Genomic DNA, 72,089 nt, shown 5'->3' on the forward strand with positions numbered 1-72,089 from the left:
ATATATATATATATATATATATATATATATATATAGATTCTCCTTAGGAAAAAGCGCAATCAATATTCTCGATCCCCTTCCCTTTTGGCATTTAATAATCCTCATTATCACAAATATCACAAATATCACGGGTGATGTCATATTCATAAACATTGTGATCTTTTGTTCTACTTGATCGGTAGTTTATTTACTTTCTTGGGCGTCATAAGCCATTAATTCGGTAACGCGGAAATTTTCCGCGGTTAGGGGATTATCCTAGATACATGGTTTGTGCCGGCCAATCCCCTCATGTTGTTTGTCCAGGATATATAAAACATGGTAAAGTTTGAAGAATTTCGTCCATGTTTTTAAATAAAAAAAACATGTATTGGTCGGCGGGTTTATGTACGGTCTGTTGAGTTACGGGAAACATACATATTTTTTCGGTTGGCCTATTCTAGAGCAATAAGATTACTGTCGTCAGTCAAAGCAATGAATGCTGTAACACAAAATGTCAATAAAACGGCCGTGCAACATTTCTGTACAAAATCTCCATTTCTACGATAGAACCTCTTAAATTATTTCACTTATCCACTTTCCAGATTTTGGGCATGTATAGCTCGGAAGTCTTCATACGAGAAACGCTAACACGATCTTCCTTTTAAATTTTGGTTTCGAATATTTCTTGAATACAAAAAGGCCATATTTCATGTTGCATTCGTCTTGAGATACATGGAATAATTTATAAGCATTATGATACTCTGCAAAGATTGGCCTACCTGATCCATGTAGGAACGTAACGAGCAAGATCCAAACAATAACGTTGATAAGGAATCCTGGACAATTTTTATGCTTTCTTTGTTTCATGGTGATCTCTCTACCATCTGAAAAGATCGCACTTTGCATAGCAACCTCTTCGAGTAAGCTGATCACACTCAGAGGTGCAACGTCGTCTTACAATAACGAATTCGAAGAAGCGAAGGTGGCTGATGAGTATAAGTTGACGTCTGTCTGCCTACAGAAGAGTTTTGTGGTAAAATCTTGCTTCCTATGATCATTTAAAAAAAATTAGTTGGCTTCAATATTTTAAAGGAAGGGGGTACAGAAGCCTCTCCCTTCGAGGGGCACTAAAATTTGAAAGCTTTATACTGCGGTTTTGAACATGACAACTTTTCCCCACACAGACTTAGACGTGGTGGCTGTGACCAATCTGGCTGAAATTGGTCATCGCCACCACGTCTATTAAAATTCATGAGTTTACTTTTCTTTACGTACATACTTATATCAGATGGAAATCTGAGGATTTGCGATTACATCAGGTTGACAACCCCCCACACAAGAGCAATGAATTAAAATTACTCTTGACAAAGCATGCGGACAAATTTGTTGGTTCCACATATGTCACTTACCCTTTACAAGCATGACAAATTAGTTGGTTCCACACATGTCACTACACTTGTTTTGTTGAAACTTGAAAGGGATATTTAAGGCCACTGTGTAGTGATAATACGGACCGGTGTCAAAACCGTGTCTGTTTCGTGTACCGAAGGTGTAACCCTATAGCCTAGCTCTGCGTACAGGTATGTGTGTTCACGGCGCTGCACAGCTGTGGTGGAGGCCGCGGACGTGCAACGCCGTGAACACACAGACCTGTACGCAGAGCTAGGGCCCTATTATTATTATTATTATATTATTATTAAACTTTATTTCAGACAGGTACAAGGACCGTCCATAGAATCAAAAAAGCTACACAGTACACCAAAAAAGCACAACACCAAACTACAAGAAAATACAGACAGATTACAAACACACATTAAAAACAGGAACCCTGAGAGACAATAAAAAGCAATTCTAAGACTAACGATACAGAAGCCCTGCGTACTATGCCATGTGTTCTGTACGCGTACGTGCGTTCGCAGTGGGAAAAGTCAGGTCTTATGTACATGGAAACAGAGTGATTTCTGTTTACGGGATTCTGCATTGTACGCAGGGCGAGTGTAACACCAGCCTGTGCTGTGCCTCGATCAGTCGTTCGGATATGGGGTGTACACATGTCCAGTTGAAATGTGATCGCGTCGTTTCCCAACGGCGAAAACACATTCATTCATGCACACTATCTCACCACGCGCATATGCTACTGCATCTCTACAACGTCCATACCACATTATATGGGTGACCGCGAGCAGTTTCTTAAATGTGTGTAGATTTGGAAAATTAGCCTGTGCTCCAGAATTCCACCATAAATACCGTTTTGAAAGTGTCAGGTGCTACTTACTTTTGTTGGCGGCCTTATTTCATTTTCATCGACAATTCTGCCCCATTTTGCTGACCAACCGTTGAACCCGACAAGATACTGACACGGTCCTTCTTCAACTGCAACTATTTTCTTCACTGCACCCTTTGTCCACCAGTAACAGTCATCGAGGGCCTCAACTTTTTCACCTACTGAGAACGCGTAATGAGCCATGTTTTCTGTGTTTTCCGGTGTTTGGCTTAATTGCTAATGAAACTTTTAATTTTAATTGTTTTCCAAGTCAACTATCCAAGCATTTTAAGAGGGGTGATCAAAAAGGCCAGAACAGCCAATTTTGACCAACCGGGTTCAAGAACCCGGGAAAGGTGTTTAAAGTGTGCGATAGATGTGTTTACGACATAAACATTACGAACAGTAGGATTAAGATAGGTATGAATAATCCAAACTGCCCAGTTTCTGTGTGGGGAAAAGTTGGAATGAACCTTTTCATCACATATTTATTTTTGACCAATGAACCCTTCATGGAATTGAGACTCACCCATGTTTTTACCACCCATTAATTGCATGTGTTCAGTAGACTAAGTGCATATTGATACATCACATACACAGTGCATCTTGATACATCACATATACAGTGCATATCGCAGCAGAGTTGATACGTTTGGCATCTAATGCTGGAAATATTCTCATGTGAGTTGTTATTCAATTCTGATCGAATTATTGAAAAAGTAGCAAACTGAATAGTGAAAATTCTTGTTTAAGATGACAGACCTCACGACAGATTTCTACAAATTATTTACATTTATCACCTTCAACGTCATCAGTCATATCGTTTTAATCAATATGAACAACCATAGACCCTGAAGCAGTATCGAAAGTATCAGGGTCTATGGAACAACAAAGTTTGAAAACAATACACCCGACTGAGGACACAAGTACTCAAACATCGAAAGTTGCCCGCGGGGGGGGGGGGGGTGAAGGGTGGGTTGGGGTCGTCGGAACTGTGCCTGTACGATTTTCTTATTTATAAAAGAATGTATTTCATGCACGATATCTGGATGCATCACCTCAGCAAAGCAGCAGCATACAGATTTTACGATTTACATTATAATAAACAGTCTTTCATCAACTTGAATCACCAACGTACCTTCAAGGCTTATAGTTTTTACATTGGTCGTATGGGTCTCATAGTCCTATAACTGCAGTTCCCACGACCCCCAACCCCTCCATATAGTTACTGGTAACCGTGGTCCATTCCATCATTGTTGGAAAGGCAAGCAGTGGATGCCAAACTTTCATCTCGGTGTCGCCAGTGAGATCACCATAGGAACGCCAAGTATGTTATGAAAGTAAATCAAAAATATGGTTTGTGATCGTATTTCCTAAACGTGCATGCTTTGTTGAAGATAATGGTACATCAGATGGATTCTAAAAATTGCAAGGTCAAATACAACCGTCGAAATAAAACGAGTCAACCCAAGGTTTTTTTCGCATTCATCAAAGTTTTATTTATAAGTAGGCCTACTCATACACAGAGCAACATATTGTTTGCTTGAAGATACAAATTTACATATTTGAGTGACTTTACATTAAAATATTCAACTTGTAAACTTTATTTCTCATTCAAGAAAATAAATCAAAAAATACTTGTATCACTTTTTGCGGCCATAATCGGTGCCTAAATTTCTTATTTCGACTTAGGTGGTGAACATATCGAAAAGTCAGTCTGTTTTGCTAAGCAAGACTAATAAAGAAGTTATTGTTAATTGGTAACGAAAAGAGTTACGCTTAACAGGGTCGTCTGCGGCAACCTACGCCAACTGTAGAACAACACTACACGTGAAGTCCGCTCAGTCACTGAGTTCTGATAGCGTAATTGGTCTTAGCGCCCCCTTGCGGCAGTATGCATAACTAATACTGGTCGAAGTCGGCTGGCTCATTTCAAACATGGCAGTCTGTCTGAATGACACATGTAGTTGTGTCCTCTCCGTGAAAATTCCCGTAAACTGCGGAAACCATTCCCGATTCAGAAAATCCTAGGATTGTAAGAGTCGCTAACGGTATCGGAATCACAAGGTACGTTTCTGCACACACATGTCTGTGAAAATCGTCAATTTTTGATAAGTTTTACCGACACAATGCAACACTGTTGTAAACGCATCGCGCCTCTCTACGCCCACGGCGTGAGATCTGTCTTTGGGACAGGTTTTTAAACTTCAAAAATGTTCAAATGTGAATCATTTTCCATCAAAGTTCAGTGTTTATTGGTAGATATGAATGAAAACTTATCTTCTGGTCCAAAATCTAGCTGAAATAATCAAAATTGTTCAAATTTCCAATAAAATTCAATCACTACAGTCTGTCGGTTGCATTGTGTTGTGTACATTCGTCTGGAAAGTTTTAGATTTTCACCAGAAATATACCTGTAGACTTGACATGTTTTATTGACATGTCTGCTTCTATGTATGTTTCTGTACACTCATGCACACATCTGTGAAAGTCAAAAAAAAAATTCTGACAAATATTCACAATAAAATTGCAAAAGGCTGCTGTTAGAAAAATCAGAAAATACTCAATTTTCCAAAAACATTGTGTGACATTGCAATCTGATTAAAATCAGATGTAGAGTACGGCGACGTCTATACTTACGCGGTATTCTCTTGCTGTCACCTCTCAACAACAAGAGAATACTGCGTAAGGCATAGACGTCGCCGTACTCTACATCTGATTTAAACAGATAGGTGAATTGGTCTGTCCAAGATGCCAAATTAATGTTTGATCCAAAAGTATAAAATATGCAAAGTACCTTCAAAAATACACATTTACAGCCTGCCAGTTGCAATGAGTTGTGTAAAATTTGTCAGAAAATTTGTAGATTTTACCGGAGATATCCCTGCAGAGTTGACATGATGTGGTGTCATGTCTGCTTATATGTACAGTAGTTTAACACAGTCCCCCTGTGTTACAACTAATCTGTATGGATTATCCTTACACAGTGCAATGTAAAGGGGATACTCTAACTGACCTTGACCTTTATAGCTGAGAAATTCACCATCACAATTGAAGTGAACCACTCTATCCCCATTGTAATCACAAACATATATGCCATCTTGTTGGTGATCAAAACACAAACCCTCTGGTCCCTCTAAGTGTCCCTTGCCAATGTCTCTTATACTTTGCATCTGGTGATTCAAAACATGAACACAATTCCTGCCAAGATCTGATACAAAAATACATTTCTTATTCACAATCAGATCCAAGGGTTCACTGACTTGTCCTTCTTCAGTTCTTGCAATGTGTTCACCAGATTTATTATATTTTCTCACATATCCATTCAAGTCACCAATGAATATAAAACCATCAGGACTCAAGCCGATACCTCTTGGATCAATTCCTTCTTTGCGTCCAAAACAGTTTAAAATCTTGCTTTGTCCAGAACTCACCACAACTTGGCCATTCCCTAGGTCACTCATAAAGTATTGGTCATTGTCTTCATCCACTGTGACATTCCATGGATCAAATGACTTTGGGAATGCATGGAATTGTAAGATGAGATCACAGCAGAGTTGGATTGGATCAATAACCTGAACTCTATGATTGTAATAATCACATATAACCCATTGACCGTTCTTCTTGATGTATATTCCTCTGGCCCCACTAAATTGTCCCGGCATTGATCCAGACCCAAACACTTCAAGGACACTCCCCTTGACCGGATGGCCTAGGGAAAACAAAAACATAAACAAAGGTCAAAGGTCAATTTGCAGACTACAATTTCTATGAAGTCAAACATTTTCTGATCTCACAAATTTTGACTGAATGCAAACTTCTTTTGTTTACACACATGGAACATTTAAAGGAACAACTTCCTTACATGTTTATGTAACTCACGTGTTTCCATGGCAACGTATTTGCATTTTATTGATGGAAATGTGATTTTCAGTCAATAAGGTAAGTGATTGTATTGCTGATTAGCTGATTAGCTCATGTTTACAGCGAGTTACCAGGTTGTGAATTGTCTTGTTGTTTTTTTGACCTCAATTAAAAGACACATGTTAATGTAATTCATATGTTTCCATGGCAACATATTTGCATTTTATTGATAAAAATGTGATTTTCAGTCAATAAGGTAAGTTATTGTATTGCTGATTAGCTCATGTTTTGCTGGAAGAGTTGCCAAGTTGTAAATTGTTTTTTTGTGTTTTGACATCAATCACAAATACATACAGTGTTTTTGTTTCATTTGTTTGTTTGCTTTTTTGTTTGTTGTTATTATGAACACCAAATTTTTTAATCAACATCCTCCTAAATTTTATTTGTGGTTTTATGTTTCCTATATGTTTCCCCAAGTTTTCTCACCAAAATTTCCCTGACCTGCCAATCTCTCTCTCTCTCTAATTCTACTTCAATTTTCAAATACGTGCAGTCACAGTTGTTTTATGCCGTAGTTTTATTGTTTTGTTTTGTTCCATTTTGTCAATATTTATCAAGCTGTGCATATTTTGCCCTAGTGTGTACATTTTTGTCAATTTTGTTTTGTAAGGTGTTTTGCAATAATTTGCAGACATTGACACCACCACACCAATCTGTTTTACCTATGTGATTTTTTTGTTGTTGGCCATTCTGAAATTTAGTTTTGTTTCATATATTCTCTCTTCTACCAGTTTTCTTGTATTTACATGGTATCTATGTTACTGTACAATTGTAAATGCTGATTAGCTTATGTCTAAGCATAGAGTTGCCAGGTTGTCAATTGTTTTGTTTTGATGTCAATCGCAGATACATAGTGTTTATTTTGTTTGTTTGTTTGTTTGTTTACCTTAAAAATCTTCTCCCCAAGTTTATACGTGATTTTCTGTTTTTTTTATTTTCCTAATTCTCTCATCCAAATTTGCCTGACCTGCCAATCTGTGTCTTCCTGTTTCATATTTGAAATGCCTAGATTCACAAATTTTCTTATGTCATATTTTTAGTATGTTTTTGTTTTTTTCAAGTGTTTGTCAAAATATATGATAAGCTTTTAGTATTGAAACCTAGTGTTCACATATTTCGTTGTCAATAGTTTTTCAAATTTTATTTTGTTTACCATTTTCTGTTTCTTGTCAATACTTTGTAACCCTAAATTTACGGAACTAATCTCCTCCACGCTTCAAATTAATAATTGTTTATGTTGGGTTTTTTGTTGGCAATACTGAAATTTAGTTTTGTTTTCTATCTTCCCATCTCTTTTGTGTTTAAAATATCTGTGTGCAGCTGTGTTATTGTATTTTTGTTGTTTTTATGTAGACTCAGAAACTTGTATTTTGTTTCCTTATTTGTTTGTTTGTGTGTTGGCTACAAACACATTTTAAGTCTTGTCTTAAAGTTATTCTTGTCGTTCTATTTCCTGTGTGTTTTCAATAAATTCCCTCATTCACATTTTCCTGTCCTTCCAATCCATTTTGTTATATTTTGTTTGAAATCAGCTTTCTGTACATAATGCATTTTGTTTTTCTAAATTATCACGACAAATCCAACCTTGGTCCTTTTCACTCATTGTATGCTTTGACGATAAACTTAGGTTAATGAACCATTTCAAGACCTTTTTTTGAATGTTCTTAGATATTTTTTGTTATGATCCCATGGATGTTTGTAATATTCTGTGATACACATCTGTAATATTTGTTGATTGTGACAGCCATATTCAACTGAGATTTTGTTCAACATTTTGAATGTCTGTTGCAATATTCTAAAACCCTAGTGAATCAGTTTTGTTATATTTCCTTTAATGTTGGCAACTTATTGATTTCTCAATATTGTTTACCGGTATTTGTAATTTTGTGTAGGCCACACTCAAATTTTCTTTTATTTCAGTTCAAAAATTTCATTTTCCTTTAATGTAGCAATGTATCATCAGATGGTCTACAGATTTTGAAAAAAAATACCTGATCAATGTTGTTGTGTATTTTGTTGTTTTTCATTGGCCATTGAAAGACTTTACTTCAAATTGAAACAGTTTTTGTTTATGCTAAAAGAGGTTCCACTGGTTGCACAGCTTGTATCTAGAGATTGTGGAACTGACTGACTGTCATATCAAACCATTGTGTGAACATTTTCTCATAATCTATAGTATCCCATGTAAAGTCTGCCTCTCTCTGTAGCACTGTATCTTGGTGTAATGGTTACTATCTTATTCTATCTGTCTTTGCCTTTCTCCAACACTTACTGTGTGTAAGGTATTTCTAGCACTGCATCTCTCCTTCACACAGTTTCACACTCACTGAATACTGTAACTGTGTCATGTGATTGTTGGTACACTCCTTTCGTACAAGTGCATTATTCATGCAATAAATTGATCCAATTGTTTTGTTTCTTATCCAGTACTATTTTAAATGTCAAAATTATCTCATTGATACTCTGTACATTTTTGCATTTTTATCACAGATTTTCTTTCAGCCACCAATTTTTTGCATTTTTGTTCTAATCAAATTCTGTGTTTTGCTTCCAGAATTGAATATCAAATGAAATGATCTTAGTAATAATGTCAACCATGAATAGCTTATTTTATAATGATCATCCTGACTCCTTGAATCAGTTGATAAATTGTACATGCCTTGATTTTGGAAGTTTTCTGAATTCTCAAAATTATTGTGTTGTACAGGTTTCCATATGTTGTGTTTTTGGCAAATCAGTCACTTCACTGAAAAGTGATCATTTACCTAGAATATGATACACAGCATAAGATAACTTGCATCAAAAACAATGTACATTTGAGTATAAAATCACAAATACATTTGTTTCTTTCTAAGCTAACCAACTTCATCCTTACACTTTACACAGGTTATTGGAAACAGCATTTTTGAAGACTACAACAGTGAAATCAGTGTGACTGACAGACTGGGAGATGATGTCACAAGTCCAACCACCATGGTGAAGTACCTTAGATTGGACACGTTGGATGACATGGAAGATGTCAGAGTTTATGAAGATATGAAGACATACAGCAGACAATGAAGACGTCACCCATTCTACAGGTGACCTCCTCCCTGGTAGCTGTTGCCATGGTGAAGACGTCTTTGGGTTCAATTAGTCCTGTTTCATAAGTCAGGTCCATGACATATGTACCAACATCAGTGATTGGTTCATCTGGTAATTTAAGGTCCATTTGCGCTACGCTGATTGGTGGGACCTCATGCTTTAGGTATGATTACTATGTATTATTCACTTTACAGCTCCCTGATTGGTCAATGTGTAGGTCCGGTCCTCCAGTGTTCACTGCCTCATTATGCAATGTCCCACGTGCTTCCTGGCTACCGCTGAATTTATCGTTATTCGTGATTTTCACGGATCGGCCGAAAGTTACAACGAAAAATGCCCGACAAACCTTCATGCGTTAAATTTCCATGTTTTTACTTATCCCTGTCCCTTTATGCATTACAGGCATGTTGGCTCGTTGTTTTCCAATTGTTGGTTACGTACAAAGTTCACGTTTTTCATTTTCATTTTGATTTGACGGGGGCATTGGCCGCATCGACAACAGTGAGGCCTGTGAATGACAAGAGGAAACAATAGAGCTTCAAGAGAAACACATGGGGTTCATTATATAATTCAGTAAGCCGTTTACCATGTTCCAAAGATCGAAAATTGTGACCGTGTGAGAACAGTTGTTCGCAGTCAACTGAATACAGCTTGTGCCAGCCGTCATAGATTCTTGTGGGTCAGTCGTACTGGTCGTAACCTACATATACCGATCTTTGGACAGACATGTATGAATATCTTTTTCGCAAACTCTTGGAGAAATGCAAAATTGACTAGATCAACCATTTCAACCATCAACCGCAGGGAAAAGGACAAAATTTATCCTGGCAATATTTAATTCATGTATAGTTCACAGTATCACATAAAATGCCATTTTATAGTGAAGAAACTCTCGAACAAGGTCAAATCTCACTGGATGTTTTGACAAATACTCGGAGTACTTTTCTTCATATACTGGGATCGAGCTGCGACACGTGCAGGCATCATCCAAAAGTACATGAGATTGCATAATGAGGCAGTGAACACTGGAGGACCGGACCTACACTTTAACCAATCAGGAAGCTGTAAATTGAATAATACATAATAATGAGACCTTACACATGAGGTCCCTCCAATGACTGCTCCGAAAGTGGACCTTAGATAAGCGGATTAACCAATCAGAGCATGCAGTACATGTGTGTAGGACGTGTAATGTAGGTCATTTTGAAACAGGACTAGTGAACCTGAAATTTTATATTGTGTACATATTGTACACACATACCAAACGGCCCTTTTCAGGGCCATCACATCCTCCAAAAAGAGAACTACCGTGTACTAAAATTGCATAATATTTTTTATTTCTTATTTTTCTTACTTTTCTGCATGAAATCATTCTCATCTTTCTTTCTTTTCTGTGTTGCTTTTTTTATTTTTCAACGAACATTAACTTAAGGTAAAGGGCGACGAATTCGGACGCGCACACGCTTTAGAACGTTTCTGCGCAGATTTAACTCCAGCCTGCCGCAAATGGGTTATTTTGCAGCGCATGTATTTAACATCACCTGTCATTGTTGAAATTGCGCTTTTACCTAATTTTTTGACCCAGTCTCTTAGAAATACATGTGACCTTTAACCTTGTCATATTTTGACCCCCTAGGAAGCTGGATTTTATTCAATATGAGCGCAAAATTAACATTTCTCTCCCATTTACTTGGCGCATATTACCCATTCACCTGGAGATATTGTAAAAAGTAGCGTGGTGACACCCTTTTATTAAAAGTGTAAACTAAATGGTATTATGTCAGGATTTTATTCGCCAAATTTGGTCAAAATGACACCATTCAAACCGACAGGAAGAAAGTTCGAAAATTATGTAGTGATATAATTTCGATATCGTCATTTTGTAATCGATACTTATGTTAAAATTTCTTTACAAACATCATGAAAACTATATATTCGATAGATATGGATCTTAATCCTTGGTATTTATTAAAATTAACTCATTTGCTAAGCGTTTTATATTGCTTTCTTTAGTTTAAGTGAATTATATCATTTTTATTATTTCTAACGACGCCATTTTAACGTCCGTTTCCATGGAAACGAGCGTGGTGACCCCCATTTTTTATTTCATTTTTGCACTTGCACAACTTCAAAGATATTTGTGCAAAGTTTCAAGAAAATGACACCACAACCTAATTTTGACGTAATTCGTAGTGCTTCACCTTAACAGGTAAGTAGCATGTTATAATATAGGTACAGTACAGGATTCCAGTGTTTGTTTTTTTTAAATATGCACACTGTGCGTCTTAGCTTTTGCATCAATACAGTACCGGTATGTACTGGTTTCCTGGTGTGTGCAATGTGACTTGGTGGGGATTATAGTTTGTATATTATGTGATTTTCCTCCCAATCATCCCTATCAAATTCCACCTTTTTTATTCTCAGACTTCACAGCCATGTTTTGGTTGTCTTTGTGTCGTAATGTCTTTGTACAAAAGTTCAATTGCAGGGTTACAGGTAGACTGAAAGATTCAGTTGTGTATACAAGGGTACTCTACTAACTCCAATCCTAACTATGACTGAAGGTGCAGTACAGGTAAACATTGTGAACTCAAAAATATCATTTACTGCCCAAAACACACACAGCAGGCCTACTTGCACACAATGGAGTACAGCAAAATTCCAATGGTTATTAAGTCTGCTTACATAGTAATTAAGAGTGTTATCTTTCACTCTGGAAGTAAATATATAAGGGGTCATCATACCCTAATATGCTGTCAATAAACTTATGATTTGATTGGTTCCAACAAGATGTGATTTGAGAACAGATATTTCACACTACACCTTCAGTTGTGGTTGGAGATCATGGAGCACCCATAGTATGACAGAATCTTTCAGTCCAAGCCACACATGAATTGGTATGGACTCCATTAACGTTTTCAATAAATTTGTTACATTTTTGGAAAGTCACTCAAAATGTCAAAAACTTTGCCGGTCAAAATGAGTTAAAGGAGGATGATTCACCATGTTCAGATAAATATCTAAAATGTACATACGCTAGCAGTTATTGTCAACATGCAGAGTGTGTGGTCTTGTGATCTACTCTTACTCCACCATGCAAAGAGTACAGTACAATCAGGAATTTAGAGTCATGAACTGCATGAACCGTAAACAGTTACAAAGGGACATACAGACAGGAGAGGATCAGCAGTTTGTTTTGCTGTTTTTGGTATGAAAAATACCATGTATGCCGGTATAACACAACAATTATTGAGGACAGTTTAATCATGAGTGGCCAGTGGTGTATTGCTGTATCCAAGAGATGCCAAAAAGTCTGTCATGAATCATAAGCTAAAGCACATTTTGGAAATTTGTCCTTAAGTCAAAAATCTAATTCAAATACATATTGTGTTCCAAAGTCACATTTTTCTGTTTTTCTTTTCATTTTCAGACATTTCATGGTATTGTTTTACACTTTGCTTATGGATTATGCATACATATTGGTCTGGATTATCTTATTAGTCCCCACGGACACCGTCCGGGGGGACTTATAGGTTTGGTCGTGTCCGTGCGTGTGTGCGTGCGTCCGTCTGTGCGTGCGTCCGTCCGTTCACGCAGATATCTCAGAGATGCCGGAAGCGATTTCATTCAAACTTGGTACAAGGATTGCTTCATATGTCATACAGATGCACGTTGATTTGTTTTGTGATACGATCCAATATGGCTGCCAGGCGGCCATTTTATTACGATTTTTTCATGTACAGAGCCATAATTCAGGCATGTTTCAACTGATTTTATTCAAAGTTGGTACAAGGACATTGACCTATGTCATAGCTATGCACGTCAATTCTTTTTGTGATACGATCCAATATGGCCGCCGTGCGGCCATTTTGTTACGATTTTTTCATGTACAGAGCCATAACTCAGGCATATCTCAACCGATTATATTCAAACTTGGTACAAGGACATTGACCTATGTCATACATATGCACATCAATTTGTTTTGTGATACGATCCAATATGGCCGCCAGGCGGCCATTTTATTACGATTTTTTCATGTACAGAGCCATAACTCAGGCATGTTTCTACAGATTTTATTCAAAGTTGGTACAAGGACATTGACCAATGTCATAGCTATGCACATCAATTTTTTTTGTGATACGATCCAATATGGCCGCCGTGCGGCCATTTTGTTACGATTTTTTCATGTACAGAGCCATAACTCAGGCATATCTCAACCGATTTTATTCAAAGTTGGTACAAGGACATCAACCTATGTCATACACATGCACATTGACTTGTTTTGTGATACGATCCAATATGGCCGCCGTGTGGCCATTTTATTACGTTTTTTCATGTCCAGAACCATAACTCAGACATGTATCAAGCAAATTTGTTCAAAGTTGGTACAAGGAGATTGACCAATGTCATACATATGCATGTTAATTTGTTTTGTGATACGATCCAATATGGCTGCTGTGCGGCCATTTTGTTATTTTCTCATGTACAAAGCCATAACTCAGGCATATTTCAACCAATTTTAATCAAAGTTGGTACAAGGACATTGACCTATCGTATGTCATACATATGCACATTGATTTGTTTTGTGATTCGATCCATTATGGCCACCATGTGGCCATTTTATTACGATTTTGTCATGTCCTGAACTACAACTCAGACATGTATCAAGCGAATTTATTCAAAAGTATTTTTATCACAGACCTAATGAAGAGGACTCTATCCTCTCTGAGGACCTGTAATCAAAGCACCCATTAACAAGTGGGGACTGTGTCATCAACGATGACTTGTTTTTAAATGCATCAGACTTTTTGCAAACTGAGTCACAGAGAAGTTTCTGACAAAGACAAAGGTTGGTGATAAATGAAGGTAAGAGAGCTGTCATTATTTAAGAAGGGACGGGTTGTTGGAACAATTTGTCCAAAAGTCCTGAAAATTACCTACACCCCTGGCCCTTTATAAGAAGTCTGCAAGTACACAAAGTTTTGAGTGAAGGCCCTGTAAGTTATTGTATGCTTTGTCTGGATATGCATTATTTATTGTCCAAGTGTGACTTATAAGTAGAGTTGATAATAGTATATTGATGATATCATAGATACACTAATTACAGAAGGATTTCTTCAAGTGTCCATTTTGCTTTGCAGAGCTTGACAAGTCTACATGTTAGATTGTCAGAACAGTAACACTTGATGCTGTTATAGTAACCCAACTCAGCATGCATTATCATTGGTATCAGACTACAGTAAACATTTCCCATGCACTGTCTGAAATCACAACATGGCAATGGTTACATTCAAAATTACTTTCTTCATGTCCTGAGTGCACTCAGACAACATGTTTGACACAATACAAATGTTGATTGGCAACGTTATTGACAAAACAAACATTCTTTTTGTCACGCAACATTTCTGTTCTTTAATATTTGCCTTAAAAACATGGACATGACACACCAACATAATAAACTCAAACAATGTTAATTATATTTACACAGTCACGATGTGTGATAGTGAGCGTATGTGCATAAGTGCTTCAAGAACTCTACAATATGTGGAGCGGTCGCAGTCAGAAAAATGTAACAACTTAGCCGGTTATTGAACCACTCTTTTATGAGAGTGGAATTTAGCCAAGCAGTTCTGTCTGTTGCCTCTCTGCTAGGCGACTGATGCCATATGTTGTGAGTTCGAACCCGATTGAAACTAGCCGTATTACTCAGTCACCTGTGGTTAGGTACACTATGAACGCCTCTCTTCCATGTCAGAGAGACAGTCACTCTCTACTTAAACTATAGGCGATTTTGCATTTACAGATGGATGAAAGCAAGTACAGTTTTACATTTTCTGCTGTGTTGCATCCATGTGTAAGCATTATGAGAATGTGCAGCATCAAGCATCATTTTAATTGTGCACTGGACATGCTGAAATGACCAATGTTTGTAGACAGTGCAATTTCACCTTCACTATTTTCAAACACCAATGATAATGCATGCTGAGTTGGGTGACTGTGATTCTTCCAAACGCTGACTGTTCTAATGACAAGTAACATATTGACTTGTTGAGCTCTGCAAGGCAAAGCAGCAACTCAATTAAACACTCCTGTCCTGCATTTCATTATTTCTAGAAAAGATTCCTCTAAAACCAATCCATATTGATAAAGACTGACTCAGCAAAATGAACCAGCTTCACCATGCTGAACCATATAGTAGATATTAATTGTAATGCTGATAACGTTTCCAGACCACGGTTGTCACAGCATAGAAGTGAAAATATGAACATGTTTGTTGCTTCAAAGGCCACTGAGGTCTACAGTGGATAAGATGAGTTTAACGGTGTCACGTAAGTTACTTTGAAGAGTACAGGAAACATTTTGACACCATCAGGAATCATGCAGTATACACTACAAACATTATCTCTACAACCTTCTTGACCATCCTGGCTAACTTAATCATGCATTCATACCGGTACCAATGATGTCAAAATATTTACTGAACTATTAAAATGAGCAAATTTGCTAAATTGTTGTGATATTAGTGTTTAGCACTACAACTTTGAATTCATCTAATAGCTATCGGTACTATTTTGTTAATCTCATGATACAGACAACATGGAATTTTGATTTTTTCTGCATTATTCTTCAGTTCCATAGAGAAAACATGTAGTGCACTAGTAAAACCTGCCTCATTTGTACATGTATGGATCAAATTTGGATGAAAACAAAGGCCAGGAAGAATATTACAGAGTTTAAGAAGCAACATTAAAGAGATAACAGGTAGGTAGACTGCATCTATTTCAGGTTAATTCTAGAAATTCACATTTGAATATTTTTGTAAGACTGCATAGAAAATATGTCAGAAAGCACCCTCAGCGATGGTATACCACAAGATTTTGACCAGTTCACGACATGTATGCACGAGTGATAGCAAGTATATATATAAAATGGACTTTTCAAAATAGAGTGGTATACCACAAGATTGACCTGTTCACAACATATATGCACTAGCGATAGTGAATGCACAGAAGTGGACTGGTCATAATCACGTGGTATATTGTCGCTGGGTGTGCTTTATTGCTATTCTATCATAACAGTATTTTGACATTCTAGGATGAAACATCAAAAAAAGTTTTGCGCATGCTGAGAATTTGCACTTGTGCTAACTATATATGGTATATTGCGAATATACCATTATTCATTTCACATCTTGACCAATCAGATTGCTGCATTTGTGCCATCAATATACTGGTATGATATTATATATAATATATCTTGAGACAAAACCCAATCCAGCCACAACAGGGAAACACCTTATAAGGGCCTTTCACATTACCCTAAGGAGTGGGGGATAAAGAAGCAATGAACTAGAAATTCTGTACAAGTAAGTGGCTTCTAAGGACAAAACCAAAGTTTGGATAAATCTTGTGTGATATAGAGACAATGTAATGAGTGCCCCACCCACTACATAGATGAAACTGTGAGACAGCTGCACAGAAACAGATTTACGAACACAAGAGGGACTCTTCACCTGGTCTCCACATGAGGATGACCAAGCATATATATGTTTGGTGACAATAATGTTTTGATCTGTTCTGACCCATGAATTCAATTGGTTTTGATTGCGACATGGAGTCAAAACAGCTAAACACATCGCCAGCTCCAACCTTAACTGAATCATGACCATGGTCTGCACGCCCTACCTTTAGCATGTACAGCAGTTCTTAGTCAAGTAATTTCCAACTGACCACTGTACCACATGGCTGATGCCAATTGTTCAGTCAGCATGCAGTCATGCTGATGAAGGGTTACTGGACAGACCTGAAAGCTATAATATGTATAGAGACAACTGTATGAGAGAAGACTTGACTGAAAATATAAAATGGAATCCCATACTACTGTATGAAGGCAATTTTATGAAAGCAGTCAGTACAGGCACATGGATGAAATGTTGTCTTTCTTTCCATAGCACTTGTTAAAAGTCCATTGTACAGATAGGTAGGGCCCAATTCTTATGTATTCCCTTCTTGGTAAATCATGAAGATAGTGTATGTTCACTAATTGGTTAGTGCAGCTACATTAATGACTTATGGTGAGGACATGTACATGTACACTGATTGGACAAAGCATATGCACTGATTGGTCAGGACATATATGTACACTGATTGGTCAGTGCATGTACATTGAATGGTCAGAACATGTACATTGAATGGTCAGTGCATGTACACTGATTGGTCAGTGCATGTACACTGATTTGTTAGGATGTGTACACTAATTGGTCAGTGCATGTACACTGATCAGTCACTGCACGTAAACTGATTGGTCAGTGCATGCACACTGATTGGTCAGTGCATGTTCAATGTTTGGTCAGTGTGTGTTCAATGTTCAGGTGCCGCCAACTGGTAAATTTCATCAATTTTCGCCAAATCATCACAAAACATTTTTTGAAGTCTGATATACCAATTTTACTTATTTTTGACTTTGTCCTAAAATTTGGAGGGGAAAGTAGAGCTCTTCGTAACTGCCCTCCCGCCGGCATACACGGAAAATATGCCCTCCCACTGAATTTTGATGCCCACTGCCCTCCAGTATTTACGGTCTGCCCGCTCCCACTCCCCACAACAATTCAAGCTCCCAACTGACCTCTCCCCACTACTGATATTCACCATCACCCACTAGATGCCAACTAGGCAACCTACATTAACGCAAAACCTTGCGAGCAGTTAGCAATATACCTTGGAACATTGCTCCCCTCTAAGTTAGTTCTATCAACCACGGCTTTCCCCTCCCTCTACGTATTATCCGGTACCTACTGTCAAAATTGTTCTCCCCACCCACTGAAAATAATGTTATTTCTCCCCCTCCCTCAGTAAATATCGATTTTTTCTCCCCGCCCGCTGATAATTTTGAAATTTGCCCGCCCACTGAAAAACTGAGCACGAACACCTTTTTGCACGAACAGCTTAGTTGGCGGCACCTGAATGTTTGGTCAGCGCATGTCTACTGATTGGTCAGTGCATTGACACTGATTGATCAGGACATGTTCACTTATTGGTCAGTGTATGTCTACTGATTGGTTAGTGCATGTACACAGATTGGTCAGTGCATGTTCGCTGATTGGTCAGTGCATGTTCACTGATTGGTCAGTGCATGTTCACTGATTGGTCAGTGTGTGTTCTCTGTTCAGTCGGTGCACGTACAATCATTGATCAGTGTATGTACACTGATTGGTCAGTGCATGTACACTGATTGGTCAGTGCATGTACACTGACTGGTCAAGGACATGTTCACTGATTGGTCAGTATTATTGTCTACTGATTGGTGAGTCAATGTACACTGATTGGTCAGTCCATGTACTCTGATTGGTCAGTGCATGTACACTGATTGGTCAGTGCATGTACACTGATTGGTCAGTGCATGTACACTGATTGGTCAGTGCATGTTGACTGATTGACCAGTGCATGTTCACTGATTGGTCAGTGCATGTACACTGATTTGTCAGTGCGTGTACACTGATTGGTCAATGGATGTTCACTGATTGGTGAGCGCATGTACACTGATTGGGCAGTGCATGTACACTGATTGGTCAGTCCATATACATTGATTGGTCAATGCATGTTCACTGATTGGTTAATGTATATAAAGTTGTTATAAATGAATATTCACTGATTTGTCAGTATATGTTCTCTGATTTGTTTGTGAATGTCCACTGATATGTCAGTGAATGCACACTGATTTTCATTGAGTATTCACTGATTAGTCAGGACATATCACTGATTAGCCAGTGTATGTCCACTAATTGGTCAGTGAATGTTCACTGATTAGTTAATGCATGTACACTGATTATCAGTACATGTTGACTGATTGGTCAGTACGTGTATATCCACTGATTAGTTAATGCATGTACACTGATTATCAGTACATGTTGACTGATTGGTCAGTACGTGTATATCCACTGATTAGTTAATGCATGTACACTGATTATCAGTAAATGTTCTCTTATTAGTACTGATTGGTCGTTGCATGTTAATGACTGGTCAGGACATGTTCACTGATTGCTCAATAAATGTTCACAGATTGGTCAGCACATGTTAAAGGTATACAGTCACCTGTAATTTGAATTTGCCAATATATAGTCAAAGGGGCATTCCTCAGTATTCAAATTGCTCATGTGAGGGCGCTGTTTTTTAAAAGCCGCCACCTGCTTGAAATCTGTTGTTGGTTAGATTTTCTCTTTCCATGGTAACTGTGGCAAAATTGGAACAGGGACAGTATACCTTTAACTGATTGATCACTTTGTTTGCCCTGCAAAGCTACGTTGGTTCTATTTCAATGTTCAAATCACAATTTTAGACAGAAATGGTTAGTCTGAAAGAAATAGTTTAGTCATGACTTTATATGCATGTGATATATGATGCACACAAAATCAAAAAGTTTATGTAGTTGTCTTGCCAACGTTTATTGAGGTGCATAATGTTTCCATACTGACAATCATGTACCAGTAACACTCTTTTTCTAGTCATTATGAGATCAAATCATTTCCAGCAATTATCATCATTCAAGGAAAGTGAATCAACAGGTCCGAGAAACAATAAAAACACTGACAAAAGCAATAACGCAATCTCAAACCACATGAAAAGTGGTGGTACCAGGTGTCCTGAATGGGTATAAGAATACCCTGCTAGCATGCTACACCTGTCAAGATTGAACTAAAGTGACAAAGTAGTTCTTCGGTAATTCAGCTAATTGACAAATAATTGTTGTGAGTCAAAAATCACTGCATCTGGTAATTACAAAACACTGCAGCCAAAATCAGTGGCACTTGTTGCTGGGTCAAATTGAATTTACACACACTTACAGACTGAATATCAGAGATGAAGTTGAATTGTTTGAAAGAGCTATTTGTGACCCTGATTGTGACTCTGTCACAGTAACCATTGATTTAGTCCAACAGAAGTACCAATAGTGTGTGTCAATTAATTTGCAATAATGTACAGAAATATGCAATTCATATGCAGTTTGAATATTTGGTGCAGTATAAATTATTCAACTCTTAGGGACCAAGCAGAATTAACGGCAGGGGGGCCGGAAGAGAAAAGGAGGGGGCAACGAAAAAAAATTAGTGTATGGGTGGGCCATGAAAATTCAGGGAAGGTAAGGGGTGGGCCACCAAAATTGTTTACACCATGACAGACAGAGAATATTTTTCAGCATTTTGTTCCTTGTTGAAGCTGGAGTTCCTTGTTAAACTTCTTGTAGCATGATGAAATACCAAGTCTTAAACCTCACAATGCAGTTGTTATGTGTAAAATTAGAAATATTATTATTGAAAATTGACTTCATTTGTCAACAATAATAATGGTTGGTAATGATACAGAAGCTAGGTTGAAACTGGTTATTTCATCATGCTATAGGAAGAACTAGAATACGTAGTGGACAGACAGGAAAAAATACTGAAAAAAAGGAGAAATCAAAGTGAGACTTGAGTGGACACCGTGGGTCATCAGTATGTATTAGGGAGATTAGTCCAGTCAATTTAGGGTTTAACCTAGGACTAATTGCAACAGAAATTATTTCTTCACCATGACCTTTGGAAAGGTCTCACTAATGACATATTAAAAGTATAGAAAAATATAAGGGGTGCAAATTGGTTAAATTTGCATATATTCAAATTAGCTATATATCGCCTTTAAAATGACTGCTATACTCACATTTTGGGCATGTAAACTGAATTCAAGTGACTTTTTTCATTGCAACACAATTTAGTAAGGTTCAATAAGTTATTTTCTAAATGTCTTGAACAATAAAGAATATGCAAATTAAGTAATTTGCATATATTCACAGTTTTTCATGTTTAAGTTCATATTTAAGTTCATATTTAAACATTTTTTTTCTCTATGAAATTGTTCAGGTTTTGCAAGAATTACCTAAAACAAAAGAGGTTGACCTAATTTGTATGCATTATTTGCATATTCAATACAAAATGCCTAATTTGCATAATTGACACAAACGGTCTTCTGTATACAATAAGCCTACAATAGCTTCCATTGACATTTTCTGGTTATTCAGAAATGCAATGAATAAAGAGAAGAGTTTCAGAGAATTACTGTTTAAATAAAAGGAATCTGAATTCTTTCTTTGGATATTCTTCTTTTTTTACGACGATAAGGTTATTCATAAAAAATCATTGGACGTGCTCAAGTTTTTGACATCAATTGTCATTTTAAGTCATTTTCTCCTACAACATGTTCGATTGCAGTAAAATTTTTGAAGGAATATTTTATGCTTTTGGTCATTATCTTCAATGACGATGGAAATATTCAGTTACTAATAAATGGATCACCACACTTAACAGTTGTGCCTGTGAATCATCCTTCTCATTATTAAACTATCATTAGTATAAATACGAACATCATTTGAATCACCATGATGGTAGTGGTGATGACAATTATTATGATGGTCATTATCATATCAAAATTTCTTCCTCTTCCTCTCTGTTTACATCATCCTCTAGGTGGTTCATTTGTTTACAGCCAGAATCCTTTCGTTGACAACAGAAAGTCTAGATTTTGCTTTCTGTCGGGGTTATTCATGCTGCTGCAGTTCATTGTAGAACCCATAAGTATGGGGAAGGATAACTCAATGAAAAGATGTGAAGCATAGGATGATATAATTGTACTGCGTATCATATCAGATCTTAGATGTGCAAGTATCACTCATTGGGCTGTTATGTAATGGACTTCCCATTTGCAGATTATTAAACTTTTGTATTATTACCAATAAGATCGATCACTCAAGGAATCGAGAATCTGGCCAATCTGAGGTGAGACTTCCATAAGGTTCAAAATACAGGATAACCAATTTTATGATAATTTGATGTCAAAATTTGGTATCCTAATTGACAAACTCGTTAACGGCAGCTTCTGTGATGCAAATCCCTTCACATTTTGGTTTTCTTGTTTCACGGTCATGAAAATTTGAAAGAGCAGCTAGACCATGTAACATTATGAAAAGTATCTAGATTTGCTTTTACCAGTGATTTAGATTATCATGATTCAGTCAACAGATTTTTTTTCAGTTTTTCCTCAAATGCTATGGCTGTGTACGGTAAGATTTAACAGGAAATCTCTCTCTTCAGTCCACTATATGACTTTATATTAATTTTCAATTGTTGTCTTCAAGAAATTTCAAAATTTTGAGAAATGCAGTGTCCTTTGACGATTGTAATGTCTTTCAGCTGATAAAGGAACAGCTTTCCTAATCCATATTTCATGATAATTGGCAGTATAGTATAACAATTGTACCTCTATATTATCATGATCATTATAATTTATTTATCATTATTATCATAAATTTCTGTATGTGGCATGAACAGGCAAGTTGCACACAGTCAAAGTATATCTGATTTACCAGTGACCACACAATCTGGTCTTTAATTACATTTTATCCACACTTAATCTATATTAATAATACGGGTAAGGGTGAAAATAAAAGAAAATAGAGCTGAAACACAAATTTTCTTCAGCCTCCCTTAGTACAAAGTGTTGGTTATTTGGCCAAGCATTTTGGTATGCATTAAGAAAATCCAAATCTTCCGGTAAGTTCCCAATGTTATTGACATTATGCAAATTCTCTAGATAATTGAAACGAACTATACGAATCAATCATTGTTATTTTTACAGGGCTTTTCATTCTGTAGGCCCTATTAGTACATAATCATTAAAATGAGTTAAAATACACAGAAAATAAATAACCATGTCAATTTCTTTGTACTGAGCAAAATGTTCATTCAAGTTATAAAATAGACATCTTTCGATAGGAAGAATTTAAATTATTAAATAACTTAAACAAGTAGAGTCTCTTAATGTAACTTCTCATTTTACTGATAACATAATTAATTAAAATAAGTTGACGTCAATTTGAAAAATTAAAGAAAATTATTTTAATGATCATCATATATGATTTATGCACATGAGGAATCGCTCAAAATTAGGTAAAATATATTTAGCAATGTTAGTAAAAACTTCCAATCTCTCTTTACGATATTGTAAAACCTTTCAAGTTTCAATTATTACATTTAGTACAGTGTAGGCATTTCCTATAAAATCTTTTAAAATTAGTCCTTTGCACAATGTAGATTGTATTAGGCTTTGAATATAAAATTCTTGGACCTTGGTATTTAAGGTGAAGAAATAATTCAAGTTCCAATTAGAAAAAGGAAGTGACATGGTTGACTTATTGGACAAATGCAAATAAGAATTTTTTTATCGCTGTAAGATATATTTGAAAACATTCCCTGAACTAAAAACAAGAAAATGATGTTACGTAGTCATTACAATATCAGCTTATCTCTTAAATCACTTTCGTAAATAGATTATCAGCACCAGGTTTGTATAGCATCTATGACCCATTTAGCATTTGGATAAATTAGCTGTCTTATGCACAACTTCATTAAATGCACTTTTTGCGATCCCTGGGATCGCCTTTGTTCTAGTCTGTAAGAGAATGATTGAGGTGTAAGAGCCTTTTGTTTTCCTTTGAAATTGTAATCTTGTGGGTAAATTTTCTGATGAGAAAATCTGGTGCCAACACAGGCCTTTAAACTTGCGATATGTAACTTCCATGACCCTACTAAAATTTAGTTCTAATGATCTCCGTTGTTTTTTAACATTATATATAGTCATTTACTTTAGGTCAAAAAAGGGAAAAGTAAAGTGGTAGGAGGGGCACATTGCAGTTATGTAAAATGAGGAATCTTAAATGATTTTATGCATTGCCTAGAAACACAAAAAGTACATTAAATAATGAAATTGCTTGAATTAAATATCAATTTGCTGAATATATTTTTAAGAAATCTATTAACAGCAACGATTTTGTTCCCTTTTCTAAGGTTTATATTTATTCAAATTATGCACTGTCTCCCAATTTAACAGTCATTTTGTTTGTCATTCTATACATTCAATACAGAGTGGAAACAAAAACTACTTGTTGTATAGATTAAACATAATTTTTAAGTGAAATGCAGTGGTAGCCATACTTGATTTAGGCAAATTAGGAATATTTCTCGGGCGATAAAATGTATTCAAAAATATTGCCTGGACAAAAATTAAGATAAATGCATACATTACTTGAACATAATGTCGCATTTTTCTCAATTCAATATGCATATTTCTTTATCAGTGAATGTATTGCTCCCATATTCCGTTTATATCTATACAAATAAGGTAATGTTATAAATCTTAGATTGTATTGGACTTTTAGTATGTCATTCTAGGACCTCTCTAAAATACACAAAGAAAATTTAATTCTATTGCAGTCAGAAGTAGCTTATATAGTTATTAATTAGGGACATACAAAGAAAAACGAAGTGTTGTGGCGGCCATATTGGATTTATGCAAATAACGAATATTCTATGACGACAAAATATTTTAATCAACATTGCTGAACCAAAAACAAGGCAAATAAGCCCAAAACCCGCATATATCATGTTTAGCCAAATATTTTTAGTAGCAACATTCTATCAGCACCTAGTTTGTAACCATAATCTTTTTACATATATGCAAATTAGGCATTGTTTACATTTCTAGATTGTACGAGGCTTTTAGTATGTCATTGTAGGGCTTCTCTGAAATACACAGTGGATAAATAATTCTATTGCTGTCAGAAGTAGCATAAAAATAGTTATTAATTGGGAAAAATACAAAGAAAAGTGAAGGTTGTGGCGGCCATATTGGATTTATGCAAATTAGGAATATTTCTATGAAGACTAGATATTTCCATCAACATTACCTAAACCAAAAACAAGGCAAATAAACCAAAAACCTGCATAACATATCATGTTTAGCCAATTATTTTTAGCAGAAACATTCTATCAGCACTTATAGTTTGTACCCATAATCTTTTTACATCTATGCAAATTAGGCACTGTTTACAATTCTAGATTGTACTAGGCTTTTAGTATGTTATTCTAGAACTTGTTTAAATACAATGTGAAAAAATTATTCTATTGCTGTCAGTAGTAGCTTAAAAATAGTTATTAATTCGAGAAAAACTAAGAAAAGTGAAGTGTTGTGGCGGCCATATTGGATTTATGCAAATGAGGAATATTTGTATGACGACAAAATATTTTCAACAACATTGCCTAGAACAAAAAGGAGGCAAATAAGCCAAAAAACCCAAATCAAAAGCATGTTTAGCCACATATTTTAAGTAGAAACCGTCTATAAGCGACAATTTTATACCCATGAGCCCCTTTACATTTATGCAAATTAGGCACTGTTGCACCCTTAGATTTTATTATACTTTTAGTATGTTATTTCTAGGACCTTTCCAAAATGCATGGTGAAGAAATAATTTCTGTTGCAATTAGTCCTAGGTTTACCCTTTTTTGGCTTAGATTGACTGGACTAAGATGGTGCAGTGGCAAAGAATGTGAAATTTTCAGAAGAGTTACTTTCAGAATGTGCTTAGGAATACAATTCAGAATAACATTCAGACACTCACTATGTGAGATAATATTCTGTATATTCCAGAAGAGTCCTTTCAGAATGTGCTTTGGAATACAATTCAGAATAATATTCAGACACTCACTATGTGAGATAATATTCTGTATAGAAGTAACAAGTCATTGACATTGACATAGTCCCCACTTGTAATAGGAGTATTAGTCTTGATGGGGCAGGGAAATGAGGTCATTAAGAAGTATCACTGGAGTGTATATGTTCAGATCTATGGACACATAGGTCGATGTCATTGTTCCCATTTTGAAACAAGAGGCATGTCTAAGTTATGGTTCTAAATCGGGGAAAAAAGATCAGACCTCTAGCTGTATTGGCCAGCCAAGAAATACATATGTGCATAATAAATGAGGTACAAGATGTGACATCTTAAGGTCTACTATCCTATCAAAATTGAAGTGTAAAGAACTTGTGGTTACTGAGTTATGCATATATATGCATATTCAAGGTCAAAGGTCATCAAGGTCACGTGACATTTTGAAAAAAAAAACATTGTATTGCTAATTAATCCATATATGCCAAAATCCAGACCTCTAGCTCTATGGCTTGCCCACAATTATATATGGGCATAATTAACGAGGTAAAGCATGTATTGTCATAAGGTCTCCCATCCTACTAAATATAAAGGACATAGCACTTGTGGTTACTTATTTATTGACATAATCGTGTATTTTACATAAAAGGTTATTGAGGTCACATGACATTTTGTCAAAAACTTTCTATCCTATAGTCTGTCCCTATATACTAAAAATCATGCATTTACCTCTATTGGCTTGCTCAAAATTAGATATGCACATAGTTAATGAGGTATAATATGTGGCGTCATAAGGTTTCCCATCATACCAAATATGAAGGGTGTAGCACTTGTGGTTCCTGAGTTATGGACAAATATGTATATTTGAGGTCAAAGGTCATTGAGGTCACGTGACATTTTTCAAAAAAATTGTATAGCTAAGTTATCCCTACATACCAAAAATCAGACCTCTTGCTCTATTAGCTCGCTCGAAATTAGATATGTGCATAATTAATGAGGAACAATATGTGGCGTCATAAGGTGTCCCATCATACCAAATATGAAGGGTGTAGCACTTGTGGTTACTGAGTTTGGACAAATATGTATATTTGAGGTCAAAGGTCCCGAGGTCACGTGACATTTTGTCAAAATAATTGTATTGCTAAGTTATCCCTATATACCAAAAATCAGACCTCTAGCTCTATTGGCTCGCTCAAAATTAGATATGTGCATAATTAATGAGGTACAATATGTGGCGTCATAAGGTGTCCCATCATACCAAATATGAAGAGTGTAGCACTTGTGGTTACTGAGTTATGCACAAATATGTATATTTGAGGTCAAAGGTAATTGAGGTCACGTGACATTTTGTCAAAAAAATAGCATTGCTAAGTTATCCGTACATACCAAAAATCAGACCTCTGGCTCTATTGGCTCGCTCAAAATTAGATATGCACATAATTAATGAGGAACAATATGTGGCGTCATAAGGTGTCCCATCATACCAAATATGAAGGGTGTAGCATTAGTGATTACTGAGTTATGGACAAATATGTATATTTGAGGTCAAAGGTCACCAAGGTCACATGACATTTTGTCAAAAAAATTGTATTGCTAAGTTATCCATATATACCAAAAATCAGACCTCTAGCTCTATTGGCTTGCTCAAAATTAGATATGCACATAATTAATGAGGTACAATATGTGGCATCATAGGGTGTCCCATCATACCATATATGAAAGGTTTAGCACTTGTGGTTACCGAGTTATGGACAAATATGTATATTTGAGGTCAAAGGTCACGTGACATTTTGTCAAAGCGTCTGAGATGTCTGCGTGAACGGATGGACTCACATGGATGGACTGACGGACTGACATGACCCAATCTATGAGCCCCCGGACTTTATCTGTGGGGACTAAAAACTGTGTCACTGCATCCTTTTTGCAATATGAATACGATGAGAAACTAAATTTTTATTTTTCGTGGCCTTATACATGGGAGTCTATGGATTGCCTTATACATGGGAGTCTATGGATTGCCTTATACATGGGAGTCTATGGACTGCCTTATACATGGGAGTCTATGGACTGCCTTATACATGGGAGTCTATGGACTGCCTTAAACATGGGAGTCTATGGATTGCCTTATACATGGGAGTCTATGGATTGCCTTATACATGGGAGTCTATGGATTGCCTTATACATGGAGTCTATGGAGGCGAAAACTAAAAAGTCCTCTAACACGGCCAAATTTGATCACATTGTGAAACAAATCAACGTGCATCTGTATGAGGTAGAGTACTATCCTTTTACCAAGTTTGAACGAAATCGCTCCAGGCGTCTCTGAGATATCTGCGTGAACGAAAAAAGTCATAAAATATGCAAATGAGCAATTAATTAATAAGCCACACCCACCAAAATCTAATCAGATCTAAGTCTCATCATGATAATACCAAATACCAAATTGCATGACATTGGACCTAAGGGTTCTTAAGTTATGAGTGGAACAAAATCTGTCTACGGACGGACGGACGGACGGACGGACGGACACACACACAGACATTGTGGCGACATAGGACACCTTTGGTGCTTCGCACCACGGTGTCCAAAAATGGCATTAATGGATCTTTTATAGTTAGCCCATGAAGGACTATTCCAATGGCAGACTGTCATTACAGTGGAGTAACATTGAATATCTTGGGTAGTCATAGAAAGGTAGACACTGGGTTGTGGAAAGTGCATTGAAATCACAATGGTCATGTTATACACTTTTCGCCAACATCTTTGTACTTGGTATCTGCTTTTATGCTTCGTACATCTTCCAGATCATTCATGTTTATATTTGCTTTAGTGACAATTGTTGCTGTTTTTGTTCAAAGTGTGTTCTATTTTGATCTGCCTTGGAGTATGCATCATTTGGAAAGGTATTGAGGGTCAGTAACTGTACATAATTTGGCTATTTTTTAGTATTTTGTGATCTGTGTGTTTCACTTGAAGTTCTTATTTTACTCAGAGTATGATGAAATGCACAATATTGAGCTGTTAGACTAACTTGGAGATGTGCAGTGAACACTGTCATCATTAAAAATAATTCATGTCTAAATCAATGCTTCAACTATAACAGCACTGAATGAACTTGTAGATTGTTTATAAGGTTTTTGGTAATTCATCATTCTTTGAGATTAAAATAGCACAAACACAATACTGAAAAGTTGCTGTAGGTGTTACAAGTAGGAAATCTTGAATATATGTTATTTTGTTTGTTTATTATTTATATATTTATTTGTTTATTATTTTTTCAAGAATGCAAGAATGTTGTTTTCACTAATGCATATATTAAAAGTTAAAAGGATTATATATATATATATATATATATATATATATGTGTGTGTGTGTGTGTGTGTGTGTGTGTGTGTGTGTGTGTGTATGTGTGTGTGTAAACTTTGTACCTATGTAATCTTTCTTTTTTGGGGAGGGGGGGCCACAAAAATTTTGTTGCCGGTGATGGGGGTGCCTGTAAAAATATATGCACCACATATTTTCTCTTCCAGCCCCCCCCCCTCCGTTAATTGTGCTCGTTCCCTTATCACTGTGAATATGATGTTTTAGAGACTACTTTGTTGGTGCTCACGAATATGGTGATGTTAATTTAGGAGACAAGTCACTAGAAGATGATATGGTCTTGAATTTTACGTGTTGAATTCTGGCTATGGTGAAATTATAGGGTTTTGTGCTGGCATAAATGTATGATCATCATGTTTGCTGTAAGATGGTACCAGAATAAGCTGGAAATTAATTCTGTAAATTGAACACAACCTATCTGTTTTTCAAAACTTCCCAGATTGTTGAAACAATCATTATGCCAATGTAATGGGCAGCATTATGATAATATAACAATATCAGGTAAAGTAGGGCATAACATTCCCAAATCTTTGTGAAAAATTAGTAATCGCTCAAGGTCCATGCATGAATATAATTCCACTGAAAGAGGAAAAATGTTTCCAAGGAATGTAAAGTTTCCCCAAAATGTATGAGCCAGTTGGGGCTTTTGCTTTTGTTTCGGCCCCACCATAATCCCTAAGATATAATTGGTTTCTGAAACATAAACCCTGGAAATTGCTTGTCGTCTCAAGAAACACACAAACTCTGATAACATATCACTGAAACATATCTGTTTGATCCATTGTCGACATTCAAAGTTTATCTTATGTCTTTGATTCTATAAAATCAGTGAAAATGCAGAACAGAACTATCACTTCTACTGAAAACAGATGATGTGTACTACCGGTAGTATAGCCCTGATGCGAAGTCCATGCTGAAGAAATGTCACAATCATATCACATACAATTTTCTTGTTAATTTGTCACAGATTCCATAGATACTCTAATGACAATATAAGGCATTAAAGCTGCAAGCAGCGTTGGCGGGGCCCAAGCGGTTAATCATTTGACCTATCGAAATGTCTTTTACAAACTTGAAAGACATAAGCCTAAGGATGACACAAGTAACATTTCAGCTGAACTGGTGTTTTACTTCTGGAGAAGAAACTTTTTAAAGAGTAAATTGGTATTTTTCGAAAATCCAATATGGCGGCCAAATCACGTGACGGATCCAAATATCTTTCGCAAACTTGAAAGATATCAGCTTAAGGATGACATGAGCAAAGTTTCAGCTCAATCGGTGTTTTAAGTTTTGAGAAGAAGATTTTTAATGAGTAAATTGGTATTTTTCGAAAATCCAATATGGCGGCCAAATCACGTGACCGATCCAAATGTCTTTTGCAAACTTGAAAGGGATCACTCTGAGGATGACATGAGCAAAATTTCAGTTCAATCGCTGTTTTTATTCTGGAGAAGAAGATTTTTTAAAGATTAAATTGGTATTTTTCGAAAATCCAAGATGGCGGCCAAATCACGTGACCGATCCAAATGTCTTTTGCAAACTTGAAAGAGATCACTCTAAGGATGACATGAGTAAAATTTCAGCTCAATCGGTGTTTTGGTTCTGGAGAAGAAGATTTTTGAAGATTAAATTGCGATTTTCGCAAAATCCAAGATGGCGGCCAAATCACGTGACCGATCCAGATGTCTTTCGCAAACTTGAAAGAGATCCCTCTAAGGATGACATGAGCAAAATTTCAGCTCAATCGGTGTGTTGGTTCTGGAGAAGAAGATTTTTAAAGATTAATATGGTATTTTTCGAAAATCCAATATGGCGGCCAAGGTCACGTGACCGCATGCAATTTTATTTGCCAATTCTTTAGACCTTAGGTTATGCTTGCTATATAAAAAATTTCCAACTGACTAGACCCCTAGGTCAGCAGGAAATGCCATTTTTAGGTTTTCGGAAAATCCAATATGGCCGCCAGGTCACATGACCAATCAAAATTTTAAGGATAATATGCACGAGAACCCATAAGTAGCTATTAGCACTGCAAGTTTGAGAACTTTCTGTCTCTGAGATCAACAGTGACAAAAAAGGGACAGTAGAAGAAGAAGATGAGGAAGAAGAAGAATATTGAACTCCAGTAAAACCAATAGGGGCCCACGCCGGTAGGCTTGGGCCTCTAATAACATATAATGTGAATAACAGTAAAGGTTTACAACATATTCCTGATAGTAACAGGTATGCTCATGTGATATACTTACTGCTTTTTTTCATTTTTTTGGTTAAAATGACACCTTCGTAATGCAATAAAACGTTGAAATTTTAATTGATAATCCATTTTATGGTTAATTAAATTGGATATCTGTTGATATAAAATACGTAACACTAGTCATTGGTGGAAGTGCGTATAAATGGTATTTGACCAGAGCAAGTTACCCTGTATATTGATAGAAATGGCCCTGTGCAGTTTCCAATAAACATGAGTGTATTTACTTTCACAGCCAAGAACATTTGAAGTCCCTAGTGCCAAAATGGCAAACATACTGCATTTTCTTGGCATATATGACTGGTTTTCAACAAATACAATATCTCTAAAATGCACCCCCTTCCTGGAAGTTTAACCGATGCTTACTCATACATTTACTGTATGGAGCCACCTTTGCTAGAATCTAATAAGAGCGTATCATTTCATACAAAATATAAGGAAATAAAGCTCTTCAGTGACAGAGAGTTTTGAGAAATGCAACACTGTAAACCAGTGGAGAGCGGGTACACTATGTTTCATTGCAGAAGTATGTCAAGTATCACTGAGTAAAATTTCAGGGGATTTTGAGCAACAGTGCCTCTCATGATTTTAGGTACCACTAAGCAATTGTTGATCCAAGTGAATATTAGAGTAAAAATGACTGAATACTTTACTCTATATGATTGATCTCACCGAACTATTAATTTTCAAGTTCATATCCATAACGATAATCCTGTCGTATCATTGGAAAGAAGCTGGAACTGACCGCGAGTGATGGAACTTATTAATTGAATACGGAAGCATTGCTTGGCCTAACGGCCCAGCCGCTTATACATGAGTCTGCCGGTTGCTTTGTTAGTGTCTCTGCCTGAATTATTCCTGTCTCCTGTGTTGAGTCTTGGTCACTCAACAAAGGAGTGACCATGGTCCAAGTTGGTCTTTTGTGTCTGCGTCCATTTATAATCGTGGTTATGTCGGATACCGTCGCCATAAAGAATGCAATAAGATGATATACAATACTTTTGATTTCTCTCCCGACGTTAAAAAAGATAGAAAAGTACAACTTATCACTTGCCCGTGCATGGCATGCTACAAAATTCTTTTGTTTCAAACGGCTCAATATTATGATTGGTTGAAATACAATAGAACATTGTGATAGTACACAGAATACATCCATGACAAAGATAAGTTGCTGAGTGAATTTTAAATGTGCAAACTAGTAAGACAATGTTGTCGATACCGTACAGGTATTTCATAGCGCCAGTATTGTTAGAGTCCAAGTTGAGAGGAATTGCGAGAGTGCAAAATATTATGTTTCTTTGCGGCAATTTGGAAGATTATGACCAGGCGAGGTAATATCCGCTGGCTTTAAAGAAACATTGAAAACCAGGTGCATGCACGCTACGAGTACTACAAACATTGAATTTATTGTTTCTTCAACTGTTGTATGTAAATTCGTTTCTGTATTATACTTTGCTCTAGCATTGATTCGCGTATTATTTTGATCAGTCAAGCAAAGTTTGCATCGGAATGAGAGAATTTCGGCTGCTTGAAATTTCAAAACATTATAAGCTTTATCCATCAACCTATATCCTTCGATATTTAAGCTCGATTATTGCTGTCTATTGCCAACCGAGATTAGATTGTGCATTTTCACAGCAGAATACCAGCGGTGAAATGATGATTCATTCTGTTAGCATTTTGAAGTTTGTTGAAACACTCACAAACCGACAAATTACGATATCGTTAATGCTGAATTCGATTTGCATAAAAATCATCATACTCATATTTCACATGATATCACCTGCAACTATGGCAGAGTTGGTAAGTTGAAGAATGGGTTTATCGTAGCATAAGCTTAACTGAACTAACCTAACTAGCTAAATTGAACTAACCTTCCTCAACTCGTCTCACATCCAGGTACACTTCTTTTGTTTCTTCGGGGATTTCTGCTTCACGGACGATATTATCTGCATACGCTGATAACTTGTCAGTTTTCTTCACCATTTCAGGATGATTGATTTCCAAGTTTCGGGCCTCCGTCTTCACACCTACAAACTTACTGAAGATAGTATTTAATTTAAGTTCCTCTACTCTGTCTCCCTCAACTATCACCGTTTGTAAATTTTTCCTTCTTCGACCCTTGTCTCTATTCTGTGATCTTGTCATCCAACCACTTATCGTAAGTTTGTTGACCTTTGCCTCCAGGTCTTCGTTCTTCTCTGTTATCTCGTCATCTGACAATAGATTTACATTTTCCACTTGTGTGAATTCAGAGTCATCTGCTGGTCTGATCTGCTGAAGCATCCTGATAGGATCTGTTAAAAACAACGATTTGAAAACAATAAATTGCTATATTATTCATGATGGTGATGTTTACAGACTTCATCTTTCACCCAATGTGCTAACTACGTTAAAAAGCGAATGAAAAAATATGGAAATGTGTATGGTATGCACAGGATCGATGAATTGGTGGATGCACATCAGTATAAAGCCGACAAATGCTGGTTATTTAAATACTGGCACATGTAAGTGAAGGCACTACCATAATTTGCGATGCTGATCCTGACCGAAATATCGATGATGCCCGAGCCACAAAAAAGTATCTTTACACTATGAAAATATATCGTGCAAGAGTTCCTGGCGACTGTACGATGCGTGTGCTCGCCTCGAACTTGCCTCTTAACGGCTAGCGCGTAGCGGGCAAGGGTCGAAGGCAATAGCAAATCGAACCATTAATATCTCTTTTTTGGAATGTCATGTGGCGGAATTTTAGCCAATCACAAGATCAGTACTATAGGTGAGGTGTAATAAATATATTTGTTGTTCCAATTGTGGGGTAATATACCTGTCGCCGACTCCTGTACGTGCCTTTGGTGTTCGATCTGTCGCCTGTCTTCCTTTTTTTTCAAAAGCTTGTCGAGCATGGCTATCTGGGCCTCAGTTACTGTGTCTCCCTCTCTTCTGAAAGATTGCAGGAGATATCTGGCCTTATTCACTCTTGTCGGTGAGCTCTCTGTCTCCTCTGTCTCTATGTCCTGCGCTTGATCAGTATCTCGTTTTTGCTGAGTATCCTGCGAAGCTAGTCCTACATGTACAGATAGAGGAAAGTATAATGTACTCAGTGCGGGGTCAGATTGATAAAGATTTAGGCAAATTAATGTTGGTAGATGTAAAATAGACATTTCGATATTCAGACAACAGCAGTACTTAAAGGCATGCTAGGTTTGGCAAACATAAACCAAAAGACAGACTTGTTGAATCATGAAATAGTTTCTTTTCAGTTGCTGCAGAGTTTATCATGGGTAAAATTGATGTGCACTGTATTGTGGTTTCATTATCTACCATAGCTTTAGCTCCATATTTGACATCAAACAGTCACCATACGTTTTATTTCAGAATAATAAGAAATTTCATGTTACTCCATATTACCCCAAACAACGTGAAGATTTGAATGCATACAGCAGTCACAGCAATACAAAATGTAAAAATACGTCGAGGTATTAAATAACACCACAACCTACACAAAAAAAAGTGTAAAGAATGCAACAGATATTGCATAATGTGCATATTTACCATATTTTTGGATCAGTTCCTGTCTACACAAGAAATACTCTTCATAGTCAATGGTTACATCAATTGCCAGATAAAATGCCCCTATTTTATCAAGGAGTTCATCAGACAGGAATTTTCTTTCCATTATGTCCTGGAGTGTACCATTCTCATATTTTCTCATTAGGCATTCCAGGGCATCTAATGACTGACAAGACATTGTAAAGGAAATACTTCCCTGACCAGAACCCTTCACTTTGATCTCATCGTGTTGCCCATCAAGCGACTGACCAGCTTCTTCAGTCTTCTCCTTGACTTCATCACTTTCATAGAAACCTCTTTCAACTTCATTAACTGTTCTTCCTTGCTCAGGAACGACTTCGCTTACTCGAACCGTAACCTTTATGTCTCCTACAACAGCCAAGGGCACAATTTGTTTCAGCTCTTGTGACCCAAAATACATCTAAACACTAATGGAAACAGAAGTCAATTGAACTTCTGATCTCAACACACTGGACAAAAATCTAGCGCGTTGATATCAAAAAATCAATTGACAATCAGCTACCAACACTGATGAATTTCAATGCGAAAAGGGAAACCGACAGTATTCACGGAAGCTGACTCTTAAGTAATATCAACGCCCTGCATTGTATGAAAATTTGATGCAGTTTACAATAGACAATGTTATTTGTAAACAGATTAATGGAGACCATACAAACCTGGTTCACGTTCCTGTGATTTGCTATTTCTGGATATTTTGTGAGAGTCTTGATTATGGCTGGTTTCACCATCTTGATAACATGTAAATAAATAAATAGCTAAATATATAAAACAAATTTTTCCTTTTTACTAGGAAAATAAGAAAGCGATCATAATGTGCTACACCAAGACTTCAAAAAAGCTAGTATATAAGGGAGTGGTCAGTTTCTTCGGCCTGGGGGGCGGTGGATTATTTTTTGCCCACGTCAAAAAGTGGCTGACCCCCTATTCCGAATGAAAAGAGGGTGACCCTTACTATTCCAAATTTCGAAAACATATATATATATATATATATATATATATATATATATATATATATATATATATATATATATATATATATATATATATATTATATTTTACATACATTTATATTTTAACAGTCATTCTGGGTTTTAATGAAATTGTTGACATGTCAGTTGTAAGATAGGAATTTCAAAGTGTCAATCTTGAACTTTGAATACAGTACATTTTTAATGAGTTGTGAATGTATTTCACATTTTCTATGCTTAACCAGATGTCCTGATAGAAATGGATGTCAATCATTAATATCAAAGAGGAAAAAGCACTGAGTAAATCAAAAATTTTGATGGGTGTTAAGACTTGCCAGCCATCCAATTAAATCTCCTGAGGAGCCATAGAGAGGCATTTTAGCTAAATCTGATGTGTGCAGTGTCTGAGATGACCTTTTCTTGTAACATTGAAACCATAAAAGCAAAGCTAATAATGACAATCTGCCTTTTAACTGTTATTTTAGTCATAAAAAAGCATCATTCAACAGAAAACCTGAGACACAAAGGAAAACAGTTGCATCAATGACAATGAAAGATATCTTGTCATTTTTCTATCTCTAAAATAAGTCACTTTATCAAATATATATTGTGAAATATTTGTGCATGTTGCTTTCTCATACTGAATTCTCATACAGAGAACAGAAAAGTATCAGGAATTTGTCATGCTTTTCATATGAAATGCAGATTTCATAACGGTACACTTTCACTTAGCAAAAATCAAGATATCTCTGGCATATATCTCTGATTTATTACAGTATGGCGCCCGAAGGGAGCGGAGAAAAATATGAAACATCCTGATACCTCTGATATATATTTCTCTTATATTAAAGTCATGCACAGGAAGGGCGTGCTGAAAAATGTCTGATATATATTAAAGTAATGTGCGGCGGGTTTTTAACGTCGGTGCAGGTTGCTCTGAGCTGAGATATTTTAATAATTTTGTAATATGCATAGCTTGTCGGACTTTCCAAAGGGTCTGAACTTCACGCAACAATAACTAAACATAATTTGATAGGAACTGATGTGTTCTCGATTATACATGTAACATAACGACCATTGTAAAATTTTCAACTTAAAGTGAACAATTTTTTGCACAATACCTTTTGTTTTGGTAAGAGGGGACTGTCTCTGTAAGGCAACTTTGTATTTCTGCTGTGCGTCACTTTGGACCACCTTCAAAAAGACGTTGTTAATATCTTCCAGCTCTTGTTGCACCTTGTTCTTCATTTCCTTCTTGATGTCCTCGGCCTGATTAAGGGCGATCTGAAAGTTGCACAGGAATTCCATGATACGCTTCTCCAAAACATCGGCATGGTTCATATCCACGACAAGCCGTTCTTCACGGTCAGGTAAATGTCCCTTGATCAGTTCATGACTTTGGGAGTCGCGAGGCACTATAATAGGAACGCCAGCACACATAGCGGCCAGTGTTAGGTTGACATAATGTACAGAAGATGGAGGAACAAGGACCAAATGGGATTGTCCAAGCTCATCGTTCAATTCTTCAGCTGATGGCATTCGACGCAGTATGACCTTCAACTTCGAATGAGGATTCAGAGTCTTTATAAGATCGGAATCACCGCGCTTCGGTACTCCAAAAATTTTCCATTTAGGAGGTGATTTCCCATCCTTGTAGAACAGATCTGCAACAGAGTTCATGGCCTGGACGATAGCACTGTCACTTTTCAGATTTTCGAGTTCATCTTCTTGAAATAACGACAGGATTTGCAATGTTGTACCTTTCTTGACAGGCCTTGGAGAAGGAATGTCGAAAAATTCATCATCTACCATTTGAGTTAATCTGTAGTGTGTTATCTTCGGAGGTTTTCGATACATTGTCTCATACTGTTCGAAAATGCTACTCCCAACAGAAAAGACGGAGGTTGCCGCTTTGCTTTCTTTTGGTATGTTTTTGCGGCGAACCTCAAGCTCTGGGATGACGCAACTTGCAATCACTGGGGTAATGAGATCTTTATCATATAGATTTATCAAGTAGAATGCTGCTCTCGGAAAGACATCCTTTTCAATTTTGAATGCGGCGTCGGAATTGATCATTCCAAACCCGAAAACGAATCTAACATTTGCCAACTCTTTCAAATTAGGAAAGTAATCTTCATGGCGATACAGCCAATCAGCATTCGGTATTTCACCTCTTGACTTGAACTTTGGTATTGGTGATGGTGCTATGAACTCAACACCATATTCTTTGGCTTCCTTGATTTCTGCTTCTGTAGCTGTGAGAGCGGTGCAATAGACGGACAACCCTAATTCACGGAGAAGACGGATTAATAGATGAACAGTATCTGTTACTCCTCCCTGGATTGGACCTCCCAAGTATGACTGAGGATCAAGGCCTTGTTTCCCATATGCTTCCTGTAGGAGGGCAAGAAAGAACACAAATGTTTGTACTTAACATTTTTGATGACATTGACACGACTAGTAAAGTGACTAATGGTAAACAAACCATATTAATGTTCGGGAGATCTTCTGACACAAAAGTCTGTTCTGGGCAATATACAAGCCATAGGTACAGTGTGAGCGGTTGTTTATTTTAATAACAGTCAATGTAGATGAATGGTAGCATATTATTCCGTGCATCTACGATTATAGATGGTTCGTTTATAAAACAAAGCATCCAAATGAATTTGAAAATGTACAGCTCCAAAATGGTAGTATTATCAACACATTTTACTCTATTATGTTAACATTTTTGTTCTTACTAAGTTTCATAACCTGCCATGGATTTTCAGTATGCAAAGCGCAATTGAATCCCCACACACTTATTTCATTTTGAAAGTTAAATCATAAATAAAAATGCTAAAAAATACAGCTAGTGAGGATTTAACATAAAAAAGATACGTAAATACTGAGTATCTTTAAAACTATCCGACGGAAATCCAAGAAGTGAGCAGAACATTTTTCATGTGATCAAACGTCTACTGCTTTGACATATGTGGAAGTCCTAAAGTGAGGGATATTGCATTGCAAGTATTCAGTGTTCGAGGCTAGTTAAATATTTAATTGTTTAGGCAGAACCTTAAATAATTCCCGTAGATAGTGACTTGCAATTGGCGATGAGGATTGTGTCTTAAGGGAGTACAATGGTGGAGAATCCGCAATGGTATATGTCGAAAATGATAAATCCCCAGTATGAGTATAAAACTTTGCAATGCGGTTTTAAAAGATAATGATAAGTTTGGTTTCCACTGGTAAGAGTACTTTAAGTAGTTGTATGTTTGTAGTATGTGTCACTTGAAATACGAATGGATGGTCATATGAACACAACGTGCGCATACAAGCCTGATGAGTATACAAATACACAATATTACTAGCTACTATAATTTTTCTTAAAGATTTTAAGTGATTTTATAGCTGCAGTGTGGAAGAGAGGTCATCTTACATATTACGTATTTTCTAACTAATATTTTATACGTCAACGTGTGGAATAAACATAAAACTACGCGGTATTTTGATAGCTTATTCGAAAGGGATTACGTTGGCTTCTAAAAACACCGTTACAAGTAAAAATGGTGTCACATTTAGTGGTCCCTAAATCGCTGCAAGTCAACCACAATTATTGAGGCATATAACATCTCTGTCTGTCTGTCTGTCTGTCTGTCTGTCTCTCTCTCTCTCTCTCTCTCTCTCTCTCTCTCTCTCTCTCTCTCTCTCTCTCTCTCTCTCTCTCTCTCTCTCTCTCTCTCTCCTCACCCATTCGTCGAAAAATCGTATATTCTGTTGCGCCTCGAGAACATATTTGAACTTTAAAACCTTTCAATGCTTTTTCTACCGCTTGCGGGGCTCCTTTGAAGCTGTTGACTCGGAAGGGCAAACTTATTTTTTGCAATAATGGGAAATTTTACTTTCAAGCCGGGATTAAAGCACCTACTTCCTGAAGGGACAAAGTCACTCTTTTTTAGCCTTTTTGTGATGTTGTTTTATATCGAAAAACAGTTTCTGTTTTTTGACTTCTCGAAACACGCTAAAATAATGGTCAACTGCGCACAACCTCAACTTTGCTTGCAGCCGGACAAATTTAACATTAAGATTTATTTTACGGTCTCTACTAAAAATTCAAGTTTCGTGCGAAACTGCCACGACCATGCACCGCAGAACATACACTGTTACAAACGTTTGGACTTTATGCAAGGTTTTGTAATAAAATCTTAATTGGCAGTGCTTTTCATGTAGATAAGAATATCAGCTTATTTATATTGCGGCTATGTTAATTTTTCATAGGAAGGCAAGTAGGAAATAGAAAATCCGTTTTGTTTAGAGATTACAAACAAAATCAACCGTCTGCATTCACCAATTGTGTAATATTTGACCCTTTTGCAGTTATGCACTACCACAAAGAGGTCAATAAAGGGACTTTGCCCCTACAAAGAAATTACGGCCGTAAACATAAACTGACCAGACTTGTCGGACAATATACCTCAGGGCGCATTATTAATTCAGTGTCAATTTCCGAAAAAAACATTGTGATTCTGCCAGAAAGAATCATTCTAGTTTACGGCTACATAGCATAAGAAATACTCGAAAAACATCTGCATAGCTTGAAGGTATAGAAACACCCAAATATTTCGTATTTTGACACAATGATTACTATCAACATTGAAAACATTCCTATGTAGTCATGATAAAACTCTCGATTTGATCTCTCGCGTGTCGTTGATGTCCTCAACATTTAAATTGGCTTACTTTGGCTTTTGTTCCTCTTCTGTCTTCCTTCGTTTTCGTTTCGATGTACATGGACTTGAAGGAGGGCTGGTATCCTCACATTGTTTTTCTGGCTTGGCTTCAGTGCCCTTGTCGTCCTGCGGGTGACCTGTGGCAAATGCAGACGGCCCCATGGCGTTAACACGCGCAATGGCGGCGTCGGTGGCAGCCGCAATTCGCCTACGATCACGTTCACTGTACTCACGGCCATCGTCATCGCCTCCCCTTTGACTATGACGTTGTGTACTTAACATGATGCTCGTGAATTCTGATAAATTCTCTGGAGAACGCAACACGCGAGTGCTTGTCCCGGCGTCAGTGTTCTGGGCTGTACATACGTTGGCGGATGTCACTAACTCGTTTGAAGTTAATATTTATACAAAATTTATGACTCACTAAAATGCAACTTTTCAAAGGACCATGTTATGCGTCAGAGCGTCGAACTATCTCATTTGGCTTGTTCCCGTCATTGATGTGAAATTAAATTATCAATGCAGTATTAAAAGTATACTTTCAGAAACGCAATAATGATGATTTCGTAGACTCACACCCATTTCGCGGTACCACCTGGCCATGTTGACGATTGATGATGATGATAGTGATTGTGACTGCTTTTGTTGTTGCTGCTGAATTTGTTTTGATTTTATGTAATCGGCGTTTTACCAAACTTTTAATTTGTCTTTGAAAATTTTCTATTACCTATCAGAAATATCACAGTCGGAAGTCTCCATAAGTTTTGCCTTGGAAGCGTGATGTTTTCACAACATATACAGGCAACCTGTACGCAGTAGCAGTCGTGCCATATCGCCGATGACGTCACACAGTAGCTCCCATGAGCCTTTTTGCGCTCTGCTCGGGACGTTTATGCGATTCAAGCCAGGATTTATTAAATACTTTTGGGAGTACGGAAATCGAAAAATTGACTGGAATATTGTTTTTCCTTAATGTAGACTTTGCATAATGAATAATTATATTTCAATATACATTTCAGAAAGACAGTGAACAACGTATTTCAAAAAAGAAGCTTGTTAAGCTGCAATATTTTCAAATTAGAATTAATTGGCAACATATGCATTGCCTTGAACCACATGGAAAATTTTCGAATATCAATTCATAAACAGAGTAATGATGTGACAATATCATGTTTACTGCATTTAAACCTTGACACTGGTGAATTTGCGCTGGCCAATTCATTTGTTTATTTAAAACTCCATAAAGATATCACAGCAAATATATATCGAAGCAAATTCGATATACAAGCGCAGACTTTTATAAAGTAATTGAGAAATTTACATACACAGTCCTTTTTTCTACTGTTACGTTTGGCGTAGCCCTGCTTACGATGCTGTGTCACGCCGTGAACACACAGTATCGTACGCAGGGCTACGTTAGGCGATGATTCTTGGCACCCTTTAAAGTTATTAACACTTTGTACAAATGAGTGTTTTGGTGCTCCAAGCATGTATTCACTTTGATGTTATGTGAGTGTTGCATGGTCGCGTTATACAGCTTCAACCAGCAGCAGTCATAACTGTGTTGGTCAGGAGTGGGATTGGTGACCTGTCGTAATTCTTGTACAAATACCGGAGAATGGTGCTCCAAACGATAAACTCAGACTAGAAGTGAATTAGAAAATAGAGTCAACACACTGCAAAACTCGTAAAAAGTGTTTTTGGATTATTGCCAGTGATGAAAAGGGTAGCAATTGCAGTGCCAGTGCTAGCTGCAACAATTGTAGCCAATGGGCTGTGCGTCGGCCGGCTATTTCTGACGTTTTGGCTGTGCAGCGCCGTCCCGTGTCTACAGGCCGGCGCTGCACTAAGCCAGCACGTCAGAAAAAGCCGGCGCTCAGCCCGTGGACAGCCTATCATTATTACAGCTACATATGTCAGTGCGAAATACGAGCACTGTGAATCATTGACTCAAGTATAGGTTTGGTGGACAGCAATTTTCGTGTCCGCGCTGTGCCGACATAGGTTAATGACGACAAAGTCGAGGAACCCAACGATCTTATGATTAATATGGATTATAAGAGGCATTTTCGCCCATAAATATCTAAATTATTCAGAAGCAGTTTGAATTATGCCCGTCGACACAAGTTGGCATAACTCGTCGAAATGAGGAGACCCGGGGAGGAAACATAGAAAACAAACATCAGCCGTGAATGGTTATATGCAAATTATAGGCCCTGGTATCATCATAACTCTGTTGTTTAGTGAGAGAGGAATTCTTGGCTACAGTTTAATGCCTGTGTTATCAGTACCATGGACTGAGTGCTACAGGTCATGTGAGGTCATGAGACTGCGTATGTTTGCGTTGTCGTCAATATCACAGTGATAAATACTTCTGCTTTGCATTTGTATAGGTCAATACCTAGCTAGACGGGTACTTCAACAAATGTACGTCATTGGTGTTCCAGCCTGTTTGTAAAACACAGCTTCTTGCTCTACTTCGGAACAACATCGAGATGCCTAGTGTTGGACAAAACCTGTATGTCTGTATAGTGATATGGTATTGGCAAAAATGGAATTTCAGCCCAGATTTGAATACACTTTTCAACTGCAACACGGCATATTGTTGAAAGTGCGTTGTACTTCAAAGGCAACGAATTTTTATTTTGCAGCGGTTTATTTTATTTTTGACAAAGTTAAGGGAGAAGGGGAAGAAAATTTATTTATTTACAAAATGAATTAAAACATAATGTTTTCTGCATTTAAATGTCTGTTTAAGGTAAAATACATCAGGGGTATGTAGGGGACTGATTTCTCCTGAAGTGTCTATCAGGAGCAAACAGCAAATCTTTTCCTGCAGAAGCTCTTCGTGATAAATTTTTTTTCGGCGGATGTACATTTTCCATCAACTAGCAGTAAATTGGCCAGGCGGGCAATTTTCTCTCATCATTAGCTGTCGAGAAAGATAATGTTCTTGGTCAACAGGCTACATGAACAAAGTCTCGGGCGTAATGAGCGACTTTGGAAGGTTTCAGCTGTTTTCAAGAGTTTTGCTAATTGGCGGCAAACAATTTTCATCTTCAACTTATGTTGTTAGGACATTTCTTTCCGAACTGGATCGCGGGACGGAGTTAAAAATAACGATGATCTTAGTCGTCCCAAATTTTAAAAAGTACATGGGAAAAGCGTGAGGAGGCATGTAGATCACAACAATGTTCATGATGTCACAGCAATTCCACTTCATCGAGACCTGAAAAAAATAGTGGCGATTTAACTTCTACATTGCATTCACCAAAGTTGTTTTTTTTATTTACATGTTTATGTGATAATATCTTTGTTTCAGATCAAAGAAGTAACATACAAATTTTAACGTACCATGTATGAAATAAATTATGCAACTTAGGTAGCATGCATCTCAAAAGTGAAAGATTTAAACTGTTGCTAAAATTTTCCTCAATGAATCTTTCAAGCATTCTCTTTCAAAACCAAGAATAAAAATATGGGGGAAAGCGTGTAAATTTTGGTACTCAGGCAGCGAATTAAATGTACCGATAAAATTTAAATTAAAAATTGTCGCCATCCCTACGTTTACTCAATGGAGAAAAATTAATTTTGTATTTTCAATAGACTAAGGGCTTCAAAATGAGTCGACACAAATGATAGATCAGAAAAGTATTGGAAAAGTTTGAGAGTCTGAATATCTGTCCCAGAGGCGTATCCGTAACACATCACGTATTAAAAACCTTGACGTTTTGCGCTCCAGCTCTCTGTAAAAAGTTCATTTTTGACACTATTGTGGATGGAAAAGAATACTTGTAGGTATTATACTTATACACTGCCCATTTTACAATTACAATTATTATATTTACTGACAAGATGAAAATCTAGATTTATGCGCAGCATAAAGGTGACATAAAGTTGCATAAAGATAATCTGTAATCATTTTTATGCAGCATAAAGATGGAACTTTATGCACCTTTATGCTTGTGCATAAAAGCGTTTAGTGGCTGACTAAATTTAATCACCTTTATGCAGGACATTACAGATGCATAAAGATTCACATTTATGCATCAACCTGATACATCTTTATGCACAACATAAAGAAACATATTCAATCTTCTGTAATTTGGATCTTGTAGGTCCAAATATGAACCTGATTGTTCTGTTTTTGCACCTATTGTACTGTAGTTCTGCACTCATTAACTACATTAATATCATTGTTGTATTAACTACTTTGCACATTTAACCCATCTAACATACACACATATCTACCAAAGCAAGATCATAGAAGAGGTATCGGTTTTAATTGTTTATTTAAAATAGTTAAATAGGAAATCACATGGGACAAAAAATACAGAATAAATTCCTCAAAACTTCCTCAAAAATACAATATACTTCATGTGAAAAACAAAAAATACACTTATTGTTTTTTTCTCAGATGCAATATTGAAGTGTCAACCAAGTATCTGAGAACTGATTTAACTTGACTCACTTTACACAGCAATTATGGCTTTAGTTATAACAAATAAATAATAAATCTATTGTTCTCTAAGATTTAAAATAAAATTGGATGTACCGGGTGTTTTGATGTCTAAGTAGAAAAGAGACTCCACATTTAGCTATGTTTTGTGTTGCATTGCTAGTATCTATTACAGATCACACATGATAATGAGTTCTGCCATATCATTGAAAATTGCCATACAAATATTTTGATTACAACCTAGACTCGAGCTAAGATTCAAGCACATTGCATGTACATAAAGCTACAGTGTTGCCAAAAATAATTGTAGTTGTAAGTTGGTGTACTTAATCTGTAAAATTTGTTTGCAAAGATGCACCTCATTTTTAACACATTGTTCATGAAATATCAAATATGGCCACTGAAGAGACTAAGACAGAATTATTGGTCTTTTAACTCAGCCAGTAATCGGTCGAGTACAGTCCACATATTCACACATGTACAGCTTTGGGTATTCAGCTTAAATCACTGATTATAACTCAGTTGGTGTAATAACATATGGAAAGTGTTCCCAGTTGGACTTTCATGAGTACAGCCTCTGTCTGGTTAACAAAATTCAAAAGTTGAGTGGTCTTTGTTCGAAACTAAAAATACATCACTAAGCCTTTGGCAGAATCAAGAAAATGTATAAAATATGCTTATACATGTACATTAAACATTGTCCTGTATTGAGTTGTCAATGCTGCTGGTATTGTCATGTGTCTGTCAGGCTCTGATCTGATTGATACCAGGCCCTAAATGCAAGGTAGCCTCAATATGCATTTCCTTTGATGCATGTGTTTTTCCATATGCAGTTTCACTTCTTTCTCTATCCCATGGCAAGAGTCTCCGAATAAAGGCACCACCGTTGCAACTTCTGTCATGTTCGCTATCCTCAGAAGAAACACACACAACTATCAAAATGTCTTCAGCTTGATGCTAGTCCTTGGATAGCCCAGATTGTATGTATTTCAGTTCCTGAAAATAATGATACACAGAATAAATCATCAGGACTGTACATCATCAATTTTGTTTGTTTTGTTTAAATCCGTGTATTTATAGACATTTGATGATTCATTTTAAAGTACTTCACTAGACAAGAATGGTTAAAAGTTGATATGTATGCAAGAAATTTGATTTCTGAATTTCACTGAAATGTTGATTCACTATACATTGGAGTCTATGAGAAAACTATGAATAATTCACAAACACAATTAGACTGAAAGATTCCGTTGCATGCGAGCGTTCCGGTGCATTGCGACCTACCTGGTAAAGGGTCGCAGGTCGCAGTGCGCCGGAGCGCCCGCACACGACGGAATCTTTTAGTCTTAACACAATCGATGCTTTCTGAGGTGTTTGACAATTGATACAAATGTATTTGATTAAATTACGGTGTTTGAAGGTTCAGATGTGGACAACACTTTTGATATTTGAATTTCAACTAAACCTATTTCACTTTTCATGGTACTAGTGGTCTACAGGTCACTTAAATATTTCCCTGACAAAAGTTGCTATATCTCTAATACGTAAGTAATAGAAATTGTTCATTGCCCTCCATGAGCTCGATTTACAATAAGACAAGTCTCAGAGTTTCAACAGCAAGATGTTCATGTGACAGATAATTATACTTTGTTTAGATTTACAGTTAAATGACTACCAAGAGTGAAATCATGCGAATCATTTTATCTCCCAGAATATTTTTGAACACTAAAACTTCTTTTTAACAGGACAACTACTTATAATAAAAAATTGACTGACCCCAATGCTGTTTGAAAAATACATGACCTCCCCTTTGCAATTTTAATTTAAGGTGAACCGCATCCCCCTTCAAATTGTGCTGGCTTACCCCCGGCTGTAATAACTGAATGCTCCCTTATTGAATAAACTGGTCATCTATGTACTGTTGTACATCAAACTGACATGTTTATGCCTAAATATACAAATATGAAGACCAAAATGTTTTTTCACTGATTCATTGCCTATGTTATTGACTAAATATTCCTGTTTTTGTTAAGAGAGACTGTAAAATCATTGTACCTCCCAGACACATGGAGTATGGTCGTGCTTCCAATAATAATTTTGCAAAACATGTCATCAATTATGCGCTTTAGCGAATGGTCAATAATGCGCTTTAGCAAATGGACAAGTCTTTGTACGTTGGCCGAGAACTAATACAGTAGGATCTATAGGTTTAGAATATTACATCTGTCAATTTAGGATGGAATATTGAAGATAGAAATATTTTTGTATCATGCAGCCTTGACCTACAGAGCCTTGTAACATATACATATATTGAACTAAAAAGGGCATGTTATGCTGGGGAATCACCCAGATCAAAGATTGAAGTGACTGTGTATGTGTGCCAGTAATAGTATGGATTAAAAGTTAATCTTTCGGTACTTGATCTAGAAGTCATCACTGATGACATACATGGAGTCCCCGCTGGATTATGTCATTTGAATTACGGTGATTGAATAACAATAACATACTCTTGCTAGATTCATTACAGGGGAGAGCGGTGAATTTGTTAAATGTTTGGAAATCACATGCTAGTGATCTGTTGGGGGTCATGTTTGTGTATTTGGGACAGTACAATTGCGCAAAAATATATATTATGCTACAATTTTTGAAAAAAGCAATGGTTTTCTTGCACACTGTATGTTGTTCGGAAAAAAGTTTCGTTCAATTTTAGTAAAAGATAAAATATGGTTTTTGAGCATGTCTGGAACATGTTATCAGAACAGAAGCTTGTTTCATCTTTCATTACACAATTTGCAACAGACTCTGCAACCTCAGTTTGTCTTGTGATATTGTTTCAAAGTTTTGTTTCCCAGACAAGGTTCATAAATTACACTTCATGGATTCATTCAAGTATTTTGGCCAGTGTCGGGAGACAGTGTTAAAAAGAACATTTCCTTGGTTTGACTATGCAATTATTGTATGTCATGTACATTTGTGTTTTGGAACTCATGGAAGAGCCCCTGAAGTTGTTTCAACACTATGCTCTTCTATAATAATTTCCAGGGTTTTCATATTTTTATTGTGATTTCAAAATTTGACATGGGCTAAGCTGCATCACTATCTATTACATTTGTATCTTCAAAAGAAGATTATAAAGGCAGATTTTGTCGCTTATGGCTGTTAGGTGACCTGCAAATATAACCAAATATCAAAGTTCAGCTAAGTAAAATTGTCGTACATGTGTCATGATGGTTCTGCTTAACCATGTTCATGTACTATAATTCACCAACACTGGTGCTTTGGTTAACTTGCCCTTCAAAGTTCATTACTTTAGACTAAAAACTTATCAGTGCAGACTTTGTAGTACATACCTCTCATATTGTTCCCAGTTGTTGGCATGCCTTTTTGTGTGACTGTCATTCCTTTGGGCACTACACTTTCCCTATTTGTTCAACGCCTAATAAATACATGTACCTCCAGGGGACCTGCAACTTGCAGAAATATAAAAAAAAAGAGTTAAAAATCCTACTGAGAAAAATCAAATTGTCTCAAACACAGATGATGAATCACATTTCAAGTCACGATAATGACGATGAATAACCATATTAATCTGACAGTCCATCGACACATATTTGAATCAGAAATATATCAAGCATTTTCATGGCCTGAAAAGGCTCAACATAATTGGATTCACATGCACTATGCATTCCTGCAGTATCTCAGAGCTTGTAGACTGTCAGACCATTGATGAAAAATTGACTCTTTTTTACATCGATGGTCATATAAATATCCAAAATGTGCATCATAGCATGTTGAAAATAACACCACATTTCTATTTCAGCATAAATAGAAATAATTTAGAAAGTTAAAAATGAATTGAAATGATGCGAAATAAAATGACATATCATGTTTAGGTAAGATTAGAATTAATCTCATGTTCACTTAAAGCCCCGACTAGCTGTATCTTCTAGCATTGTTTTTTTTTTTATTTTATATTCAAGCCGAAATAAGTTTGTGAGAATGCACTGATTTTGGTGATGTATACACTTATTATTAACTACCCACTGGGACTGTACATGCAACTTTGGCCAAGATAAAGATTGCGATGTGATTAAATATTTGCCCAAACATTAAATCCCACCGTGCATACGAGCAAAAACCCTGGATAATGTGCATATCTGCACTGAAATCATCACATAAACTGCACAGAGCATTGTGCAATTCGTGCTATAAGATATTGAATGGCCCTTACTTCACTGTTTGATGCATCACTCAGGACGCAACATTCTCTGAATGGTTTGGTCACACAGAGTTCACGCAAATGCATGTAGTTCATTCATTCGCGCAGTGAAGTTGGGCTCCTCAAAGGTCATAACCTCACCTCAGTCATAGTGTGAAATGTTAAAGGGATAGCCCACCAAATTATCAACCTGCCTTTAAAAGTTGAAGTATATTATTTTTGTAACATTCATAATGAAGAGATGAGATATGTGCTAATGATTCTCCTGGAAATTAATGTTTTATTAATTGATGTGTATGATGCCATTTTCGCCATATGGAAGCGCCACTTATCGGAATTCCTCAGAGAGGCTTGACCTAAGATGACGTTAAGTTTTCGTGTTTGGTTGAGGAAGTTAGGGGTATCACTAGGGGTCTGCTCTACCAGCTTGAGCGGACGTATAGAAATTTGCATAATTCAATAGGCTGCAGAGCCTCGTTCTGAATGTAAACAAGCAATATGTCGGAATACACGTCGTTCGAGCGACTTGGTCGTGAAAATGGGCTCGAAAGCTCACAAATATGATTATTTAATGCGAAATTGAACATGCTATGAGGTAATGTACACTTTTGAGAGTAATTTCATCGTATCTATGCATGATAGAAATAAATACTAATGATAATTGACAACTGAATTCGTACGTTGCAATGATGGTTTATACCTCTCAGCTGTGTGCTATTTTTAGACTGTGACCCGAAACACACTGATACAGGTCTTGAACAAAAATAATACTTGTTGTGTCAAACCACTTGCTATTGAACAACGCTTGTGACAAGTTTCGTGAATTTCTGACAGTGCGCCTATATTTGCGGCATGATTTCATGATGCCATGTATGCGCCGTTAGTGTTACCGTACAAGGCCGATCGTACAGCCCAGTGTACGCGTGTACGGCGTACAACGCTATGGCACTGAAACTCGCCTTTATGCTATCGGACTTCAGTCAACATTGACGAGTTGAAACATGGTAACTGAACAGTGATATACTACCCGTTACCAGTGAAAAGGAAAACTGTGACAAATCACGGTCACTCAAATCCACTCTTACAATGATATTATTATCTTGAAAGGCTGAGGGGTCAGTAAAATCAGGCGTGGGAATGTCCGACCACCACATCCTGCATCGACTCCAAACAGACAGACACTGACAGTTGACAATGACCGAATACAAGAGAAGTCGGCCAGTACAGTATGCACCCTATTAGAATATATGCTCCATATTAGTGTTTCTTTTTTTGAAGTCTCACTTAAGTTATATACGAAAGCGATCTAAATGTCATTCATAAGATGAGCGTAATGTTTGCAAACTTCACAGATCACAGTTCAACGCACGTATGATATAAACACATTGGGTAAAATTAAAGATGGCGGTGTATCGCGATCGTGGTAGCGAGTTTTGCAGTCTTCGTCATAGTTACACTTGAAGTTCGTTAAAAAGTCATAGGAGATGGCGAAGCAACGTAGTTAAGAGTCATCAAGCCATGAATTTTACTGAAGAAATGGCATAATGTTTGCCTGAACTTTAATACGGTACGCACGCGATCTGCAGAAACACGGAGGCAGACCGTACATGTTTTGCAGGGTGGACGTGGGAGCTCTTCGACTTTGAGTTGTTTTCTGAATGTTCGTAGTACCCGGTAGTATTAAACCGACAAAATAACAAAAACTATGGTAGTAAAAAGTTAAAATTGTTTGGCATATTCAACTGTGAAGAGAATGCGTATGCAATCATATTGCTTTGTTGCGAGTGGCAGACTTCTCCTGGCCGAGTCCCACTGCACTGGCCGAGTTGGTCGGCACCATCGGCGCTGGCGATGGCCGAGTTCGCAACTGCCCGACTTCTCTCCGGTTACCCAATGGAATATTGGTAGCCAATGCCTACGAGGACTACCGCGAAATTGTAACCCAAGCATCAAATATAAATATAACATAAGTTGGATTGACAACAGTAAAATATGTGATATTGTGCAATCTTTGGGCCTAAACAATTTGTAAACGTGAGCAAGGCGTCAGCGGAGTGCAACACGTTCCTCACTTTAAGCGGCCATCTTGTCTTCTGATGGCGGGACGGTGTGCGACCTACGAGGCCAAAGCAGTGATTTGCAGGGCATGAACAAGAATAAAACTAAGTTAGGGGGCTTCAATAATGATTAGACTGTCTAACTATGTAAAAATATTCACAAGAATCAGCTGTGCATGTACTTGCGGCAGCCCAAAAGTAGGCCTATTTTTAGCGAGCCATAGATCGACAATACACACATAGCACCAAAAGTAAGCCGTAGAAGTTGATAAAAATTCATAGGCACAAACTTAACTGCTTTATATGACCATAGAAACGTCTCTGACATCGTTTGTTGGGAAAAATGGGCTGAAATTGCCCCCAAAAAACAGGAAAAATCACACTAACGGTCAAGTAGAACAGCGCCCTCATCACTTCCATTTGAACGAAATTCCAATATAAATATGCAAATAGGGGTATCTCCGCTCAAGCTGCTACTGTGTGTTTGTATTGAGCTACTGCCCAATGGACACACTTTGCCTTCAACCTTATAACTTTGAACCTGACTCTAAATGGAGTGTCCTTCATCCAACAAACAATAGTTGTGCATACACACTTTCATGTTCTGAGGGGCACTAAATTAAACTTCAAACACACTTTCATGTTCTAGGGCACTAAATGAAATTTCAAGTTATCATTTCAAAGTACAGTCATAAACTACACACTACAATTTTCCTGTTCTCGCAACTCACTTTGAACTCTAATCGTGAGTTACCGGTAATTAGAAACCGCAATGGAAGTAGGAAGAGATTGCAAATCCAAGCAGCCGTTTTCTGCTGTCAATTGTGCAGTCTTGGGAAAATAATTGAGAATGGTTAAAATCTGAAAGCCACAACCTCACAACTAGTCATTGGGAAAAATGTCGGGAAAAATTCTTGGAAACGGTCTTTGCATACATAAAAACACACACTGTACTTACAATTTTGAAAACTCAAGTCGTGCCAATCTTTACCAGCAACATGTATTTTTAGAGGCGGTGTTTTCACTTCAGGTTTCGAATCATGCAGAATGCCTTATTGAAATCTCGCGCACGATTATTAGTACATCTGTAATACTTACAGGCAGGCATAATATCTAAGCTGTTTATGAGACTCCCTAGATCAGACCCCCTAGTCAATGCACCAAAACCCGAAAACTTTACATCATCATCTGGGCATTTCTCCCGGCATGCTTTGTGGAGGCTAAAATGGTCTCCATATTGCCTGATTTTGATATTTATTTTCATGGATAACTTCAACAAATCACTGTTTCTGTGCAAAAAGTAATGATAAATGCTTTTATGACATAAATATAAACCTGTACACAGCTGATTAAATTTTGGTGGATATAAGGTGCTGCAAAGGAATTTGGGTAGAAAGGACTGATGTAAAGTCAACAGTGCATTGGAGCTGTATGCATGTGGCATTGCCGATGAATGTAAATGTTGGGTATGCCCTCAAATTGAAGAGTCTACAATGTCACAGTCCATACAAACGTTGAACACTGCAAGGAAAGCATCCATGCAGGTCAGTTATGCTCGTTTTGAACAGCATCATTTTCTGATTTTCAAGAGCAAAACCTTTTGGTCAGAACAAATGATCATAAATTTCCTAATACATACAAGTTACCCGTATGTTTAACCCTTTTCCTGGCAAGTCCATATTTCACCACCAGGTCAAGATGGTTAAAATTAATGAAACACAACATATTTCAAATGGTGTATTTTAACATAATACTGTACATTTGAAAGCTGTTCAAAACTGTAAACTTGATTCTTTTGGACTCAAGCCAAGTGGGTGAAAATATGTCATGTTTTGGCTCAATACCATTTTTTACTGACTTGGCTGATGGGGAAGTGATACTGTCTGGCAGGAAAAGGGTTTTAATAAAATTCGATATATTGATTACTTTATTTAGGTCGCATATTGATAGACTATAGTATTTTCCACCGAAAATTCAAGGGTTCCCCTTGGGACAGGAGTACGGGCCCACATTCATGATTGCCCCCCTGTTTTGACATCCAAGATTGAATGTTCACCCTAGAGGTGAATGTTTTCAACTGTGACATTGTATGTTCTCTCTCCTTGTTAATATTACCAATTTTTGAAAAGGGGCGATAATCAAAATGGCTGTTAAAATTTGAGTTTACTGTTTAAATGTTTCTCAGAGGAATATTCCTAATGCAGTAAAAGCCAATATCCCTTCAGAGGGTAGAATTCAGAGAAAACCACGACAAATGGGAACATATTCTGAGGTCAACAAATTTCACAAGTTACAGCTAGTGGGCATTAACTCACATGCTATGTCATGTTACTTTGCACTATTTATAACCTTCTAAATTAATAATATTATTGTGACAGAGGAAATAAATTGACAACATGGATATAATGCCTCTATAGTAAAAAAAGATAAAAAAATATCAAGGGGCAGCCCCTTGATATTCTATTTTCTGTCATTGAGCCATAGAACATACATAAATTTGAGTGAAAAGAGTTAGGAGACTTGTGGGATTGAATTCAAAAATCTACCAACATATTCAACTTATTGCAATTTCAAAAAAAAGTATAGCAACACTTCATAATCTTATTACAACCTTTTCAGAATTAGAGCGCGAAGCCACTGCAGTGAACTGCAATAAAACTGCTTACACTAATTAGTTTCAGCTGTAGCCGTGGCCACTTTGGTGTTGAACAAGGCTACTTGATAAAGACCAAAAGTCTGCTTGTACAAAGGCAAAACTAGCACTGTCTGAGGCTCGAGTGATGTAAACTAAATGAGAGTTTACGATTGGCACCCTGTGTTCAAGATTAAGATACAATGTACATTACCATGCACTGGTCCATGTACAAATCTTTTTTATTTCAACTTCCCCAGACAAACTGTCTGCATGGGACATACAATGTTGTCGACTTTGCCAGCTGGCTACAGCTGAAACTAATTAGTGTGAGCAGTTTTATTGCAGTTCACTGCAGTGGCTTCGTGCTCTAATTCTGAAAAGGGTTGTATTAACCTTCATGCACAGCCAGGGAACACACAGACCTGTACGCAGGGCTAACATTGAATTTGAAGGTTCATATCATACATCGGCTTCCCGTGTCTGGCAAGCATAAATGTCATCGTAAAAAGATTGGTCAGTGTCTGTCGCTGGTCGTCGTCATTCGGTTCACGCATTGCGAGTGCATGCGATCGGGGTGTTGTCAAGTGAAACCGTATCGGGCTCAGCGGGACCCACAAAATTTCCACAATCAATGTCCCCGTCACGATCTCATCTGCGATGCTCCAAACAGTCCAAATGTGGTTGACTAAACTCGTGGGACCTTATGGATTCAACGGGAAACATTTGGCCATGGAGGTAGTCTCTTCCTACCTCCATGGTTTGGCAATGGTGGGTATTTGAGACACGACGTACAGAACATTTGGAACCGTCATATTACAACCAAGGCCACTGTGCTTTCCATTTCGGGAGATAACATCTACGGCTTTTTCCTCAGCATAACGCTTATGTTTAGATCTTTTGTCAGAAACATCGTTCTATTCATCACATCGAGTCGTCAATTCTCAGACGATCCCACTCACGCTGGCCCACGTGGCACCATGGTAAATCATCACAACGTTGTTTCTCAGAGTTACACAATGCCCATCGTCGTAAACTACGTACCTCTTTACGGCAAAAGCCTTGCTTGATTTTTGCGTAGGTCTGCGGAGCGGAAATTACGCTCTGGCTCGTGAAAATGCACAATGCCTTGTTTGCGTTAGTGGAAATATTACCGTAAAATACTCATATTTACAGCGATCACTCCACAAACTATCTGCCTACAATGTTCATCTACCTCGTGAGGCCGCATAAATGATTTTGAAGTACTGCAGGGTCGATCGCCGATAAGCAATGTGATTAGGTTTTGCAATCTTTTACCTAATTTGTTGGGGCGGAGCAGTCAGCATTCAACAAAGAAATACTGTTTACGCCAAATTTTAAGCGACTTTTTTAATTGGACGATAAAACAATTTCAAGTTGATCATCAAAAAATTGCAACATTGTGTGAGTCGGCAAGTGAATCCCAGAAGAACGTCACAATTGTATCTAAAATAAGTCAGTGATTGACATTTATTTTGTGTGAACGACAACACAAATTGGGCGACACGTACACAAACCGCAACTTAGGTTCGCGTTGATTGCGGCAGAAGTTGTTTAAACAACTTGTCCGGCGGGCAACCAGATTTTATTTTTGACTTGCCCGAATGGAAATTTCACTTGTCCCGGGCATAAGGCGATAGGAATTGTCAAGCCTGATCATTAATACAGACTGTGACTCACTGGTCATACAAAATTCGGGAGGGATAATCTTTTTCTTGCTAACACTTTTTGAAGGGTCATTATTTTCCATGGATTTAAAATGGCACTTTTGCTGATCCCTGGAATTACCTTTGTTCTAGTATGTAAGAGGACTATGGAGGGGTGATAGCTTGTTGTTTTCCATTGAAATTGTAATCTGGTGTGTAAATTTTCTGTTGAGACAATCTGGTGCCAACACAGGCCTTTAAAAACACCAACCAACCCAACCCCCCCCCCCGCCCTTAATTTTTGTCCGGTCCCTGACATGAATCAACAGTCATCCCGGGGTGCATACATGTACCACTAAAAGTCACATTTAGCATAAAGTGACCTTGAAATTCGATGTTCATTGAAATTATCAGGAATATCGATGATTTAAAACAAAACAAACGTTAAATACTTTGCCGGATACAGACATTGCTGAACACGTTTATAAAAGAAGGAGTAGACGTATCTTAGAGTTGAAGTTAGACACAATTGGGCTGGTTAAAAATAAGACAGCAGCTATACATAAGCTTACCTGGTATAGAGCCGACTCAGCGACGATCGAGGGCTTGAAGTGTGTGTCGACCTGTCGCTGGTGCGGAAAAGAGGTACTCTCTTCCGTTTTGGCGAGTTTCGTCTAGCCGCTTGTCGGACCATGTCGTAACTGCATGACACGGTTGTCGGCTACATGGACTGTGTGCCGCGGGTCGATGACACACTGGCACTAGATTCAAACGTACCGCATAGTCGTCGAGATGGTCCAGGAATTCAAGGGTAGACTCTTTAGCAGACATTCCTAAACACCGACGGGACATGTCAGTAGAAGCTAAAATATCGACAACTGAAGATTCTTGACGGCACGATCACGGGGTAGGAATGGTACGATGTACAGATATATGTGAGCGACGCCACGCCACCCATTATCGTAACAATGGCATCTTCTGTGTATGACTCCTTAAGTGCTCAAATATTCACGAAATGAACTTTGCAAAGAATTTGATTATAACTATCATTTTTACTCAATCTTGAAGAAAATGTTATTTTTTTGCTCTCGTTAGACAAAAATATTGCTAACAGAACCATATTTTCGTGTTTCGCCAGATAAAGGTACATCATTGTACACATTGACCCCCTAGCATCAGGCTGCAGTCCAGCCTCTCTGCATGTACAAAGGAGCTTACGCATTTTTTATCTTCATGAATATTCCGTGTTATATAACCAGTGCACTGAGCCGGATATTTGGCGAGATCTTTTTCAAGATGGTAAAAAATTGCAGCTATTTAGCCTAATTAAAACTTTGGGAAATAATCGTGTGTGAGGCATATGAAGTAGGCCTGAGGCCTAATGCTATTGCTTGTATTTTGAGGACGGTTTTGAAGAATTCATTCATTTTTTGTTGCATGTGATTTCCTATTTAACTATTTTAAATAAACGATATCTCTTCTATGATCTTGCTTGGTAGATATGTGTTTGCGCGTGTATGTTAGACGGGTTGAACTGTGCAAAGTGGCTAGTATAACATTGATATTAAAATTGATACTGCATCTGCAGATACAGCCAATCGTGCATCTTGTAATGTAAACAATTTCTTTATTGTAGGGCCTACATACAACATTCCTACTGTTGCAATAGCCAGATTTGGATTCATGTCAACACCAACAATGTACACGCCGGCTATGCTCAAAAGTAGTATGGAGGGAATTGAGAATAATACAGCACATGAAAGAAAAATAAATTGAAAGAAAGAACTGCAGTACAATATTTCATCCTCATTTGACCGATGTCGTATCCTATAACCTACTGAAATTAGTTTCTGACGAACATGCAAGGACGTGTATCATTCACGTGACCAAGGTGGTGCAATATGTTTTGCGACTTTGCAGAAATATTGTAGTTCTGACGATGTTCTCCATGTCAGCTTACGTATATAGGAGATATACCGGTATCTTTCCGAACGATAATGTGGATACACACAGCGAGGTCTACGAAAAAAGGTGATAGATCAATTGAATAAAAACGGTTTTTGAGATCATATCTGTTTATTTCATCAATTCTGAACATGGTTTGAAATCGGTCTCATACAATAACTACCAACCTGTACTGACGGGCCTGGAAAGCGAAATTCTAGCACTTTTTATGAAATCCATCATCGTATATCATCGGGTCACGGTCGCAAAATTGAAGCTAGCAACAGTAGCAATGCCGGTAAACAGCCTTGACTCGCCCCGAGTCGATTTTTGATGTGGTTGAAGCACGGTCTGAAGAACGAGCACATTTTGCGAAAGATTATGATGGATTGTAAGGCTACCAAGTTGTTATAAAACGTGTCTGTCTTAGGAATTCTTTGGAAGTCATAGCTGCTAAAGTTGTACAATATTCATAATAAGGGACTGGTCAGTTTATTCGGCGGGGGGGGCCAGTGGATTCATGAGGGTCACCCTGTTTTTGACTATGGTGAAAGAGGGGTCACTATGTTTTTGAATGCCCAATTAGGGAGGACACCGCGACATTGCACTTTTATATGATATCCGATATTAACGGCTACTAGACTCTACAATATCGAACTTAGATTGAACGATGAGGTGGTGAAATCTTTACTTGGCTAGAACGGTGAGGCTGTGAAATCCCCGATATATATCGGATATTTACTTGCGATTTGACAGACTCTAGTATCGTCTAGTATCGATGCTAGAGTCAGTCCTTGGAAGTCGGGCTTGGCCAGAACGGTGAGGTTGTGAAATCTCCGATATATATCGGATATTTACTTGCGACTTGACAGACTCTAGTATCGTCTAGTATCGATGTTAGAGTCATTCCATGGAAGTCGGGCTTGGCCAGAACGGTGAGGTTGTGAAATCTCCGATATATATCGGATATTTACTTGCGATTTGACAGACTCTAGTATCGTCTAGTATCGATGCCAGAGTCAGTCCCTGGAAGTCGGGCTTGGCCAGAACGGTGAGGTTGTGAATCTCCGATATATATCGGATATTTACTTGCGACTTGACAGACGATAGTATCGTCTAGTATCGATGTTAGAGTCAGTCCATGGAAGTCGGGCTTGGCCAGAACTCTGAGGTTGTGAAATCTCCGATATATATCGGATATTTACTTGCGATTTGACAGACTCTATTATCGTCTAGTATCGATGCCAGAGTCAGTCCCTGGAAGTCGGGCTTGGCCAGAACGGTGAGGTTGTGAAATCTCCGATATATATCGGATATTTACTTGCGATTTGACAGACTCTAGTATCGTCTAGTATCGATGCTAGAGTCAGTCCATGGAAGTCGGGCTTGGCCAGAACGGTGAGGTTGTGAAATCTCCGATATATATCGGATATTTACTTGCGATTTGACAGACTCTAGTATCGTCTAGTATCGATGCTAGAGTCAGTCCTTGGAAGTCGGGCTTGGCCAGAACTCTGAGGTTGTGAAATCTCCGATATATATCGGATATTTACTTGCGATTTGACAGACTCTAGTATCGTCTAGTATCGATGCTAGAGTCAGTCCCTGGAAGTCGGGCTTGGCCAGAACGGTGAGGTTGTGAAATCTCCGATATATATCGGATAGTTACTTGCGATTTGACAGACTCTAGTATCGTCTAGTATCGATGCTAGAGTCAGTCCTCGGAAGTCGGGCTTGGCCAGAACGGTGAGGTTGTGAAATCTCCGAGATATATCGGATATTTACTTGCGATTTGACAGACTCAAATATATTGATATATTGATATTAGAGTCCCCATATCGCCGATAAATATCGGGTAAATATCGGAGATTTCACAGATCCGGCGTGCCGAGGTACAAGGCAAGTATTCTAGTATCGTCTAGTATCGATATTAGAGTCCCCAAATCGCCGATAAATATCGGGTAAATATCGGAGATTTCACAGATCCGGCGTGCCGGGGCACGAGGCAAGTCATTCTAGTATCGTCTAGTATCGATATTAGAGTCCCCAGTCGCCGATAAATATCTGGTAAATATCGGAGATTTCACAGATCCGGTGTGCCGAGGTACAAGGCTAGTCATCATAGTATCGTCTAGTATCGATATTAAAGTCCCCAACGGCTTCCCATGGAACGACGGCATTTCATTCTAGTATCGTCTTAATTACCTACCAGAGCAAAATAATTTGACCTTAACAGCATTGATGTATCTTTTCACATTCATGCTTACCGATGGCTGGCTGTAGCGATTTACTCATATGGATAAGTAGGTTCGCTTTGAGAGTATTTCAAATTACTTGTGCCATCAGCTACAGCAAAGTATTTTCAGTATTGTCGATTCTGTGTTCAGCATTTAATTTTACTCATCATTTTAAAATATTCCTTGTTCGATTTTGAAACATAGTCGATTCGCCAGATAATTGCTATGCACTCGCCAGGGCATGGGCGATTTGATAGTAACTATGCGAAACCCCTCGATGCAAATGAGAAGTTGTATCATAGAGTTTTCGTCAAGGCACAGACCCTCTGCACACAAAACGACGTTTGAAGCATTCGTGCACCAGAGTGTTCATAACATTATGCCATACACTTAATGTGGGAGGACATCAGGCAACCTCTCCACATTCCGACATTGACCACGGTAATTAGGGAAGTCCCTGCCCTGACAATGCTTCTTGCACACACGAACAAATAATTCCCCTTGTCTGTGTTGCACACTTCACCCTGACTGTACTGCATATGCATTGTGACCACAGAGTGCATACCGGGGCCTTGGTTCGAACACTTAATATCGAAAGGACTGAATCATCTAGATAAAATGACCGATACATTCACAAATTTCAAATTTGATAATGGTCTTCCCATCTTCTGCAGTCTCCGACTTTTGCCATGGTAGTCGGCTGAGGTCGAGTAAGACAGCAAACAAAGGCTGTTTCAATCACGGCTATCACGGTCATCTTTATTTCACGCAAAACTACTCAAGTTACTTTTTTGAGTGTAGACGTTCTTAAAAGTTGTAGAATGCACTAGAAGTGGAGTCTGTGCGGTCATGGATGTAAGGGTACAGGACGGCCTGATAATCCCTTTCACACCTATTATTTTATCTTTGTCGACGCTGGCCTTTTCAGCTGTGTCATGGCTGCCATTATCAGGACGGCCAAGACACTCCATGGACGTATCTGTGGTACGTCATGGGACACACACACACACACACAAACTTCACTGATAATTTTCTATGCATCACAAATATCTTTCAAATTTATGACATTCCTTTTTTCAATCCATAGTGCAGTAGGGCTGACAGCGATCCTGCAAATGTGATTTCGGGTGCAACTCCATGACAATGCGTTCAATCAACTTTTAAAAGAAAACAAGTTTACAAGAATTTGATGTAAATTGCAGACTTGAACAAAGTCTATTTTCAGTTAAACTTTCTAGCAACAGTGACTGAAGCAAAAAAACCGCTTTTGTTTATACATCCAAGGGGTTCCTCCTGATTGTTGTTAATGACATATGGCTATTTACACCTTGAGACAATGGAGCAATGAATCAGAGCCCTGCATGACTTGCCATTGCCTGACCTATCACTATTTTCTTCATGATATACCGTGCAAAATGTAATGCAGGTCTCCTGGTTATGTGTCAAATAAGCAATTTTGGTAGCAGGTCATATCTTTTTTTTCACAAAGTCGAACTCGCAAGAGGGCAGATCATCTGTGCAGCCGACACGAACACAAACTGTCTGATACTGGCTACCAAATACTATCACAAGATAGGCAGTCATCTACTGACTCCACACATTTTCATTTGAATGAACAATGACGAAAAGGGAAGAATCCCATGTGTAACTGCTGTGGCGATATCGATGGCAACCTTTCTGATATGTTAATGACATATGGCTATTTACACCTTGAGACAATGGAGCAATGAATCAGAGCCGTGCGTGACTTGCCATTGCCTGAACTATCACTATTTTCGTCATGACTGCAACAACATATACTGTGGTATACAAAACGCAATCTTTATTTCAGTTGAAAGATAAAGAGACAGTTGCAAAATGATAAGAATTAAAGGAGGGGATGTGTCTTCTACAGTGCGGGGACTCCAAAGTGCAAACCCTAAGCCCTTCAAGATGGTTTCCAGATGGGTAGAGTGAACGTTAGAAATGTGAGCTCAGGGAAGTGACTAGATGTTTCTCACTATACATCCAGCTATTCTTTAACACATATAGTCCTTTCCAATTTGTAGAGACTGTAAATTGTCATCCTCAGTGTTGTTTTACAATCTTTACCTCACACGTAAAATTATGCAACTTTATTGGATTGCATAAAGGTGCATAATTTTAGTGAGCCATTAAACCCTTTTATACAAGTGCATAAAGATGCATATAGGCACCACCACTGACACCATGTTTACACACCTTTATGCACTGCATAAAGGTGCGTAAAGGAGCTGACCAACTTTATGCAAATTTATGCAATTGCATAAAGAATGTTAAATTTGGCTTTTGATCCTGTGAAAGTTTCGACACTTTCATCATCAGCTTGAACTCTGGTAACCCCAGTTTAGCTTTCGACAAATGGATTGAACAGTGAATTACTCTTCTGTGTTTGTAGATCAAATACAATCTACAGCTGGTTTCACTGTGCAATATCTTTCTATTTTCACACGATCTGTGATTCGAAATATGTTCTAAATTCACACAACTGATGCTTATTTTTTCAACTTAGCACTGGTGCTATGAAATTTGCAGAAAACAGTGCGAGAGTTGGACTTCTTCCCTATGATGTGTGACAAATGGGTTGTTTACACAAATAGTCGATTTTTTCAGCTCCAATTGGCAGAGTGTACTTTATTAAAATAAGTATAAGTCCGCGGCACATGTACAGGTTTGCCCTATTTTTCACCCCTGGATAGTTAAATAATATAAATGAAAGTCAAATTTTCAGATTTCCAGTATAAGACCTGGAAGTGAAGATATCTCGACAAATGTGAACAAAGGACGATAATTTACGCAAAATCGTCAAGTTGACACTTTGAAGGCTCATTGTGCCAAAACAAAAGCGAATTTTAAAAATCAAAGTCATGTTTTTTTCGCCCAGTATACCTAGCTCTCGATTACCGTAAACAGATCACCAAGGTCGATTGTAGATTTGTATTTCGTGAGTAAAAAACTAAAAAAAAACCACGTGTTTCTGAGTAATACAACCGTATGCACACTGTTTAGGAAAACTAACAAATTCTCTTAACTCTTTGGTGACCGAGCTGATAAAGAAGTACCACATGTCGGGCGTGTGACCTCGTATAGACTTCTATGTGAAAATGCGGACTAAAAATACATGCCAATGAACCAGAGTCGCATTCTCAAGTGCCCCTCAGAGACATTTTCACGAGTTTGTACTGTTGCATTGAACACCGTGTACTCACCTTTTACTCTTTTGAAGGCTACTAAGGAGTTTTGCCACACTTAATACCAACTCTTTCCGCTCTGAATCTTCTAAGGCTTCGACAACGAACTTGAGAGCAGAAAAATAGTTTTGTGCACCTGGCTTTGAATCTTTAAACAAATCAGTTTTCACTTGCTTGGTCTTTCATGCGTTGGTTTTTTCGTTTTCACTTGTATAAATTTGTTGATCAATTTCTCTCTTTGTCTTCCAGTTGATTTATACGGTTGATGAAACACTTATTTTCTTCTTTCAGTAGTTTTACTTGGATGTTTATTTCCTCACTACTATCTTTCACTAGTTGACCGAGCTCCTTTTCCTTACTTATTTCTTTTTCTTTCAACAGCGTATTTTCTTCTTCAATTTGTTTTAATTGCTTGTAGAACTGAACTTGTTTAACGTCCATGTCTATAAAATAATCGCAATCATACCAATCCATAATCCAATAACACTAGGTCAGAATTCGTAAGACAATAGTTGTAAACATAGACACAAAACAGCACAGAACAGACAGTAAATAGACGGTACACAAACAGTCAAACTCATGAAAGAAAGATATATCGACCTCTGGCCAAAAAACCAAGAAGTGATATCAGGTGTTTCGAAAAGAGTAAGCTCATCCTGCCCCACATGTGGCATATATCAGTCTGTAAGTCAGATAGGTAGAGGTCACTAACTAATGCCCAATGTCACTGATGCCATCAGCGATCATTTGTCGAAGAGAGATATTGTATTTATCAATCTATTTATAACTTTGTCTTTTAATTGCTCTTTTTTGCCTTCAGCTTGTTGTAATTGGTCTTTTAATTTCTTTTTCCGTTTTGAGTTCTTTATTTTGTTTGTATAACTTCTTGTTTCCATTTTTCAGTTGCTTTTCTTGCTCGTTCCATTGCTTCTTTTCTTCCCTCATTTGTATAATGTTGTCGAGCAACTGTATCTTTTGTTCTTCGATTCGTTTCACTATTTCGAGTAACTGGGCATTACTTTCCCCTCTCATGTGTTTTAATTGGTCCTTTCACAGCTCATTTTCCTCTAGGATTATTCGTCGTTTAACAACTTTGTCACTATGTTTTTGGTCTTGAATTCTTTTTTCTAGTGTTGTTGCATATCCTCAAGTTCTAAATTTTGAAGGGATAATGCATGTTCAATTTCAATGTTTTATTTCGCAGTTTTTAATAATTAATGCAAATTATATCCTTGACATGAGTTCATTTTATTTGCTGACCGATTATGAACAGCGGTATACCACTGCTTCTTGTGATTGGCATCCCGTTAGACCGTAATACCACCAACTTTACATTCAGATGTATTAGTAGGAAATTTAACTAATGTAAATAAGATTTTCGTTTCGTGATTTACAATGAACAGAATTCAAACTGCGGTTTTGACAAATAACTGCATCTCTAAAGAATAATTTGCGAAGGCAAATTACATCTTTGCACAATAGCCATCTTCAGCTTTTATGTGACAGTCTGTGAGTATTCCCAATAGAATTTGCGCTGATAATAATTGCTGTTACGGTTTCCGACAGTCAACTTCTCGAAGTAATCACTTCCTGTGAATTTCAAATGAATTTGCTTTCTAAACATTTCCTTTCATTACCAAATTTTGTTGCTTTACATTTTAAAGGTTATTCAAATAGGAGAAAACTGTCATTCGAGACCTGTCAGCTACATTTGTATGAGGTTATGATTAACAAAATACAGGTTTACCTATTAACCTCTTTACTACATTGCAGTATAATGACTAGTGTTCGCGTTTCTTGAAAGTCATTAAAATGAGATGCTGCTCTAAGAAAAACCACTTGCATTTAGAGTAAGAGGAACGCGCGGGGAAGATTATTATAATAATGATTTCCTCCAAAAAAGGTTGTGATAATGTTGAAAGAAAGTTTTGAATGTCTACAAAAGCATTGAATCAAAAACTTAATGATATGATTGAAATTTAAATGACAATTGAACAAACTATAAATGGACTAACAATAATCAATTAATGTTATTGGAGGACTGCGTTAAGAAAGCAAGGTCACTATATATTGTTAACGCGAGTTTCGATTATCGGGTGAATTGATCTTTGAAAGGAATTATCCACTAGAAGATCGTTATTTCAATAGGCAAAGTTTCAAGTGTTAATGTTGTGTGGCCCTTGCTAACGCGTTTCTGACAATCGTTTCCAAGACCAGCCCTAAGTGTCGTCTGAGATTGATCTGTTCTGCAACAGCAAAATCATACAGGTACAAGGTTCGAACAAAATATTAAGTGTACTTGTTTTACCTTTTTCATATTTTTTGATAATGTTGGCTCGATTTTTCCATAGAATCTGTAAAAAATGAGATATAAACTCGTCATTATTCTGATGTAATTTTGAAACTTCTTTTCCACGTCTACAAAATACTTCAGTGTTTCGTGGTAGGCAGTCCATGTTTTGAATGCTGATAAGGACTCCCCCCTTAACCTCTAAGACATATCGAAAAAAAATTGTAAAAAAATTGTACGTCCTATTTCTTGTTTTATCCACACGTAGTTCTTAATTAAGCTGTATTTATAACTCTTTCGCGCAATAACAATGAAAATACTACTAAAATAGGTAGTTTCCGTTCATCATTTTATGCACTAGCGTTATAATCAATCACTTTTCCATCGTTCCCATCTCAGATTTAAGTATTGTTAGAAACTGAGAGATTGGTAGCTTATTTTCATAATTCGACACATCCATCATTGGGGAATCTCGAGCTTTCACTTTTCTATTGGTCGGAATATTTGTATCAAAATAGATAAAACGGGGTTATATTATGTTGACTCTGAGAAAGCTAGTTTATTTTGTCGATCCTTTTCTCTTCCGGGGTGGACATCATTCGATGGGGAGACATAAGACATTATACACATTTCATGACAACTTTTCCCCACACAGACTTAGACGGGGTGGCTGAGACCAATCTTGATTGAAATTGGTCTCAGCCACCCCGTCTATTAAAATTCATGAGTTTACTTTTTTGTGTACGTACATACTTATATTAGATGGAAATCTGAGGATTTGCGATTACATCAGGTTGACAACCCCCCACACAAGAGCAATGAATGTAAAAAGTGTGAAAGAGGCTCCCACCTAACTATCCAAAATGTTTTTGTGTCGAGTTGTGTTTGATTCGTTTCAAAAATGTGTTCCTACATTCTTATCCGATTGTTTGTGTTAAAAAAATGTTTGTTTCGCCTCGGATATTTGTAGGGAAGTTTGGATCAGTGTGTACGGTAATGTTTCGTTTGTTGGGAAAGCTTATGGTGAGACGCAGCCGGGCCTATTGTGTTACAGAGTTGATAGAGTGGCCCTTTGACGCTTGCGTTTCGAAACCCGAGTGTGGTTTCTCATCAGTCGCAGTGTAGATTCTTTCCTTAGTTTGTGTTTGTGAAAAATTATTTTAATGCATTTTAGTGGTCTTGCTCTTCGAGTAGCGAGGCAAGTATATTAATATTTGGGTGTCGTTGTGAGTCCGTTTGGTGGTTGAGTTTGTTTGTTCTATGTTTCTTTACTTCAGTAAATTTTGTTTTGAATAGTGTGTCTTTTAGAATTTTGCCGAGGTTTGTGTATTTTTAGGCAATAAGTACCACTGCGGGGTACGGATTTTATGTTTTCTGGATCAAGATACTTACAAGTATCATGATCGATGTGTTTGTTCTCGTACATTTTGTTTAATAGTTCGTGTACTTTGTTTACTGTTTGTTCTGTGTCGTCACTGGCTAGTTGTGTATAATACTTAGTGTTGCGTAATTGCCTTTCGCATTCGTGTACGTAATCTTTTGTGTTGAAAAAGACAAAACCCGACCCTTGTCGAAGGGTTTTTATGGTAATTGGTCTACTGTTTGCAAGCTGGTTTATCGCGATTCTTTGGGCACGGGACATGTTTTGTTTCCTTGTTTGAAAGGGTATCTCTAGAAGTGCGAGTTTAGCAGCTTCAGATAGCTTTCAGGTTTTTGTATTTTGCTGTTCGTGGAGTCCAATTTGACTTTCTTTGAATTGGTGTTGTTGCGATTGTTCGTGTCTCATCACAGGCGACCCAATAGGTTCTGAGTTTTTCACACTGTTTTCTCTATCATTTTCTCTTCTTTCTTCATGCTCTGAATGATCGGAATAAATAAAATAAATGGTTTATATAACCTAACCTAGCCTCTGTGACTCTTTATTTATTTTACACTCCATTACAAGGATATATATCTCTCATACACACATGCTGTAATTAACTAGTCAACACAACTAATTATGCTAATCCGTGGACTTATCAGGGATTTTACGGATTGGTCAACATCGCGAAAGATAGGAATGGTTACTAAACGGAAAGGGAAGAAGCTCTCCTGAAATGAGTCCAGAAATTACCAAATTGCGGCCAGTCATGACCATTTATCCACAATCTACTGCAGCCAATGTATTTCGATGGCCGAGGAGAGTCAGCTACTCTAATTTCAAACGTTTAAATGGTCGCGAACAGTGCAAACCCTGCCAGTGCCTTGCCTGCAGTTCATGGCATGAGGACGTCCGTAAAGCAGGAAGTCGGAAGTTGAAACCTTTGACCTTTACGTTGTTTATATGTGGGGCAAACTTGTAAACATATTTCCCAGGGACAAGTCTGATTTTGAATAGGGTCAAAGTTCGTGTACGTGGTTCTCTCAATCGGGTGGTGTTGCTAAGGTTTTGTCTGCCCACCGTCCGTGGGTGGAGGGACGGTGGTCTGCCCGTAATAATAATTTTGCTGTATTTTTTCTCACAAACATTGGAAATTCGTTTAAGTTTTAACATGGTTTTAAGAAACATTAATTTTTATATGAGGAATATTCTAGCTCGTATCCTCGAATTAAATCAGCCGATTTTCTTTGATACAGTTTTTTATATGGTTTGGAGAACTCTTTTGGGCGGCGTCAGATAACAAGTGGAATGAGACAACAACATTTCGTCCATGTAAGGAAATCATATAGCAAGTACTTCTTACGCTGGTGCAAACTCTACGAAATATTATGATATCAAAGATGTTTTCCATGATAGTTTACAAGGTTTCTTGTCTAAATTCGCGGAAATAATCAAGAATATCTAAAAAATACTACACGTAATTGTGACCACATTTTGTATGTGTAGAGGTGTTGTTTGCCGTTCCGAACGTATGTTCTACACGTACGCGACGTATGTTTATCACTGATCAGCTGATGATGGAACGTAATTACGTGTAACTAAACTTCTCCATAACGATATGTTACCGGCAGACATGGAGATAATAGCGAGTGAATAGAAATGACGGTGACTGGTTTAAAAAATTCACAGTGCTGCTAAAAATTCTCACAGGCTTCTTAACGTAGTGGCCGACATCATCGGTGATGTCAGTTTGTGTTTCGATGTTGCGAGGTCACCGCTGACGTGACTTTAGTGACGGGCTGCACTGAGCCTCGTCAATCGCTTGTACGCCAGAAAAAGAACGGTCTGCGAGTAGTCATGTCGGAAAAAGCTGGAAACGGCGATAGTTTGGTGATTTTTGAGCGGATTTCTGATAGTGGCAGGCCCCTAATAACCATGTTGTCGATGAGTGTTGGCAGTATTTAATTTGGGTGGAAAATTTTCGAAATATCGACAAACAAAGTTGCGACAAGCGTGCTGTCGGGCAGAACATGGACGTTCCCATGGCTGTGGTGGTGACGTTAAAGTCAAAACCAGCCGTAAATCCCTTCCGAAAACACCACAGCTATGGACCCAAAGCTAGCCTAACAGTACAAACGAAGTTTTATATCCCGTGCGCCGCTTCTTTCGGGAATTTTGTGCACTAACAGCATAAGGCGCGATTGAAAATCGATGAATTCCTTAGACTAGTAGCGACCATGGAGCTAGAAACTAGCTCCATGTAGCGACCGACTCTCTTTTATTAGGCGAAAAAAGTAACCGGCGAGATTAACTCTTTGACGCCGTAGAGTCATTCTAGTCATGAGCTTGGTTGCTACCGTATACCAGAAAACAACCGACTTTGACGTCAAAGGCCTGTTGCTGGTACGTACTTTGAGACAGAAAATAACGATGTTACCGGTAGACATGGACTTAATAGCGAGTGCAGAGAAATGAAGGTGACTGGTTTAAAAAATTCACAGTGCTGGCAAAAATTCTCCAGTGCGTGCTGTTGCTAATGTGTCACCATTGTGCCTTGAATCACGACGCGGTTTGTAAATTATACTTGGTATATACACTCCCAGAAAACGACGACGTGAAACATACATCTATATAATTTTGTTGAAAAACTCATGAAACGGCCACTCCGGTGATCTTTTTCTGCTTGGTCGGTCGATACTTTCTGGGTGGCATTTGTTACATGGAGCAGGACCATAATTAGTTATGTTAGAATTTGGCGCTTGGCAACGAAAAGCATGCGCGTTTCCAGCGTTCCTTTCAATCTAACTTCCCGTTTATTTTTGAATAATGAGCAGTGTTTGTTTGCGCATATCATGAATATATAGCGTCCACTAGGTTTACGGACGTCCTCGGGACATGTTTCCCAAGATCTTCATACCTTCCCCTTTTTCATTAACATCACTATCTTTCCGATGTTGACCAACCTCTGATAAGTCCACGGATTAGCATAATTAGTTGTGTTGACTAATTAATTACAGCATGTGTGTATGAGAGATATACGTCCTTGTAATGGGGTGTAAAATAAATAAAGAGTCACAGAGGCTAGGTTAGGTATATAAACCATTTATTTTATTTATTCCGATCATTCAGAGCATGAAGAAAGGAGAGAAAATGACAGAGAAAACAGTGTGAAAAACTCAGAACCTATTGGGTCGCCTGTGGTCTCATGATGTCTCCGGTGTTTGGCTTAATTGCTAATGAAACTTTTAATGTTAATTGTTTTCCAAGTCACTATCCAAGCATTTTAAGAGGGGTGATCTAAAAGGCCAGAACAGCCAATTTTGACCAACCGGGTTCAAGAACCCGGGAAAGGTGTTTAAAGTGTGCGATAGATGTGTTTACGACATAAGCATTACGAACAGTAGGATTAAGATAGGTATGAATAATCCAAACTGCCCAGTTTCTGTGTGGGGAAAAGTTGGAATGTTTGGATATTAATATCAATTAATACAATTGAACAAACGACCAAATATCCTTTTAATATGATGAACAAAAGCCAAAAATATCATAATTGTCCAGAATATTTAAAATATATTCTTTGATAAATAAATAATTAGTTCCAATTATTTCTACCTGTATGAGGACGCATAATAGCCTGCGAAATTAGGTTTTGCCAGTTCGCCAGTGGGTCCCAAGCAAAGCCTGAATTAATATTGATTTCAGAGGGTCATCTGATAAATGCAATTGTCTCGCTGCTGCAAAGGGTAGCATTACTACACTACCATCGTCACACTTTACGTAAGTTTCTTTGTGAATACTATTTTCTGCTCCTTTTTTTGCTTTTTATGGCTGCATTCTTCCTTCCTCGGCAATGTAAATTTCTCCATCTCCTTGTAGCCGTTCCAGTATACCCATCTACACCTATTCCGACCTCTTTTATTGCGTCATCAGGTATACCTCGTTGGCTGCCACGTCCATTTCCATCGACTTTATTTAATATTCGATTCATATTAACAGATTTAATATCAACAAGACCAGAACTTGCCCTCTTGTAGACCATATGCTCTGTTACTACATATACTTGTGTCCCAACTAATTAAACAAAAACCACTTTGATATATCGTCAGTAATGAGATCACTTTGCCTTGATTTATATCAGAAAGGTTTTTTCATTTGTATTGTAATTCAAATGCGGAATTCGAGCAATGGTGTAGATCTTTCCCCAAAATATTATAAGTTAATAAAAAGTAATTATAAAAAGTAACGTTTGCCCCTTTTTAATCTTAAGGATGTGTTGATAGTGATAGGTGGTTTGAACCCAGAACCGATTCTTTTAAAATATCGTTCATCTTGTTTACGGTACTTTCAATCCTTAGTAAATGAAATAAAGAGAATGTGTTCTGAAAATTGGTAGCAAAAGACTGACATTGTTTGTAGATCTCTAGCATCCATACTATACAGACATAGAAAATTAAAGTATCACTGCAGTAAGTCAAATGTCTTTGTAATCAAGTAAATTGGATTCTGCTCTAACTCCCCCGTGGGGTCCGGCTTCCCCAGGTTTCGTTTTTTGAAGCACTTGACTGCCGAAGTGCATAAAAGTATTAAAAGCAGCATTATAACAGATTTTCTGATAGATATCACTATGTTATATAGGTCAATTTCCTCGATGACTGTTTATTTAATTAGCCTGCTTAGAAGCTTCTAGAAGGTCATGTTTACAACAAGTGAAGATATTTTAGAACAGTAATTAACACATGATATAAATTATACATTGTTCTCATAGTTTTCTGGATAGAATCGCTCTAGTATAAATACAGGACGGCACAGATTATAGTTAAACTGTCAGGGTTCACGTCAGTGTTTACTTGAAGACATTTGGGATTTTTCAAGACCTTCACACTCACGCTGGATTTTCTCTGTGGACTCTGCAGGGTTGAGACCTATATCAAGCCTGCAGCCAGAGAAGACCCACGTTTTTTCTGCTGCATGATGTGCAACACTGCAAAGCAGATAATATTTTGATAAAAAACAAATGGCAGAATAACAAGGAATTTATGAAATAGGATTTCCGCGAGTTGTGTACGCAATCCAGAAAACCCACTGTTGAAATACGGTACCGTAGCAAACATTGGCACAGGAAATGTGTTTTAAAATGGTACAGATATTGAATGGGAACACCAAATTGGCTGATACATCTGTGTAAGAAAATTATATTTGAATAAAAATTTGTAATCTGAAAATAGTTTGTCTAACACATTGTTGAACTTTCAAAATATTTTCAAATATAAAGTCTTTTTCCAAATTATTGTTTAATATATTGGTAAAGACTGAAATAGGTATGCTT

General features: G+C 37.4%; 2 protein-coding genes and 1 long non-coding RNA gene across 4 annotated transcripts; all 3 read right to left on the minus strand.

Moving 5' to 3' along the window:
• Nucleotides 1–3,722: 3,722 nt before the first annotated feature.
• Nucleotides 3,723–33,706, minus strand: LOC139129612 (E3 ubiquitin-protein ligase TRIM71-like). The gene is made up of 2 exons (XM_070695275.1): nucleotides 33,290–33,706; nucleotides 3,723–5,954 (listed from the first exon to the last, which is right to left on the minus strand). The coding sequence occupies exons 1-2, from the start codon at nucleotides 33,699–33,701 to the stop codon at nucleotides 5,161–5,163; spliced, it is 1,206 nt and encodes a 401-aa protein (XP_070551376.1). The 5' UTR covers nucleotides 33,702–33,706; the 3' UTR covers nucleotides 3,723–5,160.
• A 468-nt stretch (nucleotides 33,707–34,174) lies between these two features.
• On the minus strand, nucleotides 34,175–41,177 carry LOC139127743 (uncharacterized). The gene is made up of 5 exons (XM_070693634.1): nucleotides 40,700–41,177; nucleotides 37,099–38,371; nucleotides 35,666–35,737; nucleotides 34,971–35,357; nucleotides 34,175–34,482 (listed from the first exon to the last, which is right to left on the minus strand). Exons 1-5 carry the CDS (start codon nucleotides 40,748–40,750, stop codon nucleotides 34,175–34,177), a joined length of 2,091 nt encoding a protein of 696 aa, XP_070549735.1. The 5' UTR covers nucleotides 40,751–41,177.
• A 3,787-nt stretch (nucleotides 41,178–44,964) lies between these two features.
• On the minus strand, nucleotides 44,965–56,690 carry LOC139129614 (uncharacterized). Of its 2 annotated transcripts, none has more exons than XR_011551629.1 (3): nucleotides 56,296–56,690; nucleotides 48,499–48,618; nucleotides 44,965–46,144 (listed from the first exon to the last, which is right to left on the minus strand). It is a non-coding gene; the product is annotated as an uncharacterized lncRNA (long non-coding RNA). The 2 variants fall into 2 exon arrangements; XR_011551628.1 differs by having other exon boundaries at nucleotides 48,499–48,612; nucleotides 56,296–56,686.
• Between the last annotated feature and the right edge of the window lie 15,399 nt (nucleotides 56,691–72,089).

The sequence above is a fragment of the Ptychodera flava genome, chromosome 3, assembly GCF_041260155.1.
Source record: "Ptychodera flava strain L36383 chromosome 3, AS_Pfla_20210202, whole genome shotgun sequence".
Lineage (NCBI taxonomy): Eukaryota > Metazoa > Hemichordata > Enteropneusta > Ptychoderidae > Ptychodera > Ptychodera flava.

Coding starts and splice junctions, on each gene's coding strand:
- LOC139127743 (XM_070693634.1), bottom strand. CDS start 40,750: ATGTACATCGAAACGAAAACGAAGGAAGACAGAAGAGGAACAAAAGCC. Junction 35,738..37,098: donor CCCTCTTACCAAAACAAAAG/GTATTGTGCAAA, acceptor CATGTTATCAAG/ATGGTGAAACCAGCCATAAT. Junction 35,358..35,665: donor ATCACAGGAACGTGAACCAG/GTTTGTATGGTC, acceptor TGGCTGTTGTAG/GAGACATAAAGGTTACGGTT.
- LOC139129612 (XM_070695275.1), bottom strand. CDS start 33,701: ATGCTTCAGCAGATCAGACCAGCAGATGACTCTGAATTCACACAAGTG. Junction 5,955..33,289: donor TGTGAGACGAGTTGAGGAAG/GTTAGTTCAATT, acceptor TGTTTTCCCTAG/GCCATCCGGTCAAGGGGAGT.